General features: G+C 44.0%; 2 protein-coding genes and 1 non-coding gene across 7 annotated transcripts; 2 read left to right on the top strand and 1 right to left on the bottom strand.

Annotated features, from left to right (window-relative positions):
- Positions 1 to 14,107: 14,107 nt before the first annotated feature.
- Positions 14,108 to 31,249, bottom strand: MGME1 (mitochondrial genome maintenance exonuclease 1). Of its 2 annotated transcripts, none has more exons than XM_032859238.1 (5): positions 31,165 to 31,249; positions 29,658 to 30,237; positions 25,566 to 25,782; positions 15,180 to 15,312; positions 14,108 to 14,796 (listed from the first exon to the last, which is right to left on the bottom strand). In XM_032859238.1, exons 2-5 carry the CDS (start codon positions 30,169 to 30,171, stop codon positions 14,635 to 14,637), a joined length of 1,026 nt encoding a protein of 341 aa, XP_032715129.1. In that variant the 5' UTR covers positions 30,172 to 30,237; positions 31,165 to 31,249; the 3' UTR covers positions 14,108 to 14,634. The 2 variants fall into 2 exon arrangements, with proteins under 2 accessions (XP_032715129.1, XP_032715128.1); XM_032859237.1 differs by lacking the exon at positions 31,165 to 31,249 and adding an exon at positions 30,921 to 31,066.
- SNX5 (sorting nexin 5) lies at positions 31,232 to 59,142 on the top strand. Of its 4 annotated transcripts, none has more exons than XM_032859233.1 (14): positions 31,232 to 31,345; positions 31,585 to 31,667; positions 43,669 to 43,773; positions 45,693 to 45,803; positions 46,820 to 46,941; positions 48,247 to 48,370; positions 49,964 to 50,059; positions 51,392 to 51,497; positions 51,583 to 51,658; positions 52,636 to 52,675; positions 52,766 to 52,852; positions 54,426 to 54,585; positions 57,528 to 57,613; positions 58,779 to 59,142. In XM_032859233.1, the coding sequence occupies exons 2-14, from the start codon at positions 31,617 to 31,619 to the stop codon at positions 58,827 to 58,829; spliced, it is 1,215 nt and encodes a 404-aa protein (XP_032715124.1). In that variant the 5' UTR covers positions 31,232 to 31,345; positions 31,585 to 31,616; the 3' UTR covers positions 58,830 to 59,142. The 4 variants fall into 4 exon arrangements, with proteins under 4 accessions (XP_032715124.1, XP_032715126.1, XP_032715125.1 ...); XM_032859234.1 differs by having other exon boundaries at positions 31,244 to 31,345; positions 31,589 to 31,667; XM_032859235.1 differs by lacking the exons at positions 57,528 to 57,613; positions 58,779 to 59,142 and adding an exon at positions 56,332 to 57,038.
- LOC116868824 lies at positions 38,219 to 38,455 on the top strand. Its single transcript, XR_004382902.1, has one exon. It is a non-coding gene; the product is annotated as a small nucleolar RNA SNORD17 (small nucleolar RNA).
- Positions 59,143 to 70,489: the final 11,347 nt, after the last annotated feature.

The following is a 70,489-nucleotide window of genomic DNA, read 5'->3' as shown; positions in this document are numbered from 1 at the left end:
CCTGCCCTCCAGGTGTTCCCATTCTCTTTCTGGGAGACACAAGAAATAAGCAAAACTGTATACAGTGGTAGCTCATAGAAAAATCAAGTTTGATATTTCAGTTACTATGACCACGTAGCCAACAGTGCCAAAACTTAGGAGTGCTGTGGGTCAGGGCTTTGGACAGGGCACAGAACAGGGCGAGAAGGGGGCTTTTCTCTGCTTTCTGATGTCCGGAACCTGAGCTAGAAGAATTGAAGCCCAGGGCCCGAGAACCCCTGGAATATTTATTCACTCCTGGTCAATGGTGGTTAATAGTGGCTGTGGGGCTTTGGTTCCTTCCCGTCTGGTCTCTCTGGGTGGGCTAGTTTGGGCTTCCTCTGGTGCAGTGTGTTCCCAGGAAGGAGGTCCTGAGAGACAGAGTCAGGAGGACATATGGCCTAAGAAGAGCCCACCTCCGGAGCCCTGTAGTGTCACTTTGCCACATCTTATCTGTTAAAAGTGAGTTCCTAAGGCGGGTCCATATTGAAGGGGAGGGGGAATTAAACTCCCTTTTGATGGGAGGAGTGGTTCTAGAAGAGTCTGTGGGACACACGAATTGCTTTGGCCATTTTTAGAAAATGCAATCTCTCGCATTGGGCGAGGAGGGCTGGGGTGGGGCTGCACAGGTGATGGTGGTGGAGATTATTGGTGTTTTACGTGGGGAGCAGGGACACATGCCTGGAAGAAGTGTGGGAGCATGCACTGTGGTTCCCCGGTGGAGATGTTCTGGGCACAGGGAACAGCAAAGGCAAAGCTCTGGGAAAGACCGAGGCTTTTCCTCTGAATGAACTGGGAAACCATTGAGAATTTTGAGCAGAGGAGTAACGTGATCTCACTTAGGTTTTAGTGGGCTTGCTGTGGCTGCTGTGAGAACAGATTTGGAGGTGGGAGGCACCGGTGGAAGTGTAGAGACCAGTTAGGAGGCCACTGCAAAAATCAAGATGGGACAGGATGAGTGCTTGGGGCAGGGCTGTAGTGCAGGAGGTGGGCAGAACTTACAGATAGAGCCGGCTGGGTTTCCTGATGAACCGGATGTGGGTTAATGGCCAGCCCACACGTCCTGGCTTGTCTGGGACACTTCTAGTTTATGTCATGAAAGGCATGGCACTCTAGTTATGATAAGAAAGCGCGGAGTCAGGAACGGTTTTCAAGTTTTTGGCCCGAGCATCTGGAAGCATCGTGGTGCCATTTACTGAGATGGAGTGACTGCGCATCGCTCGCTGGTTGGGAGGAATCAGAGATGGCCTCAGGTCTTGTGAGCATGAGGACAAGGTGAGTAGATGGTGGGGTGTCTGGGGTGGAGGTGGAATGTGATGTTGCTTGACCAGAGCAAGATGAGTAAAGGTGAATCCAGGAGGTTGGCCACGATCATCTGTGGCTGTGAGAAGAGCCCTGGGTAAGCAAGCCAGTGCAGAAGCTGGGGCACGAAGAAGAAACGCCCCCGCCCAGTGAAGAAGAAGAAGGAGCTGCTTAGGAAAGGGGGGATGCAGTGAGAGATGGTGGGGGTGCTTGGAACAGAAATCTTTCTCAGGTGTACTTCCTCACCTTAAACAGAGCCCAGAGTGAGCACAGTCTGTCTGACCTTTTGGAAGTGACTTAGCTGTCATTCCACAGGTGGCCTGTCATCAGACCACGTGGGGGGTGTGTGGCCTCCATGGGTCACAGGCCCACATTGGGGCTGCTGGGCTCCACACCTGTTCGGTGCATTTGGAGTTTTCTGCCTCCCCTTGCTGGCAGGTGTTGCTTTCCCTCTTGTCCTGGCAGAGGCCCTCTCTCTTCAAACCGGATCTTTCCGGGCCACACTTACTCGATAACCGGCTTAACAAGCTCACTAGAATCGTAAAATGAGGGGCTGTCCTGTGACCTTTAGTCGCTACTGAGGCTGCTCTGAAGGCTTTTTCCCTTTCTTCTTCTTTTTCCCTGGATAACTGCTTACTGGAAGGTAACTTCTAGATAAGCGCAGTCCAGCTCTAAAAGTTAGTTGGTTGCCAAATCAATCCAGTCGTTCAGTATTTATCAGACAAACGGTCTCCCTGGGGGCCGTGCGCTAGATTCACTGATTATCCTTCCTGTGGCAAATAAAAGCAGCAGGCCCGCAGACAGAATGGACAAAAACCCCACCGTGTTTCGAGTGTACGTGCTAGGAGGGAGAGGGGGACGGTAGCTAAGAGAAATGAGTCTGAGTCTGGGATGAAGATGTGCTGAAAGCGGGGAGAGAATCATCGGGACAGAGAAGTGGCAGGGAGAGAGCAAGGGAATGGGCCACAGTTAAATAGTGTGATCCCAGAAGGCCGAAGTGAGAAGCTAGGGGGAAGCCTTGACCCAGTCAGGACCGCCATGGCCTCACATCGCGCGCTTCTTGTCATACTACAGCTACTCCCAAGTCCCTTTGTAGGGCCTGCCCCACGGAGGTGGTCTTGCCTCCAGTTGCCTGTGGGCCCCAGGGTTCACTGCCCTGCTCCTCACATGGTAGACTCTACTCTCCTCACACACCCCAAGCCCTCTCCTGACTCAGGGCCTTTGTATGGCGGCAGATCGCTGACTGTCTCACTCATCCCCTCTGTTCTGGGGTCTGCTCCCATGTGCCCTGGCCACCGAGCCCTGCCTCCCAGTGCCCACCGCCCCTGTGCAGCCCCCTGCACATACACACTGAATCTATGTCAGCTTGTGGCCCACAGTAACCTACAGAATGTGCCAGAAGGGAGGCCATGCCAACTCGGGGCCTGAGCCTTAAGATGGCCTAACACCTGCTTTTGAATTTGGGGAGCCCTGGGATGCTGTGGGAGAAGTCTGGCTACTCTGCTGGCAAGGCCAGGTGGGAGGGCCATCTGGACAGGCCACCCGGGCAGGGAAAGGCTCTGAGACTACCTGGAGACAGGGGCTTGGCTGTGCTGACATCCCAGCGGGGTCCACCCTTCTTGCCATCCCTGTGGAGACACCAGACATGTGAGTGAGTCATCTTGGACGTTCCCACTGGGACAGACCTCAGAGGACAACACCCCCAGCAAAAATCTGTGTTGAACAGAGGAACCACCCAGCTGGGCCCAGTCAGTCCACAGCATCTCGGGAGATAAGGCAAAGCACTTCGATTTGAGGTGGTTTGTCATGCAGCAGTAGACACCCGGAACATTCCCTGACCGCCCAGCTCAAGCCATGATCTCTGTCCCTTCCCAGCCTCTGCTTTTCCTTTACTCCCCTTCCCAGTTCCTGACATTAGTATGGGCATTTTTTACCGCCAACTCTCCCTCCCCTCCACCATGATCTCCACAGGGTGGGACATCTTCTTCCTTAGGCTCACGGCTTTATTCCTGGAGCTCAAGATGGTGCCTAGCTAGTCTCAGGCGCTCCGTGAATGAATAACTCGTGAATGAACAAACAACAATGAATGAACGTGTTGAATGAAACGTAATAAGTATCCACTCTTCTGAGATCAGAACAGTCTTGGTTTCAGAAGGGCCCTTTTCCTCTGAGGAAGAGCAGCCCCTCCCCAGCACAGGGGGACACATGCTGTCCCACGAGGTACCTCCTGCCATTGACCGGGCATGAAATCGACACATTTTTGTTGAACTCTTTTGACAGGAAACGCTGATTGGAAGACTAAAATGAATATTTAAAAATAAGCAGCAACTTTAAACAACTCCAGTTCTGTGTTTGGGGACACCCCCCCCCATGTCCCCAGAGAGGGGGCAAGAAGCAGGAGCTGACGCAAAGCCCAGCTTAGGAAGGGCAAAGAGCACCCAGGGGCCAGGTGGGAGGATTGAGAGGAGGGCCCCGCCCCTGCTCCTCACGACTCCCAGGGCCCGCCCTGCCCCTCCCCACCCCGCTCCCTCCACTCCGTGCCAACCTCCCGGGAGGGGCCTCTGGGCTCGGGGAGTCCTTCCTCCCAGGCGAAGGGGCAGATTGGTGTGGTCCCCATAGTCCATACAGTTGCTATTTCAGTTCTCTCCTCTGTTACATCGGCCTGACATTTTCTCAACTGATTCCAAGCCCAGTGCACCATTTTAGCTGACGTGGGTGAGCGTTTCGTGGGGACAGCAGATGGATGGGATGACAAATAGCAGGATGGTGGGGACAGCTGCGAAGGGCTTTTTCCTGTGCCAGAGCTGTTGGCTGTGCACGTGCTCCAGCGTAGTCTAGACACTGCGGAAGCCGCAGCATGTGCTCAGGGACAGCCAGCGAGCTGGATTCCATTTCTTTCTTTGCGGCTAAGTGTCCCCCTCTATCTCCAGTCAGCCAGCTCACCCACTGTCCCAGAAGCAGACCCCAAGACTGGTTCATTTGACCTCAGGGAGTGTGACTGGGTGGCGCGGAAGTGAACCAGGGGAGAGGAAAAAGTCTACACGGGGTGTGGTGTGGCCACGAGAGCAGGTGACCGCTGTGGGCACCTGGGCACGGTACGCCCCAGAGCTGTCCCATCCTAGGGGTGAGGAGCCTGGGTGGTTCATCCACCAACTCCTGTTTCTCCTGTTGGCTAAGGGGGTTGCCTAGAGGCCCTCAGTCCACAGAACTTAGGCCTGCCCTGCAGCTAGACCAAACTTTCAGGCAGTTCTCAGGTTTCTAGAAGCCCTCTGAGTCTGGGCTGCTCGAACAATGCACCATAGACCAGGGATCTTGTAAACAATGGGAATTTCTCTGTCACTGTTCTGGGGGCTGGAGGGCTGAGATCAGGGTGCTCCCATGGTTGGGTTCTAGTGAGCGCCCACTCCTGGGTTGCAGGCTACTGTCAACTTCTCGTATTCTGGTGGAAAGAGGGCAAGCCAGCTCTCTGGCTTCTTCCGGGAAGGGCACTAATAATTCTACTCACGGGGCTCCACCCTCGTGACCTAACACTCCCAAAGGCCCCCCACTTCCCAATCCCATCACATTGGGATTAAGGGTTCTACACATGAATTTGTGGGCAGGGGACACCAACATCCAGCCCATGGCGCCCATCACATACAGTAAGCACTGAGGTGGCACAGGCAGGACCAGATGGCGTTTGCTGTCCCCCAAGCAGCACTGCCTATCGCCTGCCCCAGTCAGGTGTTGTGCATATGAAGCCGGACCCTTGCTCATGGTCTAGTGGGGAAGATGGTTACAAAGTGGATTGGTGAACACAGATGCAAAGGCCTGTGCTGAAGGCTGTGGGGGGCAGGTCACCACTGAGGATACTGGAACATTTGCTGAGCAGGGAATAGCAGTGGAGTCTTGAGAACCAGATAGGATTTTGGGGTTACATACTGTACTACTGCACTCGTATGGTTGTGACTGCTTTCGACGGTGTTGGACGCCTGGAATGCCACTCCGTGAACTGTGCTCGGGTCTTCAACACAGAAGGCTACACTGGAAGGGGGCTGAGGCCGCTCAGTCAATGCTGCGGTTACTCCTGAGGTGCCAGGCTGGAAGGGAGAGCTGGCTGATGGCCCTGGTGACAGATCAGAGGATCCCGGAGTTGGAAGGTGGTTGGGAGGCCCCTGGCCCCCTCTCCCCATCCGGGCTCTACAACTGGTTGTTTCCTTGATTTTAAGACCACATGGGAGAGCAGTGTGACAACAGTTCGTCACCTGCCCTGTGCCCAGTGGCTGACAGGCCACCTCTCCCCTCCTCTATGGCCCAGCAGCCTGTCTCCGCGTGCCCACCTCTTCATGCCTAGTCTCAGGGAATATGCTTATTGTCTGCTCTGTTTAGATAGTATTTTATAGATGGAGAAGCACTGTGACATACAGGCCCATGATTGTCTCTACAGCAACTCTGTGAGGTAGGTAGGATGTTCCTGACTACAGCTGAGGAAACCACGGTCCCCCGAATGTCAATGAGTTGGGCCAAGGTTAAATGGCTGGGAAGTGGCAGGTCCATGAGGCATCCCTGGGTCTTTGCCCCAGATCCCATGTGTCTCCCTCCTCTTCCTACCCTTCGGAAGCCCACTGGGCCTTCATCAGGGTGGGAAGCAGGTCTCTCCTTGTCTCTGGTCTGCCCTGGTGTTTCCTAAATGACTTCAGACCCATTTCTGTAACGTACATTTTATGTGCTGCTCTGGAGAGAACAGCGGAAGAATCATCCATTCTGCTGGTTGTACGGGAAGGAAACCTCTGCAGATTTTCTTTGCACCTTATTCCTTGGAACCCCACCCCCCGCCTTTTTTTCCTTAAGAGGTGGGGACAGAGGGAGAGAGGGAGAGAGAGAATCCCAAGTAGACGCCACTAAGCCCAGACCCTGACAAGGGGCCTGATCCCACAACCCTGTAACCCTGACCTGAGCCGAAATCAGAGAGTCGGCTTCTTAACTAACCAAGCCACCCAGGTGTCCCTTGAACATGATCTTTAACAAAGAGATAGCAGGCCTCAGATTTGGCCTTTGGAAAGCAAGAGAGCTGAGTTAGGGTTAATAGCACTGCTTCGTTTTCACTGTATTTATTTTGCGGTTGCCTTCAATTTATGGCAAGCACGACCTGTTTTTATTGTGTTAATGAGATAAAGTTTGCCTTTGAAATACAATTCTTTTTTAAAGATTTTATTTGAGAGAGAAAAACAGCAAGAGAGAGCATGGAAGGGTGTAGAGAGGGAGAGGCAAACTCCCCGCTGAGCAAGGAGCCTAATGCAGGACTTGATCCCAGAACTCTGGGATCATGACTTGAGCTGAAGGCAGATGCTCAACCAAAGAGTCCACCCAGGCGCCCCCGAAATAAAATTCTTTAAATAAAATGAGTGAACTTGTTTAAAGAAAAATATTGTGTAAATAAGAGTCTAAGTGGTCCTCAAAGACAGCAAAAATCCTGGTAGTAGCTGCAAGGGACTTAAGTATAGGAAATCTTAGTACCCAATAGGAATTAAACGTGATCATTGTTCATTATCACAATAAAATAGCTACTATTGGGGTATTTATTCTATGCCAGGGGCTTCAAACTTGTTTTTTCTAAAGATTTTATTTATTTATTTGACACAGAGAGAGAGATCACAAGTAAGCAGAGAGGCAGGCAGAGGGGGAGGGGGAAGCAGGGTGCCTGCTGAGCAGAGAGCCTGATGCGGGGCTCAATTTCCCAGGACCCTGAGATCATGACCTGAGTCGAAGGCAGAGGCTTAACCCACTGAGCCATGCAGGCGCCCCTAAATTTGTTATTTCTAATCCCTATAAAAATTCTATGAAGTTGTTATTGTGTTGTCCATTTACTGATGAGAAAACCAAAGCTCAAAGACTTCTTGTAACTTGCCTGAGTCACCAGGTCAGCTTGGTAGATTGTAAAAACGCGCCCAGGTCTTCCCTTCCCTGGATCCACACCCTCTTTGCAATGTGACTTTTTGGTTTCTCTCATGGTGAGGTGATAAGTGTAATTAACAGCTCCCCTGCTCATCCCCCCACGCCCCTCCAGAATCTTGGCTTGGTCACATGACTTGCTTTGGGCATTGGGGGATCGGGGAACACAGCCCAGACAGGCTTGGAAAGTACAGTGCACTGGAGCATAATCTTTTGCGGCTCCTGGGAACCCTTCCACCACTGCCTTCTGAGTGAGTCCGGCTGCTGGAGGACCGGAGATTCAGGGCTAGGCATCTCCACGGCCCCAGCTGGTCCTGAGCTAACCATGGGCCATCCTAGCTGGTCCTGCCCCTAGGGGAGTCCCTACACCAGAACCTGTCCTTGACTCATGAGAAATAAGTTTTAAGCCACTAATGTCGGGGTGATTCTTAACACAGCAGAGCTAGCTGATGGTATTGGCAATGCGGGAAAAGCTAGGATTTCGTTTGTTCTCTCACTCTCATCTTTCCCATTCCAGCAAATAACACCCACCTGTCCAGCCCCGAAGCAAGGAGCTACCTTTATACCTCTTCCTCAACCCTACTCATCCCAGCAGCCAGGCAAGCCTCCCAAAGTACATCTCAAATCTGGCTGTTAGCCAGCATCTCCTGCCACCTCTCTTGCCCCAGCCACCATCAGCTCTCGTCCAGACCAGGAGTCAGCCAACTTCTGTACAGGTCCAGATAGCAAATATTTTAGGCTTTGCGGGTCATAAGCCTTCTCTGCACATACTTAACTCTGCAGCCCTAGACAACATGTAAATAAGTGGGGGTCGCTGTGTTCCAAGAACGCTTTATTTTTAGACACTGAAATTAGAATTTTTATCATTTTCTTGTGTCATTGAGTCCACTTTTGATTTTTTTTTCAACCATTTCAAAATGTGAGCAACAATTGTTAGCGCACAGCCTGCACAGAAACAGGCAGCAGGCCAGATTCGAAGTCTGCCTGATTCTGAGACTTGTGCTTTCTACGCTACTTTGTCTCCTCCCCTGTGGCGTTGGTGAGACTTAAGGGGAGAGAGGGGTTCAGGCCCAAGCACTTCGAAGATGAAGATCTGGCTGAACAGAGGAAGGGAAGTTATTTCAGGCAAAGGTATCCACACGAATAACAGCTTAGAAATGGGCAGGAGCCTGGTGCTGAGGGACAGTCTAGATCAGCCCGAGTGGGTGTTTCTAATCACAACCGACCTTTCCTTGTTGTCGAGACTGTTTTCTTTCTTCAACTTGTAATATCCCATTATTTTAGTAACGGTACTTAATTAAATACATGTTGTATAAACTTTTCAGTGACATTGCTTTATTTATACCTTTATCTTTCAAGGCACATTTTTGTACAGAGTTTTAAAAATGTACCTATGTAGGGGCGCCTGGGTGGCTCAATGGGTTAAAGCCTCTGCCTTCAGCTCACATCATGGTCTCAGGGTCCTGGGATCGAGCCCCACATCGGGCTCTCTGCTCTGCGAGGAGCCTGCTTCCTCCTCTCTCTCCGCCTGCCTCTCTGCCTACTTGTGATCTCTGTCTGTCAAATAAAAAAAAAAAAAAAAGTACCTATGTGGGATGCCTGGCTGCTTCAGTCGGTTAAGCCAGCTCGGGTCTGGGATCAAGCCCTGCATAGGGCTCTCTGCTCAATGGGGAGCCTGCTTCTCTCTCTTCCTCTGCCCTTTACCCCAACTTGTGCTCTCTCTCAAATAAATAAAATCTTTAAAAAAATAAATAAGAAGTGTCTAGGTCTTTGATGATTAACCTATAACATTGCCATGCACTTTTAAATCTTTGTAGACTATGATTTGAAAAGTCTTCACAGCAGACAGTCCAAGTCCTGGGTTTGGAAGGATGGTCATTGGGACCCTGCTCAGCCCTCTGTGGGGGTTTGAGGGAATGAGGCTGATGCAGGCACTTGACCACCTCTCCACTGGGGAGTCAGGATCGATCAAGGAAAGCCCGCCCTGCTAGGAGCCAAAGTCTCCTGCCAGTTTGTAAATAGTCTTGTTCCTAATTTATCTCGTTCCTCTTTTCTGAGCCAGTGACCCAGATTCCTTGGGCTGTGAGGCCGCACGCACAGGGTTGTGCAGACGGGTCTCCATATTGCCGTACTGGAAAAAATGAGGAGAAAATCACGAGCTGCTTAAAAATGGGGGAAGATAATAGAACCCTCACACAGTGGAATTAAAGCAGCCAGACCCGCCTTAATGACAAAGTACCCCAAGCTACATGTAGGTACTTCCAGATTTGGCTTGTGCCGTATACGTGCAGTTTACTTTTCCCACCACTAGATGGCAGTCCCGTTTTAAAGCAAGTTTTTTTCGCGCAATCCTGCTGCTCAAGATAAAAGTAACCGTTTTCACCCCATGATGTTGGCAAAAAAAGGGGGAAAAAAAGTCTTAAAACTCTTGTTAGTGACTATGTGGGAAAGCGGTGAATGTCAGCAAGCACTGGTGGAAGCATAAATGGATAGCACTATTTTGGAGGAATTTGAGTGTCACTTTCACGCGGCACACACCATGTGACCCAGCCCCGACATGTCTGGATTTGATCATGGATTTGATCTGGATTTGAAGATGATGATGGCTAATGTTTATTTTGACCTATGTGCCCTGCAGGACTTGCCTTAAGTGCTTACATCATCCAGTCCTCCCAACTCCATGTGGGCAGCCACGGTTATTTACCTCTCCCTTTACACAGGGAACATCCAGGCACCCAAAGTTCAGGCACCTTGACTCAGGTTAGAGAGCTAGTAAGTGGCAGAGCTCCAATGCTCGCCCTGCTTCCAGTACAGGGCATGTGCCTCGTGTACACTAGGAAACACACACACACACACACGCACACACAAGGGTGTTCACTGCCGCAATGTCTGCTAGCCTAACCCTGTTGATGAGACAAGAAAGCCTGAGGGAATACTGGAGAGCAGGTAACGCCACGCACTAGATCTACAAGTGGTCAACTCGGCAAAAACAAATGTGGAGATAAAGCAAGCAACTCTCAAAAAGACAGGAAGCAAATCTGCAAATTATGGGGACCAGCATGGAGATTCAAACTGTTAAAGGATACACTAGAAAGATGCATACCAAATTTATAATGGTGTGTCAGGGTTGAGGAGGGAAACAAAAGACAAGGACTTTTAAGCTTATCTGTAATGTGCTATTATTTTCTCTTTCCTTCTGTATCCTGAGCAAAAAGGCAGAAGCTCAAACCCTACTCTAATCCAGAGTATCTTTTTTTTTTTTTTTTTTTTTTTAAGATTTTGTTTATTGGGGCATCTGGGTGGCTCAGCTGTCAAGCGTCTGCCTTCAGCTCAGGTTATGATGCCAGGGTCCTGGGATCGAGCCCCACATCAGGCTCCCTGTTCTCTGGGAGGCCTGCTTCTCCCTCTCCCAATACCTCTGCTTGTGTTCCTGGTGTGTCTATCTCTCTGTCAAACAAATAAATAAAATTAAAAAAAAAAAGATTTTATTTATTTATTTGACAGAGAGAGAGAGAGAAAGAGATCACAAGTAGGCAGAGAGGCAGGCAGAGAGAGAGGGGGAAGCAGGCTCCCTGCTGAGATCACGACCCAAGCTGATGGCAGAGGCCTAATCCACTGAGCCACCCAGGCACCCCCAGAACATCATTTTATGATTGGATCCTCACAAATGCGTTCCTCAAACCTGACAACTGTTCTTGTCAAGCAACCATACAAACCTTTTGCTGCATCAAGGGCATCTCCCCAGAGAGCTTTTCTCAAGCTCCCTTCTATAATGTAAATCACTTGAGGTTCCATACCTTCGGACTTCCTGCAGCAGCACAAACCTGTAGGCCTCTGAGGTTGGAAAGAAGGGAAGGAAGAGGGGGCAGGGAGCGTTGTCTTGTGCTTAGTGACTGACTTAAGACAGTGGTCTCTTTAGGACACCAGCTCCAAACCATTGAAGTGTTTCTTTTTAAGTAAAGTTCCAACTACTCCTTTGCTTTACTTGAGTGTGTGTTTGCGTGGCGGGGGGGTCGAGGGGGTGGTGGTGGAGAGGAAGGCAGGTTATAATCAAATGTTTAATTGCTCAGGTGGAAAGACACAGTGACTCAAACAAATTACCCCTCTCTAACTCCATTTAAAGCCGGTAGGCAAATTCGTTACCTAGAAACACAATGACTTACAACTAACCCTCTTCCTGTATTTACCAGAGTCAACACATATGAAATCACGGGTCATATGGTGACAAGTTTTCCTAGAACTGTAATAGGTTTATGGAGGTTAATGCTCTCCAATTAAAAGGGGATAATGGCTCTGAGCAAGAGGTCAGGTCTCGGGGGTGGGGAGTGGATGGGAAGAGGGAAGATAAAACTTTTTTGTATAAAATTGAAAATTGGTTTTTAGTGCCAGCCAGCATGGAGCTTTTGTCAGTGGCTGAATGCACTAAGAATGTGTAGAACTGCAGAGGAAAAGGGTATGTGAATAGCTCTGAACCTAATGGATTGTCTCAAAGCCCAAGACTGTAATACTATATCCTATGCTATGAAGGAGGCTCTTCACAAAAAATATTTTAGGGCACCTGGGTGGCTCAGTCAGTTACACTTCTGTCTGCCTGGGCTCAGCTCTTGATCCCGGGGTCCTGGGATCAAGCCCCACATTGGGCTCCCTGCTCACTTGAGGAATCTTCTCCCTCTCTGTCTGGCCTCCCCGCCCCCCTCCCTTGTGTTCTTGCTCCTTTTAAAGGTTTTTATTTGTCAGAGAGAGAGAGCGCGCACACAGCAGGGAGAGTGGCACGAAAAAGAAGCACGCTCTTGCTGAGCAAGGAGTCTGACTGATGCAGGACTCATCCCAGGACTCGGATCATGACCTGAGCAGAAGGCAGACGTTTAACTGACTGAGCCACCCAGGCGGCCCTCAAATAAATAAACATTTAAAAAAATATATTTTAATTATCCTCATTTAGAGAATCCCTCATCACAAATTGTGTTTCACTTCTAGATTTTATTTTAAGATTTTATTTATCCATTTGACAGACAGAGATCACAAGGAAGCAGAGAGGCAGGCAGAAAAAGAGGGGGAAGCAGGCTCCCTGCCGAGCAGGGAGCCTGATGTGGGGCTCGATCCCAGGATCCTGGGATCATGACAGGAGCTGAAGGCAGAGGCTTAACCCACTGAGCCACCCAGTGGGTTATCCGCCCCTTCACTGGATTTTAATATGCCACATCACTTAGGGAAACAGGTGGTATCCACAACTTAGTGATATACATGGTACTTCTTAAGAAGTTGTTTCATTTAGAAACTCAGATTTGGCTTTCTCCTCCTATGACTTAGCCAGGAAAATAGTTTTTCATTGACATTTCCCTCTCAAGAGGATTGAGACTTCTTAAATGGGTGAGATCTGAGGACTATCAGGATTGTACTGAGACACTGGTGTTCTTATGTCTTTCTGGGAAGTCTGCCCAGGGATTAACTTTGGTTTGTTCTCATACAACCTTGTCTGCCTGGTCAGACTCTGAGGGTCTTCCATGGGACTCTTAATGCCATTAGCTTGGGAGATTTGGTGCAAAGCGCCAGGTCCAAGGTGCATTTCTATGAACCCTAGGAAACAATTAAAATGCTGTCTTGGGTGCCTGGGTGGCTCAAGCCCTGCACTGGGCTCTCTGCTCAGCAGGGAGCCTGCTTCCCCTTGCCTCTCTGCCTACTTGTGATCTCTCCCTGTGCCAAATAAAATCTTAAAAAAAAAAAAAAAAAAAAAAAAAGCTGTCTTGCTGGGCCTAGTCTCCTTAATTCTGGAGGGAGGCTTATTAAAGCAGTGTGGGAAAAATCTGCTCTTACAACTTTTATATTTTTTATTGTTTTAAAGATTTTATTTTTTTGACAGACACAGATCACAAGTAGTCGGGAGGCAGGCAGAGAGAGAGGAGGAAGCTGACTCCCTGCTGAGCAGAGAGCCCCACATGGGGCTCCATACCAGGATCCCGGGATCATGACCCAAGCCGAAGGCAGAGGCTTTAACCCACTGAGCCACTCAGGTGCCCCATGCTCTTACAACTTTTAATGATCTCACTTGACTTTTGACTTTGGAAATGACAGGCTATGTGAATGTCTGCTGCTTGAAGAGAATGCAGAGGTGTGTATGAGTGAAAGCTCCCCTGCAATCCTCCTTCCTCCTACCTGAAGCTTACTTTCCTTGCCAGATGGCCATCGCAGAGGATGCCTCCTTCCTGTATGTGCTTAAACAGAATTCACACCAAAGCTACTAGGCCAGTGGCAAAGCTGAATTCTGAACTTCTAAATACAAAATCTAAACAATTTCCAGGTTTATGAAATTACTCTATAAACACACTAATCTAAGTAAAAAGAAACTGAAACAACAGCCTCATTACTTTATTCACGTTATATTTTATTTCTTATAATTAATGGCTAATTAAAGAAAAAACTGTAGCACCATACTATTTTAAGACCACAAATGTAACTTAAATGCTATCCCATTCCATAAAACAGGGACCCTTCCCCCAAAGCTATAGTGGGCATTTATTTATTAAGTTTCCCGATCCCAGTGAAAACTAATACTTTTTATTACTTATCAAACACACAAAAATTACTGTTCTCCCTAGCTGAAGAATCTCACAAATGATACTTTTTCTTTATGTACATGGTTCATTGACTCCAACCAGAACAGAGCTACTAAAATATCCATAATTACAAAGCTCAGACTGGGGTCTGGCTACTCCTAAGGGTTATTCACTGGTATGTTAAGCAGGATTGTCAACCATGTGAAAAATGCTCCATCTTTCCAGAGAGCAATGTTTTACCTGAGGCTAAGGAATCACATTATATATGAAAAAAAAAAAAAAAAAAAAAAAAAAAAATTTTTTCAAAAATGTTAAATGGAAGTTTTTTTTCCCCTAAGTGAAATATACAGAAAACCTCAACATATAAAACTAGTTTTAGGAAATCACATTGGCAGTAGGAGTGGGCCGATGCGATTTCTCCCTCCACACATAGCTGGGGGCTTGTGACCCCTTCCCTCCTGGGGTACCCTGGGAACTTCTTGCATGCCAAGCCTCAAGCCCTCCAATCTCAATTCAAGGACTGGACATCCTTCTCAGGAACAGGTTATAGAGGGGAGTCCAAGAGCCACCAACATGGTGAGAATGCTGCTTTGCTTTTCTAGGTAAATGATAGACCATGCTTACTTGTGCTTCTTTTATGTGCTCAAGTCCAACCCTTAACATCCAAATTTCTCTGGCTTTTCGATCTTTTTGGTTGTTATAGATTTCAACAAATACTTCCACTTGGGTTATGTAGCTTTCAGATTCTGTGGCATCTCTACCTTAAGCAGCAATAGATCTTCCCAAATTGTGAGGAACCACTGAATGTTCCCAGACATCATTCTGTCCCTTAATCTGGTTTCTGAACATTCTGGTTCTTTTCCTTCTTTGTATATTCTTCTAGTCGAAGAAGCCACTTGGCCCAGTACTGCGAACAGAGCTCAGTGTCCATGAAATGTGGGTGAGCAGGGGATCCATCTTTGTAGGCCACCACGATTAAGCCACACTGAACCTAGGAAGAAACACAGGGCAGTTGCAATATTTCTACAGTAGGACCAGAGTTGAGGTTCATTTCCTTTTTGCTCTAGGGCAAACTCAGAATAAAACAATCTACAGTAATAACTCCTGTTTCTAAAAGGGGTTGGTGAAAGATTATACCAGGATACGTAAGAACACAAAGATGACAAGTAAGATATTGAAGAATGGACTGTAAACACTAAAGCACTATTCACAATGACAGAAGCTCAGAACAGGGGAAGTGCTTTTTAAGGTGGTAGAGGGACAAGGAACAGAGTGAACAATGGGACACAAACAGAATAAAAATCACGAGGAGTTAAGTAGCCATGAATAAGCATCGAACAAGGCTTTATGTAAGTAGAGGCTCAGTGTCCCAACCTGAAAGCTATAGTTGGCATCATTATTTATGGCACCAACATAGGCCACAACCTGCAGCGGGTTGTCAAATGTATTTCGAATGTAAGGTTTCGGTTTCTCCGATGTCTTCCAGTCAATCACACACAGCTTGCCCCTAAAGAGAAAGAAAAGGAAGTCTTCGTAAGTAATAGTTCAAACTGAGAAACCTTAAGCCTCTTCTTAGGTATGGTTTACTAATTATCACTCAATGACTGTTGCTTCTATTCTCCACTTTCCAAAAAGACAGCTAGCTCCTCTGAGCTTTACTCCTGAGGATTAGAGAAGTGTGATGTTCTCTTTCCTGAGTCCTATATTCAGGTCAGTAATGGGGCTGCCAGGGTTACGATGGGAAATGCTTCCGGAAGCACACCGGCGAGAATTACAGGTGCAGATCCATGCAGGAGGTCTGGGGAACTTTCCCACAGTTCCAGTTTCTAAACTGTCTCAAAAGTCCTTTGGACCTCCATGGCCTTGTTTAACAGTTGACATGGGAATTGAAACTATGTCTATCACTATCTTAGTTGGATCTTATTTCAAGTATTTATCAGGATGGACCACAAGAGACCAGTAGCAATCCCCATCATAAAGAACAAAAGCATCATGGTGCTTCAGAAATTCTCTTGCTAGGAACCAAAGGTGGAGTTCAAATCTATCAGCATTTAATAGGCACTGATTATACACAGAAATACAAATAAGAAGACTTGGTCCATGCCTTGATAGTTTACATACAGGGTAGGGTGTCTTACTATTAGGGGTATTGGGAAAGATAAAAAAAAATTCTTGCCACTTTAAAATAAAGTCAAATAACCAGTATATTCCTCCCCATTACCCCTCTCCCAGTGGGGTTTATATTTGCCAAGTGCGGATATCAGAAGGATCACAGGGTGAGCAGACTGATAACTGGTGACTATCTGTTCATCCTGTCTTTCATGAACTTCAGTTTCAAAACCAGCAGTTTAGAGGGAGTTTTTGTACAAGGTATGCATGTTACCCACCTGCCACCATAGTTCTAGAACGTATGCAAGGTATCTATAAAGTCAACCTAGAGTAGCACTGTCTAAAAGATATAAAATGCACGCTATATATGTTATTTCAAATTTTCTAGTAACCACGTCAAAAAAGAAAACAGGTGAAATTTTAATATTTTATTTAACCCAACATACTCAAAATATTATCATTTCATTATGTAATATTAAGAAGTTATTAATGGAATACATCACATTCTTTTTTGTAGTAAATCACTGAAACCTACTTTATATATTCACAGCACACCTCACTTTAGATTGGTCACACTCAAGTATCTAATGGTTGTATGTACTAGTGGGTAGTCTCTTGGACAGTGCAGGGCTAGAAGTAGCTTTACTGTCTCTGTCAAACTCTGCAATATTACAAAACCAATATAATCTATGAAAATGAAGAGAGGGCCCCAGTTCTCAACCTGGAATAAATCAAAATACCCTAAAATAAAGATTGATATGGACCACCGTTTCTTGCAACATACTATAACTTGCAGAACTACATAATGTGGAAAAGAGATTTTTAGTAGTATAAACCCAAATTAAAATTGCACTAAGAAAGTTACAGTTCACAACAAATGAAAAGATGCTCAGCCTAAGTTAAGTGAAATACAGAATGAAACCACGAGAGACAATGTTGATAAAAAGCACCTAATACGGTGTCATTGAAGGTGTGCACACATAAGCACACGCACACCTGGGACAACTGAAAATGCCTGTTCCCTTTAATCCAGCAACTGCCCTTTTCAGTATGCACTGCAGAGCAATAGTTTGATATCCCAGGTCTAAGTGACAAGAGCCTGAAAATATAAGTATTCATATCCAGGCCTACTTCAGATCAACTGAATTTATCCGACTGTATATAAGATCCACCAAACCAACAAGTGAACCTCACAGCCATATACAAGGAGATATGTACACTGCTGCAGTTTGTAATTGTGGAAAACCAGAAATAACCTGAATGTTTCCCCAGAGGGAAATAGATACGGTTCATTAATACAAAGGAATACCAAATAACAGTTAAAGAGAGAAGATCAAAATCACCATGGTAACATCTGTCGAGTAGTTTGCATTTTAAGTACTATACAGAGAATGTCTCATTTAATCTCTGTAAGAACTCTATGAGGTAAGTCCTTTTATTTGTCTTATTTTAGAGATGAACAAACAGAAGTACAGAGAGGCTAACTAGCTTAAGGTTAAGATGAAAAGCTAGAAACCAAACTTAGTCAGCCTGGCTCCAGAGCCAAATATCTTACCAGCTTTGTGATACTATGCATGTAGAAATTTCTATATACTGTGACTCTCACAGACATGTAGGTAACAATACATGGTATTCTGCGTATGTATCCTATACAGTGCTGTGTATGTATGTGGAAAGTAGACTGGCAGTGTCTTATACTTGCATTAAACAGTGTTAGTCTTGTGGGTGTGTTAAGTAGTATAGGAAGTAGCCTAGGACATAGTGATTTGTCTTTGGCAAGGGGACTGTGAGAGGAGGGAAGATGTGGTTATAGGTGATGTGAGCTTAATTTATGTTATTATTAAAAAAATCGGGGGACACCTGAGTGGCTCAGTTGGTTAAGCGGCTGCCTTTGGCTCAGGTCATGATCCCAGCATCCTGGGATCGAGTCCCGCATCGGGCTCCTTGCTCAGCAGGAAGCCTGCTTCTCCCTCTGCCTCTGCCTGCCACTCTGTCTGCCTGTGCTCACTCTGACAAAAAAAAAAAAAAAAAAATTGGAAGCAGATGTGACTGTGTTAAATTCATTTTGAGTGGTGGAAAATTATTAAAAGAGAAAAGGATGTTGCAGATCTACATAAACTAATAAGGAAAGATCTCTAAAATAGTTTCAAAATGAAATAAAGCAGGGTTTGGCACTTTGTGTTAGTTAGTGGGAGTGGAGACAAATGATTGTAACATACAGTCATAAAGCACCTCAAGACCACAAGAACTTTATTTATTTTTAGGGAAGGGGCGGGGAGGAAGGGAGAGAGGGAGAGAACCCAACAGGCTTGATCTCACTACCCTGAAATGAAGACCTGAGCCAAAATCAAGAGTCCAGTGCCTAACAGACAGCCATCCAGGTGCCCCAAGATCACAAGAACTTAAAATCAGAGTAGGGGTGGAGGATTCTGGGAAAATGGAAGAGTAGGAAGCACCTGAAATATGTAGGCCCACCTAGACAACAACTGCAATGGCAGAATCTGCCTGATATAATTATTGGAAATCTAAAGCCTACTGAAGCCTTGGATGGTAAACTCTGGTTAATTTTGGTTAATTTCGGCTCTTAACAATTACCCATTCCCCCCACCCCTTCTCAAGGGGCAGGCAGCTGTGCACACGATCCTGGAGGAGCGCATATACAGCTTGTGGGAATAAGAGCAGACAAAAAGGGCCTCATCCTCCAAATGTCAGGGATCTGTGCTCTCATCACTGATTGCTGCTTCGCTTCACAGAGGTATAGATGAGCAGGATGGCCATTGTTACTGCACCTCCCCCCACTGCTACAAGCCCCTCTTCCTCCAGCCAAATTACTTCCAGAGGACTTAAAGGGCCAACAGCCATTTCTTCCAACCCTTCATTTTTCTCTTTTTCCCTTATTTGGGAATTAAGATACTAAAGACTACAACACCGATGGGAAAAATAAAGTGACTGTGTATGTCCAGGGAAGGGCACAGGCCCAGAAAAGACCTGAGACCTTCAGGCTGATCCTTAACACAGAGACAGCCTATGAGAACAATAACAAAACCCCAAATAAAAACAATGAATACGGGTGCCTGGGTGGCTCAGTCAGTTAAGTGTCTGCCTTCAGCTCAGGTCATGATCTCAGGGTCCTAGGATCGAGTCCCATATCCGGCTTCCTGGTTCTCAGGGAGTCTGCTTCTTCCTCTGCCTGCCGCTCCCCCTGCTCGCTCCCCGTTTCTCTGTCAAATAAATAAATAAAATCTTAAAAAAAAAAAAAAAGTGAGCACTCTTGTAACAATGATTTGTAACTCCACTTTTTGTTTTCTACAGTTTTTTTTTTTTAAAATCTTGAAACAAGCAGAAAAAAATATTGCTCTTAGGTTGGTTGATCATACAAATCTTGATCAATGTTTTGTGAAACATCAGATAGCACTGGTTCATCATGTTCTTCCATTCTGCTCAAGTGAGCTGCCCCATACAGAACACAAATTTCAACTAGTGTTTTGCCTAAGACTGCTGCTGTATCCTCCCGATGGGAAACATCTTCACTGTTATTTTCTATACTCATTCTCATCTCTCTTTTTTTTTTTTAAAGATTTATTTGAGACAAACAGAGAGAGCGTGAGCATGAGCATGGTGGGGGTGGCGCAGAGGAAGAGGGAGCAGCAGACTCCCCTGAGAAGCAGGGAGGTTGATGTGGGGCTCGATCCTAGGACCCTGATATCATGACCCGAGTTGAGTTGAATGCGGATACTTAACAAACTGAGCCCTCTAGGCGGCCCACTCATCTCTTTCTCTAATTGTTCTTAATTGTTCTTGAGCTCTCTGTAGTTCTCCTAATCTCCTGTCTTTTTCTTGCATTTCCAACTCCAGCTAGAATATTAGCTGTTGCTGCTGAAACAGGAGCTCCTCTGACTCGAGTCTATCCATCATTTCCTGCCCCATCAGAGCTGGTTCTCATTCATTCTCCAAGTTGGCCATTTCCTTTTGTCTCAGTTACTCCAGCCACATGTCCTTATACTTATAAATCCACAATACTACCCACTCTATTGGATTCAGTAAATTCTTGCTACTTCTGTGAAACCCTGAGTTAGACATATTCCAAGGTACTTTTGAAAATATGCTGACTCCCTTTCTAACCCTTACCCTTAACCTGTCAGTAGCATCCTGTTGCTGGCAATGAGCCATGCACCTCAGGTGCCAGAGACTGCATGCAGCAAAGAGGGAGGGCCCCATGGATAGGTGAGTGGGTTTTTTTCTACATAATTAAAGAGATTAATAAACCTAAAAAAATTATTAGTTTATGTTTTGGGGCACATAATATATAAAGACAATTTTGTGACAACCACTAAAAGGGAAAAGTAGGGACAGAGTTGTTTAAAGGAACAGTCTCTGTATGTCATTGAGGTTGGTACAATTTAAATTAGAGTGTTATAACTGGGATGTTAAAGGTAATCCCCATGGTAAGCACAAGGACAACAGCTATAGATAAACACAAAAGGGAATGAAAAAAGAATTGAAATGTTTCACTACAAAAAAGAAACAGAACACAAAAGACAGAAACATACAGGAAATGAGACAAAAAAGATATTATGCCTATAGAAAATAGGTAACAAAATGACAGAAGTCTCTCCTTATCAGTAACTAGTTTAAATGTAAATGGATTAAATTCTCTAATCAAAAGACAGAGATTGGCAGGATGGATAAAACACATGATTCAACTATATGCTCTCTACAAGAGACTCACTATAGACCCAAAGACACAAATAGGCTGAATGTGAAAAGACAGAGAAAGATATCTCATGCAAATAAAAACCAAAAGAGAGCAAAGGTGGCTCTAACAGCAGAAAAAATAGTCTTTAAATTGTAAAAAAATGAGACAAAGAAAGACATTATATATTAATAAAAGGTTCAATATATCAAGAAGTATAACAATTATATACATTTACACACCTAGTAACAGGTTAGCAAAATACATAAAGCAAAACCTGACAAAATTGAAGGGAGAAATACAGTTCTTTTTTAACTTTTATTTATTTATGTAATCTCTATACCCAACATGGGGGTCTGACCCTGAGATAAAAAAGCCACATGTTCTTCCAAGAAAGCCAGCCAGGTGCCCCAGAAATTCAGTTCAATAATAATAGTGGGAGAACTTCGATACTAATTTTCAATGGACAGAACCAGACAGTAGGAAGTAAGAAAATAAAGGACTTAACACAATAAACCAACTAGATCTAATGGACATACAGTACTCTCTACCCAACAACAGAATACACACCTTTTCAAGCACATTCCAGGACATTTTCCAGGACAAACCATATATTAGGCCATAAATTAAGTCAGAAATCAGTAAAAGAAGTAGAACTGGAATAAAAAAAATCATAAATTTGTGGAAATTAACATAACCAACCAAAGAAGTCACAGGGGAAATCAGAAGATACTTAGAGGTGAATAAAAATGAGAACACAGCATACCAAAACTTATGGGACATAGTGAAAACAGTGTTAGGGAAGCTATACAACAATAAATATTTATATTAAAAAACAACGAGGGGCGCCTGGGTGGCTCAATGGATTAAAGCCTCTGCCTTAGGCTCAGGTCATGGTCTCAAGGTCCTGAGTCGGGCACTCTGCTCAGCAGGGAGCCTGCTTCCTCCTCTCTCTGCCTGCCCCTCTGCCTACTTGTGATCTCTGTCAAATAAATAAATAAAATTTAAAAAATCTAAGAAAAAAAAAGAAACAACGAAGAATCAAATCAACATCCTAGCCTTACAACTTAAGGAACCAATAAAACAAAGTAAACCCAAAACTTATAGAAGAAAATAAAAGAGATTAAAGACAAATGAAATTCAGAATAGAAAATCAATAGGAGGGGCGCCTGGGTGGCTCAGTGGGTTAAGCCTCTGCCTTTGGCTCAGGTCATGATCTTAGGGTCCTGGGATCGAGTCCCGCATCGGGCTCTCTGCTTGGCAGGGAGCCTGCTTCCTCCTCTCTCTCTCTGCCTACTTGTGATTTCTCTCTGTCAAATAAGTAAATAAAATCTTAAAAAAAAAGAAAAAAAAAAGAAAATCAATAGGAAAAAAAATCAATGAAAATAAACACAAAACCTACGAGGACTATATCATGAAGAAATAGAATATCTGATCGGCTCTATAATTAGAAAGGAGATTTTATCAGTAATCAAATATCCTGGCAACTAACAGCTCCAGACCTGATGATTTCATATGGATGAATCCCACCAAACATTTACATAACTAATACCAATGCTAAAACTTTCCCAAATAAATTGTACAGTAGGGAACTTTGTAATTCATTCTATGAATCCAGTATTACCCTGATACCAAAGCCAGACAAAGGCACTACAAGAAAACTACAGAATAATCCTTACAAACAAAGTTGTAAAAATCCTCTACAAAATAGTAGCAAATCAAATTCAGCACTTATTAAAAGAATCATACAGCATCACAAAGTGGGCTTTATTCCTGGAATGCAAGGATGGTTAAACACAAAAATCCACTAATGTTATATGCCTTATTAATAGAATGAAGGAAACCATTTAATCATCTTAACTGATGAAGAAAAAGCATCTGACAAAATGAAATACCCTTTATGAAAAAAATACTCAACAAGCTAGGGATAGAAAAAACTACCTCAATATAATAAAAGCCATATACATATGAAAAGCCCACAGCATACTCAATGGTGAAAGACTGTAAGGTTTTCCTCTAAGATCAGGAACAAGGCAAGGCTGCCTGCTTTAATCACGTCTATTTAACAGATCTGGATGTTCTAGCCAGGGCAATTAGGCAAAACAAAGAAATAAAAAAGCAACCAAACTGGAAAGGAAGAAGTAAAATTATCTCTGTTCACAGATGAATGATCTTTTATGTTAAAAATTCTAAAGAATACACACAAAAACTGGTAGGACTATATAAATAAATTCACCAAAGTAGCAGGATACAAAGTCAACACACAAGTCCAGTGCATTTCTATACATAAACAATGAACAATATGGAAAGGAAATTACAAAAACAATTCCATATAACATCAAAATGAATAAAATACTTGGGAATTAACCAAGGAGACTGAAGACTTGCACAATGAAAACTGCAAATCACTGTTGAAAAAAAATGAAAAATTTAAAAAAATTAAAGACCTAAATGAAAACATGCCCCATATTCACAGATTAGATGTAATAGTTTTAAGATGTTCATATTACCCCAAGTGATCTGCAAATTTAATACAATCTATAAAAATCTCAATGACGATTTTGCACAAATTGAAACTAATCTTAAAATCCACATGGAATCTAAAAGGGACTCTGAAAAGCCAAAATAACCCTCAAACAAACAAACAAACCTGGAGGACTCACACTTGTTAATTTCAAAGCTTACTACAAAGCTAGAGTAATTAAAATAGTATGGTACTTGTATAAAGACAGATGCATAGACTGATGGAAATAAATAGAAAGCCCAGAAACCCTCACATACACTGTCACATGATTTTTGACAAAGGCACCACATCTATTCAATGAGGAAAGGACAGTCTTTTCAACAAATGGTACTGGGGAAACTGGACATCCACACGCAAAAGAATAAAGTTGGACTCTTACCTAACACCATATAAAAAATTTAACTCAAAATGGATCCATGACTTAAAGGTAATACTTAAAACTAAGGCTTAAAACTACATAAAACTCTTAGAAGAAAACATAGGACCCAAGCTTAATGACACTGGATTTGGTGGTGATTTTACTGAATGTGACACCAAAGGCACAGGCAACAACAACAAAATACACCAATTGGCTTACAGGAAAAGCTCTAAAAATTGTGCATCAAAGCACAAGGATAAAGATTAGTCAGTCACAAAAAGACAAATACTTTGATTTTACTCATATGAGGTACCAAAGAGTAGTTAAATTCATAAAGACCAAAAGTAGAATGGTGGTTGCCAGGGGCTGAAAGCAGGGGAGAGTATAGTAATCACTGTTTAATGCGCACAGAATTTCAGTTTTATAAGATGACATGTCCTGGAGATGGTACTGATGGTTGTACAACATCATGAATGTATTTAATGGTAATAAATTGTATACTTAAAAATGGTGAAGTTTATGGCAAATTTTATGTTACATATATTTTACCACATTAAAACCTTTTTTAAAGAAAAAGTGGAAATGGGAGACTTACTTTTAGTAGTGTGGGTTAACCACATATATTACCTATTAAAAATGTTTTAAAAATTTCTGAAACCTTAATTTCCAAAAATATTCAATGGACATATTCTCAATGTTGATCCTTTCCACTCGAAGAGCAGAAAACAATCATCAGTACTGTGGACAGCACTGTGAAGTGTCTGGTGTTAGGAACTTCTTTTTTTGATTTTGTTGTGGTTTTTTTTGGTTGTTGTTTTAAAGATTTTATTTATTTGAGAGAGAGAGAGAAAGCACGAGAGAGGGGATGGTCAGAGGGAGAAGCAGCTTCCCTGCTAAGCAGGGAGCCCAACTCAGGACTTTATCAGGGGCTCTGGGATCATGACCTGAGCTGAAGGCAGACACCCAACCAACTGAGCCACCCAGGCCCCCTCTGTGTCAGGAACTTCTTGAAGGCCTTAGGTAGAACTGACTGTATGGCTACCTTGGTTAATCTAAAAGGCAACAAAAAATAGCCTATTAAATTTCTAGGCACACAGGGCTCTTCTCAGATATGAGGCAGTTATGGCACAAAACTGTTAGGTACCCTGAACAGTTTCCAGACTAATGAATATTCTGTCAATTTTTTAAAAATTTAAATTTTGACTAGAGTTCCAAGAGTTACACTCACAGGTTTTTACCTATCCTGGTGTGTTGCCCATATATATATACATATATATATATATTTTTTTTTTTTTTTGGAATAGGGTATCTGCGGGTTACAGCTCCCCTTGGAATCTGGAATAAGTGGGAAAAACAGTAACGTAGCAGCAATTTAAAAATCACAGAAAGCTTTAGTAAGTTCAGAGTCCCTACCCATGTCAACCACCACCTGGAAGCCAGGAAAAGAAATGATTTTCAGGGCTAACAGATCAAGGTGCTATTTTTAGGGAAATGGGAAAGAAAATGCAGGAATCAGATTGGATCTTTTTTTTTTTTTTAAAGTTATTTATTTTAGAGAGAGAGAAAGAGTGAGAGAGCATGCACATGAGTTGCAGGGGGATGGGTGGGGGCAGAGGGAGAGGAAGAAAAGTCTTAAGCTGACTCCACACTCAGCACACACCCGACCCAGTGCTCAATCTCATGACCCTGAGATCAGGACCTGAGCCAAAATCAAGAGTTGGACGCTTAACCGACTGAGCCACTTGGGTGCCCCATCAAATTGGATCGAGTGGTTAGTAGCTTGCTTGGGAGTAGGGAAGGAGGAACGTGCTGCATATGGAAAAATTATACCTTTTTTCTACCAAACACTTTGATTCTGGAACACAAATTTACAAGAATTATGAGGCTCTTCCCCATGTATCTCTTATCTCCTGCCCCGTACTCAATTCTTTTATGTATCATAGAGGTTTTTGACTTCACAGGGCTGTACCTTGAAGCAGGAGTTCAGAGGAAAAAATACTGTTTGACAGGCGTTATCTGTTCCACCCCGCATTACTTTATCTCCACACTTTGATAGAAAAAAAATCTAATACTTACTGATATTCAGCCACACAGTCCAGTAGACCTACATACTTTAGGGTCTCATGTTGAACAGCGCTTTCAAGAGCTCGCACTCCACTGACATCTTTCAGGATATGCTGGACACTTTCAATATATCCAGATTCGAGATTTTCTTCTCTTTCCTTCAAGTCCCCCTCAGGTGCAAGTATGCTTTCCAAGGCTTTATGGAACCGTTTCCCTTGTAAAAATATGTCTGAAAAGAAAATCAGGGGAAAAAACAAACAAGAACAAAGTTAGTCTAAAAAACAAATACTTAAAAACCTCTGAACAATAAAATTAGAAATTATGTGAATTATCTTTAAGTGACAACTGCTAAGATACCACATTTTAGCCTCTTGTGATATCTAAGAATGTACTTTGAAAAGCAAAGGGATTTAAGGGGCGCCTGGGTGGCTCAGTGGGTTAGGTCTCTGGCTTCGGCTCAGGTCCTAATCTCAGGGTCCTGGGATCAAGCCCCACATCAGGCTCTCTGCTCTGCGGGGAGCCTGTCTCCCCCCCTCCCCGCCCCCGCCTTCCTGTCTGCCTACTTGTGATCTCTGTCAAATAAATAAATAAAATCTTAAAAAAAAAAAAAAAAAGTAAAGGGACTTAAAATAGTTTGAACAATAAAAAGAATCAAAATAAAGAATTTCTAGTAGAATTAGGCCAAAGCTACAGGTGAAGATCTAGGGCAACACCTAGTGTATCATATTATGAATTTAAGCATCCATTTTAGTAACTTAACTGGTTATGAGAAATAATCATTAGAAAGTTAAGGAACTGTGCCTCTTTTCACAGTTCTTTTTACAACCAACACCAAATTAATGAACATAGTGGGGGAATCCTTTCACTAACAGGCCTAATGAATGGCAAGGAATAAAAATCAAGTCACATACAAATTAAAAACAAACTGCAGGTTTTGGGGCTTGGGGGTAAGAGGATATATGTAACACTCTTCTGCACTTTTTGGGGGGACTGAAACAGGTTAAGACAGTTGCTCTATCCTGAAATTTTTCCTCATATGCTTAAGAAAAATTGGATATGTAATTGACATATAAGGCTGTATTCATTTCAGGCATTCAACATAATGATTTGGTATCTGTATAGCCTCATACATTTTTAAGTTAAGAAAATACAAACAAATCCAAGAAATTGTACATATTCACTTCATCCTTGACAAGGGAAGGAAACAAAGAGAAGGCATTGTGCTAAGAAGTGGCCTTGGTGCTTTCAAAATATTATTTAACTTTCAAACACAACAACCCAGCAAGGTAACAATCATGACTCCCAGTTTAATGAATGAGGCCTACACAATGCTTTGCCGCAAAGCAAAAAGGCAGACTAGCAGCCTGGCACCAGAGTCCATGTTCAATTCCAGTCCATCATACAACAGAATGAGGAAGGCAAAATTAGGGATTAGAGTAGGAAATATATATGCATGGAGACAGACCCATAGAAAATTAGGAAAATCTGATCTAGTAAGGTAATTTCAATGCATATATTACATTTGTCAAATTCTCTTTTACCAAGACTTTGAAAGGTCAGTTCTATCACTGTCAAAAAATAGAATCACTTCTGGGAAATTACTTGGAGAGTTAAATGACATTCAACTGAAGAACTGAGCTATTATACTCCAAATTTACTTGGCTCAACTGGACTTATTTGCATGTGAAAGGCCTACAAGAAATTTAAGACAGATGGAATTAAAATCTAGGTAAAAGTACAGCATTCATCTATAGACAAGTTTAATGAGGCAGAACACAAACATGGTCAAAACAGGAAGAAAACAAACTGTTTTATCAATTGCCAAGCAAATAAACAATTTTCTACTTCAGACTTAACCCTTAGCTAGGTCCATCACATGTAAGAGGCAAGAAATAATGGAATCTAGATTTGGGGCCCCCTTCATTGTAAGGCTCAGAACATGAAATATGATTGAATTTGTCAAAGTAAATTTTATTAGTAGTAGTTTTTTAAGATTTTATTCATTTATTTGAGAGAGCAAGGAGAGCAGGGGGAAGGAGCAGAGGGAGAAGGAGAAGCAAATTCCCCACGGAGGAGGGAGCCAGAAACAGAACTTGATCTCAGGATGTTGGGATCATAACTTGAGCCAAAGGCAGATGCTTAACCAAGTGAACCATCTAGGTGCCTCTAAGTAAATTTTAAAAAGCACAAGATTTATTGCAGATAGTATCATCAGAATATTCATTCAATAAATTAAAGGAATGAAAATGAAATGTTTTCAAGTCCCAGTATATAACGTGCATTTAAGAGAAAAAAAAAATCCATGAGTCTCCAAGATTCTGACTGATAAACTGGCAGGATGGATAACATTTTAAGATTAAAAAGTAACTATTTTTAGTAATAAACTGGAAAAAATAAACTCCACCCCTTCCCACTATGATCAACACTTAAATATAAATCCAAGTCGGACTTTTTTATCTTTGGCAATCTTCAAAAGGTAAAGTGATACTTGAGAAATTGACCAAATGTTGAGAATGCCAGCTCCAGGCACATCTCTATGCTCTAGCCTTTGGAAAAAGCAGGGGGAAAAGAATTTACCAATACCGTATTTTAAAAACTGCCTCTCCTGACCCATTAATCAATTTAGTGGGCTATGACATGCTTTTTCTTCCTTTTCTTCCCTTCTTTATTGGTGGTGGGGGGGAGCATGACCCTAATCCTCACATGATTGCCCCTTATGAAAAAAAGTGATTCTGCCTGTTTCTTAAAATTGATTCTGAGAAACACGTCAGAGTAATAATCTAGATCAACAAAGTGAATTATATGGAAAACAACCATTGTTTTATTTCTGCTTGGGATAGTGAAGCACCTTCACATTCCCAACAGAAATTCCTTTCCTTTATCAAGGAGGCCTCCAGAGTGCTTTTCTACTTTGAGCCAAGGGCTACAAAGTCCTAGGTTCCCAAACTCCTAGCAGGTTTCTGCCTTTACTTATCTGTGATTTCAGCATCCCCACAAACTATGATATTCCAGGTTCAAGGAAAATCAAAAACAACTTCCCATGAGGAAATAATGTCAAGTCTAAATCCTAGTGGTACAAAATATGAAAAGTAAGATGCCATCAGATTTCATTTTATGCTGCTTGTTTAGAAAGCAAAAAATAGCTTAGTGGTTGTTACTTATTACCTAAAGGCAGTTAGCTCCTACATATGGTCCTCTCCCACCACAGCTGAGGAATGTTCTAAAGGATGAGGACCTTAACCATTTTTTGACATACGCAGGTGCTGCCTATATGCTTAACGTATGTGACATGTTTAATGTGTTACCCACACACAGTTTTTTCTAAGGTGCCACAAAATTAGTGCATTACTCTCAAAATTAAAAGTGCTCTCTACCAGCCACTAGGGGTATACGTACTGCTCTCAGGGAAGCATGGGCTAAGGAATGATCAACCAAAAAAACCTAGCTTTAATAAAAGACAACTATATAATCCTGATGGGACCAGCTAATTCACCTGTGCCAATGGTCTTTCACCTTGCTTTTGAATGAAGCCTGTTTTAAGGAAGCTATTCTCCTCACCTAAGAAGTTAGTATTAGGAGTTGAAAGCTTAAGTTTATTTGTTCTCAGTTACTAAACAAGAGCATCAGATTATTTCAGTTTACCAAAATCTAAATACAAATCATGTGCTCCGGTTTACCCCTTGTCTTTAAATTTACATGTCAATGAGGATAAGTAGAGCCGGGGTAGTCACTGCATTCTGAAGAGAATGCCTAGCAAACAAGTAGAATTCCATTATCAGGTGACTGTTTTCCTTAATCAAAGAAAACAGGCAACTTTAATACTTAAGTTTATAGCTTATAAAAGAATTTTCTACATCATTTAGTCAAACTACTTGCTCTCTGTCTTCAGTTTCATTTCATCTGAAATGAGAATAATAGTATATATGCTGCATAGGGTTGTTATGATGATTGAGTTAATACAGATTAAGTGCTATTTAATGCTACTTATCATCTGAAAGCAGCGTCTCACTAGTTTAGGTCAAAAACACCCTCACTCTTTTGACCCTGGTGCTCTATAGTCTAGAAAACACAGTAACCATACAGAACCAGGATTGAGAAAATTACTTGAAGAATATTCTGCAAAGCCATCCTCTCCCAGTTCCAGAATCATCCGCTGTTTCCACCTCTCCAAGTAGAAAAGCTGTTCTGATGTCATAGTCTGCTGAAGGATCTTGGTGACACTACGTGTTGTATTTCTTTGCAAAGGGATTTTCAAAGGAACTGTAGGAGTACTTGTTGCGTTTAGTTTTATGCTTCTCTCTGGATTGAAGAGAGGACACCAGTTTCGTGGAACTCTTGCTTCTTCATCTTGCTTAGGGGGCTTACACTTACTCACAGGTCCATAAAGTAAATTATCTTCCTCAAACAATGATTCTGGAGTCTGAGCAAGGCCTCTGGATGACAAGACAGATTGTACTAAATCAGAGTACTTTCCTTGGTCCACTTCTTTATAAGGATTCACTTTTTTCTTCCGGCTGCATGAGTAAGAGGAAGTGGAGAAATCCACATGGGCGGTTGGTTCTAGAGAAAACCTCTTTGAACTTCTAAGCTGCCTGCAGATGGTCTGAAACGCCTTCATCTTTAGATGCTTTCTCACTTCCCTCTAGTCTACTTGCAATGTTGAGGGCCTTTTATCTTTGCACTCCTATTAAAGAGAAAAGTGGAGTTAGATACCAAATGCATTAAATATTTGAACGGCTAAAATGGAAACTGCATCAGTACGGTAAGGCACATTAACCTGCGTCCATTAAGCTTTTCCGACATGTATGGACAATGCTGTTTCCAAAGAAAGACTCTCGTTAATAGGCAGAACGACCAGTACTTGTTAAATGTGAAATAGTACAGCTTGGGGCAAGACGTCGCTAATATTCAATCCGAAGAATCGGGACACCTAAGAAGGGAGGCATGTGAGACATATAGAAAAAGAGAATGCCACAGCCCGTCCCATAGCGGCCACGACGGTCAAGGTGAACCACTGATCCCTACCTAGATACCAGGCGCCCTGCTTGCTAAGTATTCCAGGAGAAGACTTCTCACTAAACTCCCGCACCCTTTAAGGTGGTTACTTCTGCGACACGGTTTTACAGACTCGGAAACTGAGCTTCCGAACGGTCCCACCAGGAAAGCGCGGGTAAGCAGCGGTCAGCGGGGCCCATCATCGTGATTCCAAGACTGGGGCCTCCCGCTCCGCCCTACATTTGGAACCACGCCCTACATGTGGAACCACGGTCCTACATGTGGACCGGACAGCTGGGGCCTCTGCTGTGGGAATCAGGATTAGGGAAGAAACAGCTTAAACAGAAGCCAGCTCTCGGCCAGGAAAGGTACCTCTGAAGCCACCAGACTTCACTCAACTTCCAGCGCGCCCACAACCTCTGCAGACCCGTACTTTCCCCGGTCCCGCGCTCAGAGATCGAGTTAGGCCCCGCCTAAGGGGCGGCGGTCCCCGCTTGCACCGCGCCGGGGACGCCTTGCAGCTAGCCTCTCCTTCACCGCCGTAGACACTCCCGCGATCCTTGGGGAGTCCCTCCCCTCCGGAGTTAGCGCGCGTTCTGTCAAATCGCGCCCTTACGCTCTCACGATATCTTGTTTACGTCACAGCCCGTCGCCATCTTGAACTCTGGCTGAGTAATAAATTGCCCCGCGCTAGAGCGCGGGCTTTCTTGAGACGCGCCTTGCTGAGAGGGTTCACGTTGCTCCGAATCCTTGTCGCGGCCCTGCGGTTGGCGGTTTCCGCGTGGCCCGGAGCGAGGGTAGGCCACGCGTAGCTTTTTTGCCCGGCTCCAAGATGGACGGCAGCGGGGACGGGGGAGGCCGCCCTGGGGGAGCACGTGTCGCGCTGCTGGCCTTTCCCGGGGCTGCTGGGATGGTGGCGGAATCTGGAGGCCTCCCGCCGCCGTCGGGCAGGGAGGCTGGCGGAGGCGGGGCCGCGGCCGCCCCTGAGAGGCGCCCCGGAGGCGGCGGCGTCCCAGCTTCTTCTTTCCTCGCACAGCCAGGCGGCCCACGCTCGAGGCCCGCGTCGCCATGGCCGCGGTTCCCGAGTTGCTGCAGCAGCAGGAGGAGGACCGCAGCAAGGTGAGGCCCTCCTCGCCCTCATGCTCCAGGACGGGAGGCCACGCCGACCTCCTGGAGCCCTACATTCCTTCCCTTACCCCTTGAGGGCTGCTCGTGCAGCCCTGTTTGTCCGCAAAGGCCACCCCCCGCCGCCACGCGGAGGCTCCCGCCGGACCCCACGTGCCCTTTGCTCCTTCCTCTTTGAGGGTTGCGGACCCGAGGCTAGAGCCGGCGTCGCGGGACCGGTCTCTGCTAGCACACGCCCGGGTGTCGGGTACGGAAGGCGCTTGGCGGGTCTTTGGAGCTCCTCTCTGGAGACACGAGAAAGTACTCTCACGTAAAAAGTTAGGAAAGCTTCTGGCTTTGTAAGGATTTGACGGTGAACGTGAAATGCACTTGACGTGCAGTAAATGGCATATTTTGGTTCTGTTGCCTTCGAACTGCCAGTCCCCCCCCAACGTCCTCTCACCCCTCCCCCTCTTGGGAAAGCTTTTTGGCCCAAATACTGGGGAAATTCCATCAAATCAAATCTGAAGCGTGTTCTTTAGAACTTTATAAACGCCAAATGCGTCACTGCGGGAATTTCATCATTTTTAGTAGGTACTAAAATACTTGTTAAACTTAGTTTTCCTTTTAAAAACTTGCCTGTTTGTGTAAGCTATCCCCATGCCCCTTAAATCTTGAGTTCTAAAAGATAATGCAATAAGTTCGGGTTACTGTGGCCAATTAAAGATTGAGAGGGGTCTCTCATTGGTCTTTTACACTTGCTAATTTCGTATTAATAAAGGTGGGTACGAGACGCATAACGTGCGGAATCATCACCATGAAAGAAAGTTTTTCTGACAGAAAATGGGGGGGGGAACCCTTAAGAATACAGAGCATTGTCAAGTGTAAGTAACCTGGAAGGCATTTTAATAGCGTTACATCTACTCAGAAGTCAGAGGCAACCTTTGATCCACGCAGCACGTGGGGAGAGACTGTTTTCCATCTAGGAAGTAGCCAAGTAAACACAGCTAGCTGGATTCTTCCAGCAGGGGTATCATTGCCGCGTTAGTTACTGAAGTGCAACTTGGTGTGTGAGCGTAGGGTCTTGATGGGGGTACTTTTTATATTTTTGAGAGTTGAAGCAAAGTGTTCTTTGTTTAACCGAAAGTGGGAGCTTGAGATTATGATTCTAAAATACTATAGCCGTAGTTTTCTTTATAGGAGTTCAGATGCTTGAATAGGAATATTGACAGTAGTTTCCACCCCCCCCCCCAATCTGGTACCTCATCTCTTGATCCAGAATCTGTTTTATACAGCTATTTAAAAGGACTTCACTCCTTCAACTGACCTTCCTGTATTACCGCACTATATTGTAGCTGGCTTTTAAAATAATTTTCCCACCACTCATGCTCCGACAGAACTGGGGGTTATAAAGGCTGTTTCCTGCCTTTTTTAGTGGATACAGGAAAGGATTATACAGCATTATTATTAAGTTACAGAAATCAGGAAATTAAAAAGCCTAATAATACCACTCTAACTGTTGGCTTCGTCTTGCTTCTTTTTTTTTTTTTTTTTAAGATTTTATTTATTTGAAAGACAGCCACACATAGTGGAGAGGGGAGGAGGGAGAAGGTGAAGGGACTTCTGCTGAGCAGTGAGCTGGACCTTGGGTTCAGGACTTGAGCCGGAGGCAGATGCTTAACCAACTGAGCCTCAAAAGGAGGCTCCCTCATTCTGCCTTTTTAATCTGTGATCCACAGCCAGCCCTGTGCTGTGGATCAAGTATAGGTGTTTTTCACTGTTTAGGAAAAGGGAGTTTGGGAAAAATGAGAAAATAGCAGGAAGTCAGATCTTGGGCAAACTATTTTCTTGCCATAATACAGTTTTGTTAGCCAAGTGAAATATTTTATGTTTTTACAGCAAATGTCTTAAATGTGAACTTCTCACTTTGAGATTTACATGAGGATAAGGATGGGGTTTAGATCACTAGTAAAGTAGGGAACATAATTGACTTGAGGATTTTGAATGCTCTTGCAGTTAAGTACTCTTTTCAGCTTGTTCAGCAAAACTAAAAGGGGTATTAGTTTGTATCTGGTAGCCTGATAATTCCGCTTAGTTACATCTGTTAGTTGGGGGTGTTAGGATTTGTCTCCTTTCCCAGAAAGCAGTTGAGGAAAAGAGATACATGATAAATTTTTTTTTTTTAAACTCATCCTCTACTGATAGGAAAGATTGTATTTTGATTTTTAGAGAAGTAAGGTTTTACCAGGTCGCTCTTTTTTTAAAAGATTTTATTTATTTATTTGACACAGATCACAAGTACGCAGAGACACAGGCAGAGAGAGAGGGAAGCAGGCTCCCTGCTGAGCTGAGCGCCTCCTTCGGGCCTTGATCCCGGGACCCTGAGATCCAGGTTAAACCCACTGAGCCGCCCAGGCGCCCACCAAGTCACTCTTGAAAAGGTTAAAACGTGGACAGCATTTTAGGCGTTACCATCATGATAAACTAGTACCGAGATACCCCATTCCTCCAGAGTTCTGTAGTGTCTTGGAGTTTTTCGTGGGTAGGAGAGAAAAATTGGAGATTATGCAGGACCTTGTTCCTGCAAAAATAGTTATCCTGGCCTTCGGTCATTCTGTATTTATTTTTTTAGGCTTTCTGGGCCTTCCCTTTGTAAAAAAGTCATTAAAATAGGTAGGCAGCATGTGTGAGTTTCTGCTTAGAGAGTCATTGTCTATCTTTTTAAGTTGATGAGTCTCATTCCTGTTAGTCTAGCAAACCTAGGGTAAGTTGAATGTGGGTCCTGATTGCCTGTTGGACTTTTTTTTTTTTTTTTTTTTTAAGATTTTACTTTTATTTATTTGACAGAGATCACAAGTAGGCAGAGAGAGAGGAGGAAGCAGGCTCTCCGTAGAGAGCCCGATGTGGGGCTCGATCCTAGGACCCCGGGATCATGACCTGAGCCGAAGGCAGAGGCTTTAACCCACTGAGCCACCCACGTGCCCCTGGACTTTTTTGTAAATAATAAATTGCTACCAGGGTCCAGTTAAGTTTAACACATAAAGAAAGCTGTGAGGTGATATTCTTCTCTGTCTACAGCTATTACAGCTCGGCCCTTCAGTAGTTGGTTTTGTGAATTTTGGTTGAGTGGTGTCGCCTCCGCCAGTCATTAATGTTTATGGTGCTACTCTGGTTTGCAGCTAGTTTTTATTTTATTTAAAGATTTTATTTATTTATCTGAGAGACCTCATGAATAGGAGGGGCTGAGCGGGAGGGAGAGAGAATTTTAAGTGAGCTTGGAGCCTGACTGCAGGGTGCAATCCCAGGACCCTGAGATCATGACCTGAGCTGAAACCAAGAGTCAGACTGCTACCCAGGTGTCCTGTGCCTAAAGATTTTATTTGACAAAGAACACAAGCAGGGGAAACAGCAGGGAGAGGAAGAAACAGACTCCCCTCTGAGCAGAGAGCCCTATGTGGGGCTCAATCCCAGATGCTTAATCCTGCCCTGCCTGTGTCTTTTTAAACTGGTGTGGAAGTTGTAGGGACACTGTTCTCTTTCAGTTTGGGTGAAGAGTGACCTATAGTTTGTTATAGGAACAATGTTGAACTTTTAAAAATACTATAGCAAGTCCAGATTTACTAATTTTTGTGGACTGAAGTTTATACCAAATACCTGACTTCATTTTTCTCTTAGTTTACTGCACGCCAGAAGTATGACTTAATTGGAGCTGCCCACACCTTAGTTCTGGATCAGTAACTTGTACAGTGTGTCTTAGGATCCTTATTTGTGAATACTACTTTAGAAGTCATAATCTGCTCTCCTTTTTTTGGCTGTGAGAAGAAATGGTCAAGGGAGAGTTTTCTATATCTTGAGATTCTCCTTCGGTAAAACCTAAACATCTAATACAGAGCTTTTTTTTTTTTTTTTTTTTTTTTTTTTTAAATTCATTTTGAGACACAGGGAGGGAGCATAAGTAGGGAGAGGGAGAAGCAGACTCCTCACTGAGCCAGGAGCCTGATGTGGGACTCAATCCCAGGACCCTGGGATCATGACCTAAGCTGAAGTCAGATGCTTAACCATCTGAGCTACCCAGGTGCCCCAGACTTTTGGTTTAAAGCAGGACTTCTCAACCTAAATACTGTGCACATTTTTTGCTTGATAATTTTTTGTTGTAGTGAACTGTACTGTGCGTTGTAGGGGGTTCAGTATCCCTGGCCTCTATTGGGTGATGATTCCCTTCCCTCCAGTAGTGAGAGTAAAATTATGAATTGTCAAATGTCCCTTTAGAATCACTTGGTAACTTTTCTCCCTAAGGTGGTATGAGATGTGTGGGTCAGGTTGTGTTAAGGAGACCAATACTTAGTAAGCCCATTTCAAATTTTGTTAGATCTAGGATTGATAAATTCTAAGGAAATAATAATGCTGTATAAAAACGTAAGCATTGTTGACCAACTTTGGAATTAGCTTTCTCACCAGTATTGAGGAATCGTATCAAAAGATGGAGAAAGGGGCGCCTGGGTGGCTCAGTGGGTTAAAGCCTCTGCCTTCTGCTCAGGTCATGATCTCAGGGTCCTGGGATCGAGCCCCATGTCGGGCTCTCTTTGCCTCTCTGCCTCCTTGTGATCTCTGTCAAATAAATAAATCTTAAAAAGAAAAAAAAAGATGGAAAAAGGTGGATTTCTTTAGCAGGTTCAGGGCAGTTGAAGGTTACAGGGGCAGCTGTGTTTACCATGGTGGAGTTCAGTGCCACTGTGGAAACCTAAGGCTGCTGGGGGCTCTCACACCGCACTCTCAGAGCGTTGTGGGCCATGATGTAAGCTCACTGAGAAGTGTGCGGTGTTTAGAACTGGTATAATACCCTGCTTTTTGAACATCTTGCTTTGTTTTTCAGTGCCTGAATGCTTGAAGAAATTAGGCAAGAGTAGTTCTGTAGGTTAGTACTCCGAATTCTTCAAATAACCAGTGTGAAAGGCTCATGCAGTGAAGTTAGATAGTATTTTAAGGAAACAGCCTAACTTCTAATGAACCCAGTTCTTTTGAGGAAAGTATTTCAGAGCTTTGTAAGATTCTGCCTTTACTTTTTGAAACGGCAGGAAGACAGCTGCAGGACCTCTTGTCTCACATGAATGTGGCAAACTTCTCACAAGTATAAATTGAAGTTTCTCTGCATGATTTAGCTTTCCAAAAAGCTATTTCTTTACCTCTTAACACCTATTTATAATTGGCCAATGAGTTAACTCTTAAAAGAGATCTTCACCCTAAAAGAGGAATGTGGAAATCATCAGCTGTTTCACACCCCAAATGCAAACCATAAATACACAGTAGGGAGTGTGTTAAGTTGTAGCTGAACTTCTTCACTTCAGAAATTGGGTCCTTGGCTTGATTCCCTCCTGCTTTTCTTTTTTTTCTTTTTTTTTTTTTTTTAATATTTTATTTATTTATTTGACAGAGATCACAAGTAGGCAGAGAGGCAGGCAGAGAGAGAGGAAGCAGACTCCCCACAGAGCAGAGAGCCCGATGCGGGGCCCGATCCCAGGACCCTGGGATCACGACCCGAGCCGAAGGCAGAGGTTTCAACCCCCTGAGCCACCCAGGCGCCCCCCTCCTGCTTTTCTTTTCACAAATTTGGTGTAACTTTTAAGGTACTCCTATGGTCTGGAGAGAAAGGGTAATTTTCTCAAGGTAGTTGCCTACAGTGTGCATTTTCTGCCTGAAGAGTTTATGGTTTACTACTTTTGTTGGGGTCCGTGTAAATTGTGAAGAGTACAAATGCAGATGTCACCAATTTCCAAGGCTTTCACTTAACCTTTCATGGAGAGCACTACAAAGCTTGAACATTGTGCTTGCTAATGGATACAGGGAGCTGGTGAATGATAAAATTTTGAAAAGCTGGTGTTGCAGTCTTTGTATCTGAATGATCCAGGAAATGTGCTTACCTCTGACTCAAAGCAGAAGAAATACCACCACGAGCCTTCTCTTTTTGTATGCTATGATTTGTGTCTCAAATTTAGATGACACAAGCTTAACCTCAGATAGTTTTCTGCTCATGTTGCTGAACCACATCATTGGTGGTAAGGTAAATTCTTTTTATTCTCAAATCTGTGTCTGTTTCATCTTGGGTTGATCATAAATTAAGTTCACGAGGCTCACGCAGTGAATGTTTGCAGTATATGTGCTGCCTAAGCCACCATGGTGGTTAATGTTTCTAAACATCCTCATTGAGGTGACTAATGTGTAAAATGTCAGGTTGGTTTCAGAGGGCCCTGGACTTGGTAGACCAAGAAACTGATGGGAGCAGCCTTGCCTTGGTGGGGAGGCAAAGGACTTGAGCTCTGAATGGATTTGTTGGAGCTACTTCCTTTGTAGTGTTGGTTTATTGCTTCCTAGTAGAACTTCTCTGCTGCAAGATCATTACAGATCATACAGTTTAACCCATTTGTTTTGTGAATTCATTTGAAAATAATTCAGACATCTGGCACATAGATGGATTTCTTGAATTAAGGTATTTAAGCCAGTAATTGAACTTAATCTCTTTCTGGTTGCTTGTTGGAATTTGACTAGTTCATAGATGGGCTTGCAGCTTTGTGAAGTGATGATTCAGTTTATCCATTCGCTGAGTGCGCTGCACTGACCTTCTTCCAAGCCTCGGTTCCTGTTCTAGGAACTTGGGGCTACGTAGCCTCCAAATGCCCTGCAGTCTGCGGTGTTCTACCGTGGGCAGCTTGTGTGTTGGTAGACTACCGGTTAGAATGGTTGGTGTCAGCAGGGATGGGTCCCTCTGGGTCCCATCTCACCAAGATGAGTGGTAGAAATCTGATCACTTGCTGCAGCCCTTTATCTAGTTTTAAAAGCGTATGACTTCCATAACTATTACCTGTGTTTGTAGACTGAAGTTTTCCAGAAGCCTTTGGTTCTATTATCTTTGAGGACTAAGATGATAACGGCAGGACTGAATTGCAGAAGGGGAGACCCAGTTGGTGTGGGGGGAGTGAGGCAGGAGATGTGACAAATACCTGTAAAAGCAGAGCTCATACGTTGCTTAGAGTTGATTGAATTGCTTTTCATGCACCAGTGCTATGATGAAAAGCTAGAATTGAATGCAGATAACAAATAGGTTTTGGTTGCCTTTCAGGATGGAGGAAAACAAACGCTTGGAGTAAGCAATTACTTGAACCATGAAGAGGGCTTTGGAGGGAGGATATGGTATTAGAGCACTTCTTATGAATTGAAATAGTAGCAGAATGTGTTTCACAAGTATGATCATGTGAGTCTTGTTTGCAGAACTACGTGAGTCTTGTTTTCAGAACTACGTGAGTCTGCAGCTGAGCATTTTTAAAAATTTATTTCCTCACTAATGAGTATTGGGCCAGGCAAGGTGTGCATACCTTTCTAGCTGAAATAGCCTGTTTCTTGGTTCTTGTGATCAAAATGAAAATCTGGTTTACAAGGCAGGCTTCATGGCTGCTGTTTTGGCTCCATGCTGTTAACAGACCATTAGTGGATAATGTGTCATGTTGCCTCCCTCCCTGATAGGGGTCTTAGTTCCTAGGCAGTGGGAGGGATTACAAAGCAAAAGCCTTAGGAGAAAGAAACCTTTTGAAGGGAAGAAACATTGGTGTCGCATGTGCTAGCATATCTAACTTCCTCCTGTGTACAAAACTGGTTTTATTTTATTTTTTTTCTAAAGCGAGAGCACAAGTAGGCAGAGAGGCAGGCAGAGAGAGAGAGGGGAAGCAGGCTCCCCGCTGAGCAGAGAGCCTGATGCGGGGCTCGATCTCAGGACCCTGAGATCATGACCTGAGCTGAAGGCAGAGGCTTAACCCACTGAGCCACCCAGGTGCCCCAAAACTGGTTTTGTTTTTTATTTTCAAATTTTTATTTAAGTTGTAGTTAGTTAACATACAGTGTATAACATTGGTTTTGGGATCAGAATCTAGTGATTCATCACTTAGTATGATACCCAGTGCTCAACAGTAGTGCCCCCATCCAAAGTAGTTCAGTGTAAATGGCTTTTCAGCTAGCCCTCATTCTAGCAGAACAGAATTGCTGTGAGATAATTTCTTCCCACTGTGTTGTCTTGTCATTTTGGTTGTATGTTGCTAGTGTAAACTGGAGTCTTTTGTCACCATAACGTTTACTACATCCTATGTAAGTATTTTCTGTGTTCTTCAGTCACATAGGTGAGTACTCTTTGCGTGTAAGCCATTAAACCATTTGTAGAAGGAGCTTTGCAGATGGTGGTATCCTGTACCAGGGTGAGTTATAAGTAAGATTTGGATCAGAATTGGTCCTTCACAGCTCAGAGCTCTGCAGAATTGATCTGTAGTAGTATCAGGTGCCCCAGCTGTAAAGGTGATAAACAGGTAAGGAAGTGCACAGGGATTCTGTATCAGTTGTTCCCTTTTTCAGTTTCTTTTAGCAAGCATTCAGATTTTTTGAAAAGGATTTTTATTTGAGAGAGCATGAGCATGGGGAAGGAGCAGAGAGAGGGCGAAGCAGTCTCCCTACTGAGCATGGGGCTCTATCCCAGGACCCCAGGACCAGACCCAAGCTGACCCAAGCTGAAGGCAGATGCTTAACCAACTGAGCCACCCAGGCCCCATAGCATTCAGGGTTTTTTTTTTTTTTTTAAACAGTTAAAAATTTGCATTCTAAATGGAACAGTGCTTGTTTCCTACCCCTCCCCCCCTTTTTAAAGATTATTGTAATCCTCGTAAGAATTAATCTGGTAGGGAAGTACTTTGGGTCTGAAACTTTGGGTATGTGATACAGTGGTTTCTATGGAAATCTACGAAAGAAAGATTACATTGTTTGAGAATAGGTAATGTTTTAAATTGGATTCTCAGGAGGTACCTAAGGAACTGGGAAGCAGAAAAATTAACATGCCTAAGGTCAGATAGTTCTGAAGTCTCCCTCCTTCTAGGCATTTTGGCATCTGTGGCCCAAGTCAAAGACTGACAGTGTTGGCCTGCAGTGCTAAGCAGTACTCTGAATACTCCTTTAGGAAAGGGGATGAAGGTGGGTGAATGGGGGAAAGTTTATGGAGGGGTGCAATCCTTCCTTATACTCTCCATCCTGGTGATTTATTTAGCAAGCATTGTGGCATGGGGCAGTTGGGTGTTTTTGTTGACTAAGCAGGAGGAATGCTGACCTTTTAATCACACTTGTGCTTCCGGACTCAGGATACAGTGCTGACTTAGAATCTTTGAACATTTCACAACTTTTTACTCCTTGATGATGTATCTGCTTCATTATCTGGAGGGTTATATGCTTTTTCAGAACAAGAAAGTTCATTTAGCTTGTGAATGAGGACTCTTTGAGTTGGTGATGGCCTGAATGTGTGGAATTTTGCTAGTATCTTTTTTTTTCAGACAACAATTCTTTAAGCCTCAAATTCAGACTTACTGTGTTATCTGGGGGTTTTTTTTTTGGAGGATAAGACTATCATGTCAGTTGGTTGGGTTTTTATTTAAATTCTAAGGTGATGTGTGCCAGCAAAAATGATTATATGTTGGAGAACCTTGGATGCTTGGTATCCTATGATGGAAAGTCTTTTGAAGCCTCCGGTGGTTTTTGCGATTTCTGTGCTGACAAGAAAAGAAGGTAGTAATATAGTAAGTAGTCTGGGGTTTTACCTCTGCATGGTTGAACCTATGGGAAGAGAGGAAACCAGAATAATTTGTTGCGTGGAACAAAAAGCAGTTGGGAAAGTTGATTGTGGTTTTGACTGAGGTGCTTAAATGAACCCTATTTACTAGATTATGTTTCCTTTGGGTCCTTCAATCTTAATTCAAAATGTAGTCCATGTGGAGTTTGTAGGCTCATGGAGTTTGCTTCACTTATAGTGGGCTAAAATGGAATCTTTGGTGTTCAGAAATTGAGAGCTGGCTAGGAACCAGGATTTGTGACTTCTTGGGAGCTGGAATCTTAGGGAAGAGCAGCTGTTTGAATGTACCTTAGACCTGTCCTACGGGCTACCCTGTCTTTCCAGTAGTATCTCTTGCCTCTTTTACACCTGGCCTACTTTATTTCCTGGACTACCAGAAATAAACATAAGATAGGTGGGATGGCCAGTATTCTCTGCAATCAGATTTTGTGTGTATTTTGAGGTGTTTTCCAACACTATTTGTCCAGTGACAAATGAACAGAAGGAAGGAAGCTTTTATCAGAAATATGTCAGCTGGAGTCACAGTTGTGATAAAAGGAAGTATTCCTGACCTTGAAGCTTTATCTCTTGTTTGCAGAGATCTCATAAATGGACATGTGAAAAATAAGCCAAACAAGCAAATATTTCATAGGTGTAGTCAAGAATCCATTTGGAAGAAATATTGAGGTTGAGATGTCAGGGACTGTTAAGTATACTGTGTTCTTATTAATACCTGAAGCCTTTGAGTAGGAACTATTTATTCTTTATTATTTGAAGCTTCTTTTTCTTAGAGGAGAACCATTGTTCAAGGGCTGACTGGTTTTTGCAGCTTAAAATTTTTTAGTTTGCAGTGCTCACAAGGAAAAGAGGGTACTGTTCTCTTCTAAGATAGGAGAGAAATAATCATTTTTGGTATGTGAATTTATTTAATCTTTATAGAACTGATTGAACCAGATTTTCTAGTTTCTGAATTTAAACTTCACTTGGTGTTAAACTTCAAATTTTGAAGGGAAAAATTCCAAAGGGAAATTCAGAGGGGAGTAACTTCATATTCCCTGCTCTGTTATCCTCTTAATGCCAGTCTTCACTTGGCATTCCCCGGGTTCAGTAATCTAGAGTGTGATGCTTTGGCACTAGTTTCCTAGTTGGGTGCGAGGGGGATGAGCTGCTTATTCTGCATACACTGTCATGCTGTGTTTGTATCACATCTTCAGATTGACCCTCAGCTTGTCTGCTTTCAGAATTAGGACATTTATCATGTTTTAGATTTAGTGGGAAAGTTATTTTAACCACATCCCCCCAACAGTCTAGTTCTTCCAAAATTCTTCTTAAACTGGGAAAAGAAATTGGGTATTCCTTTCCTCTGAATTTCTAGATAACAAAATCCGTTACTTTGCTTCCGGGGCAGTGTTCACACTTGTCCTCATGTGTTAAGAATGTGGTATTTTGGGGCGCCTGGGTGGCTCAGTGGGTTAAAGCCTCTGCCTTCAGCTCCGGTAAGGATCAGATCAGATCATCAGATCGAGCCCTGCATTGAGCTTTCTGTGCAGCAGGAAGCATGCTTCCCTCTGCCTGCCTCTCTGCCTACTTGTGATCTCTGTCAACTAAATAAATAAAATCTTCAAAAAAAAATGCGATTTTCCTAATTGAGTCCTTTGTTTTTGTAATCTACATCTTGTGTCTAGATTTTTCATCTCTTTGAAACAATCTCTGACTATAAATTGGTTCTCTTGAGCTAATTTTTCTTTTATACTTAGGAATCCCATACCACATGACCATTTTGTGTATTTGGTTTTTTAGTTTTTTTTTTTTCTTTTTTTTTTTTTTTTTTTTAAGATTTTGTTTATTTATTTGACAGAGAGAGATCACAAGCAGGCAGAGAGAGGAGGAAGCAGACTCTCCGCAGAGCAGAGAGCCCGATGGAGGCTCGATCCCAGGACCCTGGGACCATGACCTGAGCCGAAGGCAGAGGCTTTAACCAACTGAGCCACCCAGGCGCCCGTTTTTTTAGTTTCTAAGTTAGTTCAGTTCTGTGTACTATCTGGTAATGCCTCTTGAATGTTCTTTGTAGTTGGGGCATTTATTTATTCTGTCTAGTTCCAAGCCACTTTAGTTAAAGTATTTGGTTAAGTGTATTTTTCACATAAACATAAGATCATCTCGTTCCTTTATCCAGAAATACAGGAATATTTTCAACCTACCCATTCATTTAAAGAGCAGATTTCCCTACAATTTCAAATAAATATAAGAGCTATCTAAATAAATATAAGAGCTATTGTTATAAATGATCTTGTATAGAATGCTTTTTAATTCCTAGCTTTCATTTTTGGAGGGATACTTTTAACACTACAGTGAAGTTGAGAATAATAGCCAAAAACTGTCTTTCAGCTGAGATCTGTATCTGTGGACCTGAATGTTGATCCCTCGCTTCAAATTGACATACCTGATGCACTCAGTGAGAGAGAGAAGGTCAAATTTACCGTGCACACCAAGGTAAGTGACCAAGTGACTTTAGTGATCAAAGCAATGCTGTGTTGTAGCTTTGTGATTCACAGTGGGCAAGAAGAGATGTCCTCAACTGAAATGATTTGCTGTTTGCCATGTAACACTACTGCTGAGGGAGAACATACCTCATCTTGCTTGTAGTGAGCATCAGATAAGTGCTCTCGCTTCAGCATTTTCCACTGTGGGGGAGCCCCAGTGCTGTGGGTACTGCTGATGTTGGGTGGCTTGTACCTGCTTCATGAGGAAGCAGACCAGGCAGTGATGTGTGGAGCCACTACCTGCACAGCGTAGATCTTCCCCCTTTGTTTTTCTTTGCATGAGGGAGAAGTGCTTGCTTTTTCTGTTATTTAATAAGTTATTGGTCTTTGCCTCTTCTGTTTGCTGTGATTCAGAACACTTTTTTCCTCATCCAGTTATTTATTTATTTATTTATTTTTAAAAAGATTTTCTTTATTTATTTGACAGAGATTACAAGTAAGCATAGAGGCAGGCAGGGGGCAGGGAAGAGGCCCCCTGCAAAGCAGAGAGCCTGGTGCAGGACTTGATTCCAGGACCCTGAGCTCATGACCTGAGCGGAAGGCAGAGGCTTAACCCATTGAGCCACCCAAGTGCCCCTCCTCATCCAGTTTTTTAAAAAGATTTTATTTTAGAGAAAGAGCACAATGCGGCGGGGGGGTGGGGGGGGCAGAGAGAGAGGGAAAGATAATTCGTAGCAGACTCCCCATGGAGCCTGAAGCCCAATGCAGGGCTCTATCTCCAATCCTGAGAACATGATCTGAGCTGACAATCAAGAGTCGATCTGAGCTGACAATCAAGAGTCAATCTGAGCTATCCAAGCGCCTTGTATACAGATTTTTAATTTGACAGAGGCAATATGCCAGTCTAAGAAATGTGGAGGGTAAATACAATGTTTCAGAATCCATCCTTTCAGGAACATTTTCAGTGTGCGTTCTCCTTCCATACTAGTTAAAATGCACTGAATGCTTGCTTGTCTTATGCCAGGCATTGTTGTAAAGAGTTTACATGTATTTAATTTTCTCTTTATAATAACCTTAAGGTATTATTGTATTATCACAGGCGAGGAAACTGCCACAGGTTTAAGTAAAATAAATACCTAAGGCACAATATGAATTGGGCAAACTGCCCCCCCCTTTGCTACCATGCTACAAAACTTTTATTAACATTTTGAACAGTTGTTGAGAAAACCAGTGACTCAACTATTACTGAAAAATTGGTAATTTCTAAACTTAAAAAAAAATAGCTGTATAGTGCAAAGCAGTGCCATCATTGGGCACTATGAATTCACGACTGAAGATGCTATACAAAGCTTTTGGGTTATAGCACATCTCCAGCATAGAGACATGCTATGTGTACGGTCCTTCCCCATGTGGATTTCTCTTAATACCTTGGTGGCTTGATTAGCATACCTCACTCAGGAGGCAGTGTGACAACTATGTGATTCTATCTGCCTGACTTGACCCGAGAGGTAGAGTTTGTGAAAAGAATTCCTTAAAGAACATGTTGAATCTTCAGGGGTGACTTTATTTGACAGAAAGAGATCAGAAGTAGGCAGAGAGGCGGGCGGGGGAGGGGGGGATGCAGGCTCCTCGCTGAGCAGAGAGCCCAAAGTGGGGCTTGATCCCAGGATTCTGAGATCATGACCTGAGCCGAAGGCAGAGGCTTTAACCCACTGAGCCCCCCCAGGTGCCCCTTCAGGGGTGACTTTTATTATAGTAAGGAGATCACATGTTGCTGCTTTTGTTCTCAGTGTTGCTGCTTTTGTTCTTGACTGGGTTTCACTGAGATGTTTTTCATGCAGAATTTTCCCATAGCACCAGCCCAGGAAACCCGAAACACTTTATCAAAAAGTGGTGGTTACCATTTAACTTCTTAACTGTTTTTCACAGACCACGCTGTCCACGTTTCAGAATCCAGAGTTCTCTGTTACAAGGCAACATGAAGACTTTGTGTGGCTACATGACACTCTTACTGAAACTGCAGACTATGCTGGGCTTATTGTAAGTGCATTTTGGAAAATCAGATAATTTATGAAGCCAGTTTCTTCTACTTTTTCGTATTTGTTTTGCTTAGAGACTTTTTACCCATTTTTTTATAATGGGTTGTGAAAACTCTGATATCATCTATCAAGTAGAGCATGTGCTATTGGTAATGGCTAAACTTAAGACTTGTATAATAGACTTGTATAAACTTAAGACTTGTATAATAGATTCATGGCTTGAATCTTCTCTACCTTTCGGGTTTGGTATTTTCTCTAGTACTTTTGGGCATCAGGTAGAATTGATTTCTAGGAGAACCTCAGTAGTGGTGATGATATATAGTAGATTTCTAAAAAGTGTTGTTGTCCACTCAAGAAGTAGGAGAAGCAGTTGTCTTTTGCTAATAAAAGTAGTATTGAAGCTTGTGTCTGAGAATATTCTGTTCACCTAAAATTGGAATCTTTTTATTATCCTCTGGAATTAAAAATTGCCTTTAATGTCTAGAGCCAAATTTTTTTAAAGGTTTTTTTTTTAAGATTTTATTTATTTGACAGAGATCACAAGTAGGCAGAGAGGCAGGTGGTTCGGGGTGGGGGGGAATGCAGGCTCCTTGCTGAACAGAAACCCCGATGCGGGGCTCAATCCCAGGACCCTGGGATCATGATCTGAGCCAAAGGCAGAGGTTTTAACCCACTGAGCCACCCAGGCGCCCCTAGAGCCTAATCTTGATGGTGCTTCATTGACTTCATTTTAGCACTGATTGTAATATATACATTTTAAACGGACATTGAAGCAGGCTAAACACTATTATCCCCTATAAATCATCCGTAATGGGTAACCTGAAAAAATGACAGTCTGAGTGTCCAGTTGTGGGGAGGAGACTTCTTTTATATGGCCAAGAGGAATAAGGTTAAGAGAAGAACAGGCTGACCTGTTAGATAGCCCCACTGGGCTGGTTGCCTCTTTGTGCATAGACACTGAGTAGACTATCACTGCCAGGACAAGAGTGCTCGCGAGTTAACCTGCCTTTCCTACAGATTCCACCTGCTCCTACGAAGCCTGACTTTGATGGCCCTCGAGAAAAGATGCAGAAATTGGGAGAGGGTGAAGGGTCTATGACCAAAGAAGAATTTGCTAAGATGAAGCAAGAGCTGGAAGCGTAAGTGGGTTTTCTTGATAGGACCCTGGGGTTTTTTTTGTTTGTTTGTTTGTATTTTATTTTATTTATTTATTTGACAGAGATCACAAGTAGGCAGAAGTGGGGGGAAGAGTTTCCCCGCTGAGCAGAGAACCCAATGTGGGGCTGGATCCCAGGACCCTGGGATCATGACCTGAGCCGAAGGCAGAGGCTTAACCCACTGAGCCACCCAGGCACCCCCAGGACTCTGTTCTTTTGAAAAGAACCAAAGTGATGATGTATATAGAAATCAGAAGAAGCTGGCAGTTCTCTTTAAGTATGGAGTTAGTTATCTAATGCGTGGTCTTGTAGAACTGCATTTTGCAGTTGATTCCCTATGGACACTGGATAGAGTGATTGTTTTCCCCCAGGTGGACTGCTTGTTACGGAATGCTGGTCTGGCATAGTGAAGAAGAAAGCCTTTGTCTGTATAGATAACTCCGCCGGCGAAGTTCGGTGACTAGAGGTATAGCTGAAACTAGATTGCGATGATGTGGTTACGAGGAGCACTCTGAATAACAATCACATCGATGGTTTGAAAGAAGTCCTAGGTTCATAGGAAGCATCTTTTAACTTGATTATAAGTATTTCAAACAAAAATGTATCACAGTTGGGGATTTATATTAAAGTTAATTATGAGATTATCCTTGCACTTCTTTCTCTTGACCCTCTCTCCCCGCTCACACTATCATTGTGGTGCCCATTTCAGCGGTTGTCCTCCATGCTCTGCCCAGTGTCCATAGTCTCTGGGGCTGGTGTTCACTTGGCTCCAGGTACTAAGTCATTCCACACATGCTGGAGTACCTGTCATGGCCTGTTCTGAGGATAAGGTACTGAGCACAATAGACTAAAGTCCTACCACTAAGAAGTTGAGAGTGATCTGTAATGCCTAGGTTGAGATGACTTTATAATGTGTGATAATTCCAAGCCTTATTAGACTTGAGTGCTCTGTATGTGGCTGCAGGACTTAAGGCGTTTTGATTGACGGAAGCCAGTGTTCTGTGGCTGCTAAATACTAGCAGCCATTGCATGTGGATTGGGGCTTTGTAGGCTTGCTCTCTCAGCTCCCGTTGTAGTATTACTTTCTCCTTCCCTTTTTTTCCCCCACAGGTTCCCAAATGGCAAATGCCTAATTATTAACTAGATAAAAGGTTGTATCAGAATGTTTTGGTCTAGTTTGAGTGTTTTCCTTAAGTGGTATGAGCAGAACAGTGGTGATAACTGGGACCAATACTGGTTATTTAGTCAAGTGGTCCCAGCTTAATGCCTTGTGTGTTTCTCTTCCAGTGAGTATCTCGCGGTCTTTAAGAAGACTGTATCCTCCCATGAAGTTTTTCTACAGCGGCTCTCTTCTCACCCTGTTCTCAGTAAGGATCGCAACTTCCATGTGTTCCTGGAATATGATCAGGATGTAAGGCATTTTTGTTCCCATTTCCATGATCCATTGAAAATGCACATGACAATTCTTCTCTCTTCTCTCTCCTAGCCCCTTAGGAAAGGGAGAAGAGGGAGAGTGAGAAAATCCAGAACAGGCTTTAGACCCAGCACAGTGCCCCGATGTGGCGCTTGTTCCGTCAGCCCTGAGATCATGACCTGAGTGAGCTGAAATCAAGAGTTGGATGTGGATGCTTAACTGACTGAGCCACCCAGGCACCCCCACTTGACTGTTGTTTTTTTTGTTTTGTTTTGTTTTTTATATGTTTGAGGGGCACCATGCTGCCTATCAGAAGAGCATGCACCTCTTGATCCTTGGGGTCATGAGTTTGAGCCCCACACTGGGTATAGAGATTGCTTTAAAAAAATAAATAGAAATATACTTGATGGCCTGATAAATTTTTCTGGAAAATTGACTTTTAAAAGTACTGAATTTTTTAATGGCACGGTGAAATCCTTTTTTAGATAGTGTCCCCACCTCCCCATTTCAAGATACTTTTGTAAAATGCTGCTTGAAGATTACTTTTTGCCCCTTTTAATGAAGGACTGGTTTTTGCCCTCCGTTAATTTTGGGATTGTTACTTGTTTTGAAAGGTTTTATTTATTTGAGAGAGAATAAGCAGCTGCGGGGGGCAGAGGGAGAGGGAGAAACAGACTGCTCACTGTGCAGGGAGCCTGATGTGGGAAGTCAGATACCCAACTTACTGAGCCACACAGGCACCCCAATTTTGGGATTGAGAGGAATTTTCAGTTCACATTTGCTTTTGGTTACCTGTTTGTTGGAAGGAATTGTATGTTTTGCACCTCTCCCCCCTTTCTGAAAGATTTTTATTTGAGAGCGGGTGTGTGCACACAAAAGCTGGGGGAGAGGGAGGGGGAGAAGCAGACTCTCTGCTGAGCTGGGTGTTGGACCTGAGGCTCCATCCCAGGATCTGGAGATGATGACCTTAGCTGAAGGCAGACACTTAACCATCTCTGCCATCCAGGAGCTCCTGTTGCCCTTTTTTTTTCTCCCCCCTTTAGTTTTTTGTTGTTGTTGTTGTTGGTTTTTTTTTTAATTACTTCTTGATATGTGTGAGGCAGGCCTTACTTAAAATTTCCTCAGCATCTTCAAACCAGTAAAGTTCAGTCAACAGCATAGGACATTACAATAATTCAAGGAAAGATTTTTTAAAGGCCACTATCTCATGCCTGGCTGGGTCAGTAGGAAGAGCATGCAACTCTTGATCTTGGGTCCATGAGTTCAGGCCCCATGTTGGGTGTAAAACCTTCTTTAAATAAATAAGTACAACATAAAATAAAAGCCAGTGAGACTTAGTGCCACGTATTTTTCCAGAATATCTTGGGTTATACTTTTAGAACTATGACCAGCGTTTAAATTTTGCTATTTATTTCTACTTAGACCTGGTGGCTAAGATGGAATGAAAGATATTTTATGTGTGTTCCTATACTAGGACACAGTATCACTTGGAAGATATTTAAAGCCAAAAGTACTTAGAAAAACATGTATACCATAAACTATTACATGATTTTCTTCTTTTTCTTCTTTCTCTTCTTTTTTTTTCCCAAGCTAAGTGTTCGGCGGAAAAATACCAAAGAGGTGTTTGGTGGCTTTTTCAAAAGTGTGGTGAAAAGTGCTGATGAGGTCCTTTTTTCTGGAGTTAAGGTAAGGGCTTTTAGCTGTTGCAGAAAATTCTTGACTTCATGTGAATAGCTGACTTTTTATTTCTTCACAAGAGATATTTGTGAAACAAATGTATTAACTTCACAGAAATGTAAGTAATTTTAAAATCTTGGGTATTTTTATCTACTTACTGAATTTTCACTTATATTTCTAAAATACCGTGTTCTCTTAAGTGAGAGGATAAGAACAGTCTCATTTAATTCATTTTCTCCTTTTCTATATAGAGAGCAGTTACCCAATTATTATTATTTTTTTTTTTTTCTTAAAGATTTTATTTATTTATTTGACAGACAGATCACAAGTAGGCAGAGAGGCAGGCAGAGAGAGACAGAGAAACAGGCTCCCTGCTGAGCAGAGAGTCCGATGTGGGACTCGATCCTAGGACCCCAGGACCATGACCTGAGCCGAAGGCAGAGGCTTCAACCCACTGAGCCACCAATTATTATTTTTTAAAAAGAAAATAAGCTACAAGATTATAGTATTTCATGACATTCTGCAGAACTACACTGTCCACTTTGGTAGTCCCAGCCGCACCAAATTTTTAATTTTATTCGTATGTCAGATTTCAAGGATCTGATGTGAAGAAAAGACTATAAAGTATTAAAGGTAGTTTCACCTGTTTTTTTGTTACTTATTTTTATAATGTGGCTACTAGAAAGTTTTAAAATAGCGTATGTCATTCACATATTTCTGTTGGACAAAGCGGTCTTAAAAGACTAAATTGATATTTAGCTCTTCTCAGCCCCTTCCACTTTTTAACTGAGTTACCATCTTGTGTCCAACATTGCCACTTATTAAGGGCCTGAGCAGTGAGCCCAGGTTATAGGTGCTGAGTAGAGGGCATTGTCAGGAATTTGGAAACTAGGAAATTCTCCTTGGTGCATTTTTAGGTGTATGAGGCTATCCTGTTCCCATATAACATGGAATGTTTGGCATCCCTGATTGGTGCCCACCGAATACACACCCCCTCACGTCTCCCGCCCATACAGAGATGTGGGTATCTACTGCTGGGTTTCAGCCTGCCAGGCAGAACCACTTCTCTTGCAGGATTGTTGGATGTTAGAGAGGATACCACAGTTTTCCTGGGCGTTGTTGAATGGCTCTTGAAAGTGGTTTTTTCTGTTGATATTTCCTGCTAGCACTTGAGTTTTGCTAATCTTGGGTATGAAATGCTGTCTTGTTAGTTTGGGTTTTTCTGGTCCATGGAGGTTAAAGTTCTTATGCTTGAGCTTATTTCTTTAATGTTTCTTCTTATGAAAAATACATTCATATTTTTCAGAGTTTTGCTTCTTAAATTTCTTTTTTCCCCTTTAGGAGGTAGATGACTTCTTTGAGCAAGAGAAGAATTTCCTCATTAACTATTATAATAGGATCAAGGATTCGTGTGCAAAAGCTGACAAAATGACCCGATCTCATAAAAGTAAATACCATTTACCCACTAGACACTTAGCTTTGCTGATGTACTAGCTCTGTTCATATAAAAAGGGCTGTCCTTGTTTTTGCAGATGTTGCAGATGACTATATCCACACTGCAGCCTGCCTGCATAGCCTGGCTTTAGAAGAGCCCACGGTCATCAAAAAGTAAGTTTTGTTGGAAAAGCATTTTACCTACTCCCAGTTGACAACTCGTGAGTGGTATAATGAAGAATGACTGTATGGTTTCACTTCTGCTTTTGAGTACCAGCTCATCAAGAGTAGAGGATAGTATGGTCTCTAAAAGACTCAAATCTTTACACACCCTGTGAACATAGACACATTTAAGATGTTTGTAGGGTACTCAGTGGGCACTTCTATAACAAACACGGTAGCTCTTGTCAAAGATTTTATTTTTGTCAAACTGTCTCCTTTTTATATTGATTTAATTCTGGGTTTGTGTCTGAACCAAGTTTGCCTTATACATTCTCTGGCAAATGGTGTTTTACCTGGACAGACTTAAGACTTATAAGTGCCCTGGACTTAAGAAATTTGTTTTGGTTAAGGTGGTCTTAAGGCGAATACAGTGACCCCAGTCTGGTTTTGAGATTTTTATATGAATTTTTCAGTTTCTTCATCCTGGGCTTTTCTGGTGTGAGGCTGCATTCTACTTAACACCTAGGGCTTGCTTGGTATAACGGGTGGTGGTATTTCTGATTTGAAGGTGGAAGTCCAGCTACTGTCAAAACCCAAATGAAACTGTAGCTTTTTAAAAATTGTATTTATTTAAATAACATATTTCTGTCTTTGGGATACCCATGGTGACAGCTCATTAGAACCTGCCCTTGGTTAACACAGCTTTGATATTGATTAAAGACTATCTTGGAATACAGTTTCTGCATGGCAGGGTGGCTGTGGGGCACTGAGAGGTTGATAGCCACAAGTGTGCACTGTAGATGTGCTTAGTTCTGTAACCATCTTCTCTGCTAGATTGGGCCAGTTGGTGATGAAAGTACTACTTTGATAAATTATTCTAAAGCACCAGTGGCTCAGATTCCTGCATTTACTCATTCATGTCTTACTGATAAGGTCCTATTTCATACATGATTTAAGACTGTAAGCCAAAATCATGTATATTTTTTCAGGTACCTATTGAAGGTTGCTGAGCTATTTGAAAAACTTAGGGTAAGGATTTCTATGTTGGTCTTCATAATACATATTTTATAATCTGTAGATTTCTGCTTCGATGATGGTGACCTTTACTTTTTTCATTAGAAAGTAGAAAGTCGAGTCTCCTCCGATGAAGACTTAAAGCTGACAGAGCTTCTCCGATACTACATGCTCAACATAGAGGCTGCTAAGGTAAGGCAGCAGTTGTTATAATACAAGACCACGTTGCATTACCCAGAAGAGGTTTCATGTTAGAGATGTATTTTGTTGTTGAAAATGAAAGAAGATGGGAATTTTTCAGGACTGTTTGTATAAATAATAAATTAAGCAAACTGAGATAAGTTTGCCAGAAATTGAGCTGATCTGGGAATTGGAGTTCAGGAAACAGATGCTATAGCAAGCTACAGGCAAGTACATTAAGGCTTTGGGCTGGGCTTGTATTTAGTAGGAGTGTGAAGAGAGGGACATCCAAACAGTAAGTTCATTTGGCTTGAGGATATTTCTGCCAAGAAGTGAGTTGGTAAGTCAGGAGACCAGTATCTTGTGGTCTTCTGTAAATTGGGCATTTGAAATCAGTCTCTTATTTCGTAGGTTCCATTCTTTTGAGGGCACATGTGAGATTCTCCACTTCATAGCTTCTGGTTCCATTTTAGATTGAAATTTTTCTGCAGTAACATACCTTTTTGTGGCATTGTATCCTTACTTTGTATCAGGAGCAGTAGGGGTGGTGCCAAGTGAACAGATAGAAATTTGGGGGATTATAGGCTATTGGATGTGGTAAAACTGAACACAACTGTTTCTGAGGGAGAAAAGGTTTGGGGATTTTGTGAGTTTTTATTGAATTGCAGTTTTGAGTCTCTAAACCAACCATTACTTATCAAAAACAAGACTAAGTGGTAAGCAAATGACCTTTGGGAATGAAACATGCATTCACTGGGCATAACACTGCTGTGAATGTCATTAGAAAGTAGAAATTCATTATTTTACTCAATAGTTTCATATTTAGTTAATCTGTCTTTTGACATATTTCCTTAGTTTTATATTTTTATATACATTAGACTATATTTATTTTTTTTTTACATTAGACTATATTTCTTATTTCCTATTTGAATGGACTTGAAATGATGATAAAGCCAGGTTTTTAAAACACATGTATGTTGAACCTCCCATACCTGTTCTATTTTAAATAAGGAGGTAACTCGTACTTGCCTAGAGATTGCAAATAGTCTTGGTTTCAGATGAGAGCCTCTGGTGGACTTGAGGCAGGGCTTGTGGTAGGGAGAGGTTAGAACAACTTTCTTCTGCTGCCTCACTGTTTTAGTAGCATCACTTGACACGCCCAGCAGTGCTTTCTATTCTGGTAGAAGGTGGTTAATTTTCTGAAACTGCTTTCCATGATTGAATCATGGAAATGATTTTTAGTTTTCACTGTTGGGGTTTTTTGTTTTGTTTTGTTTTGTGGGGGGTGTTTTTAATCCATATAAAGAATTTCAAAAAGCTCTCAACAGTGCTGCAAGAAGTATTGCCCCCAGGCTAATCTTGAGATTAAAAAAAAAAACGTAATAGAAGGAGGAGGTAGAAGTGGACTAGATTGTTGCCTTTTGACATTTCGGGCCTTGCATTGTCCCCCTCCACCACCACCACCACTTTTTTTTTATTTTTTAGTTTTAGAGTAGTTTAGATACTTAGTTTTCCCGTTTTGGTCTCTAGCAATCTTTCAGGATAAGTTTAACTACCATGTCCTGTCTGTTAATTTTTTTCTCAGGATCTCTTATACAGACGTACCAAAGCCCTCACTGACTATGAGAACTCAAACAAAGCCTTGGATAAGGCCCGGTTGAAAAGCAGAGATGTCAAGATGGCTGAGGCACACCAGCAGGAATGCTGCCAGAAATTTGAACAGCTTTCTGAATCTGCAAAAGAAGGTTGAACAGGGCTACTCTTTACTTCTTGCTTTTTATTTGGAAGTAATTTCAAACTTATAGAGAAAAGTTGCACAGATAATGCAGAGAACACCCACGCATTCTTTCCCGGGAGTCCCCTAGTTGTCCAGTTTGCCTCTTCTGCTTCCTCACTTGCACATGCACACGGGGTGGGTTTTTTTTGTTTTTTCATTTGAGATTAAGTTGTATCTGTTGTCCTTTTATCCCTAAAAAAAGCTTTTGTTGTGTATTTCTCTTACATCCCTATAGTATACTTACTGACTTTGGGAAGCTTAGATATAATACACTCCAGCCTGTTGTCTATATTCTCAGTTTGTTGTTTGTCCCAACAACGTCTTCCTGTCTATGGTTGCCGTTAGGCTACCATAGCTCTTATGTCTCCTTTAATTTAGAAGGGACCCCTGCCCCTGCCTTTTTTTAAAACGACATTTGCCTTTTGGGGGACCACAGGCTCTGTAAATAGTGAATAGTGTTCCTCATTTTTGGAATGCCTGTTCTGTCATGAATAGGTTCTGTTTGTGCATTTCCAGCAGAATACTGAGTTATGTGTCTTTCAAGTGTCTCATCTGAGGGCACTTTATATTCCATTTTCCGCTCATTTGTGGTGTTAATTTTGGTTATCCACTCAAGGTGTTGCCCAATTTCTTCACTGTATAGTTAATTTTTTCCCTGTGCTGCTAATCAGCAGTGTGTGGGGAGACAATTTAAGACCTTGCAGATAGCCTGCTCTTCATCATACTTTCTCCCTAAATTTAGTCTGTGTTGATTCTTGTCTGAGCCAGCCTTTACTGTGATGGTTGCAAAAGTGATTCCTCTCCCCCAGTTCTAGCATTCTCTTCCTACACCCTTGGCATCATCACCTTTTAAACACAAGCCTTCCCTTTTCCACATTTCCTTCCTTGTCATTATTAGAGTCATTTTTTTTTTTAAGATTTTATTTATTTGACAGAACATGTGAGTGAGCACAAGCAGGGAGAGCAGCTGAGGGAGAGGGAGAAGCAGGCTCCCCACAGAGCAGTAGGAAGCCTGATACAGAACTGTGGGATCATGACCTGAGCTGAAACCAGATGCTTAACTGACTGAGCCACCCAGGCACCCAATAATGTTATTTTCCTGAATGTGAATGTAATTGTAGTGATACTCTGTACCTGATTCATCCCAAACTTGGGTTTCTTTGAGAAATCCCTGTCTCATTTTAAGACTTTGTTTTCTGAGAACATTTCCACCCCCCCCCCACATTATCTGATAATGTCTTGATAACCAGCAATGAGCAGTAGAGTTCCATTGTCTTGGCTCATTGTTTTCAGTATTGTAATTCCTTAACTGTAAGTCAGAGCTCCTCTGTACAAAAATCTTGAAAAGGGCATGCAGATATGTGCACATGGCTTTTGGATTATTTTTCAAAGGAACCTCCTTACTAGCATAGTAAAATCTTGTCCTTTGTTTAATAGCTAATTTATAAGGAAAAGAACAAACTTAAACTACTGGGTTGAAATCTTACGGTATTACATAGGCAAGAGTTTACTAGCTCTGATAGCTTCAGAGCAGATTAAAGAAAAATCACAATCTTTATAGTGGTGCCAGTTTAGGCCTGTCCTTGCCTAAGGTTTGTTCCTGTATTAGATTTTATCTTCTTTATTCAAAATGTAAGTCTGGTTATACTATATTTAAAAGTACAGTATTTTGTAGAATACTGCAGTGAATGGGTCTTGTCTGCCTCTGGTCCAGGTTCTTCCTGAAATTCATGACTGAACTGATAGTCAGTTGAACGAGCATAGTACAAATGAAGGTGGTGTGAACAGGCATCAACGGGAGATGAGACAGGTTAGCGTTGAGTCCTGGTCCTGGGTGCAGGCCTAGAGGAAAGGTGAGTTTATCTTGACCTCCCCGAAGACCTATTTAGTATATCTAAGGTAATTAACCCATCATGATAATTTGTTTTGCAAGTTTTTACTTTTTAATGTTGGCTGCTTGATCTTTCTTTTGGCCAGTGCTACATTAGACGTGGTGCAGGAGGGTAAGTTTGTTCCTGAGGACTGGACCCCCAGCTGAAGCTGGAGAGGATTTTGACCAAAGGAGTGATGGTCAGAACTGGGTTTATGGAAGGACTCCAAGGGAGAAAGTACTTACTGGCTTACCCTAATTTTTAATGGGGCATTAATCCTGAATAGTGTTTGGTGATAGGAAACAACAGATGTAAAGGGCATATTGTATAGATCTGTCTACAGAGAAGCTGTCTGAACATACGTAAGCAGTAGTTTCAAAGTTTAAAAATAATTTAAAGAAATGGATGTAGGTGCAGGTTATGTATGTGTGGCTCACCACCTCCCCAGCCTTCTTTCCATAAGTACTGGTAGCTAGAGGTTTAGGGCAAGACTGCTCATTTCGTAGATTCTCTAAGTAGTCCGTGGTATTCTCTCAATTTTGATGCTCAGTAATTGGGTGCAGTGTTCATTTTAAAGGCAATGAATGACAGGGGCGCCTGGCTGGCTCAGTAGGTAAGAGCATGAGACTTGATCTCAGGGTTATAAGTTCAAGCCCTACGTTGGGTGTAGATAGGACTTAAAAATAAAATTTTAAAAAACAAAGGCGGGTGCCTGGATAGCTCAGTTAGTAAAGCATCTGCCTTCAGCTCAGGTCATGATCCCTGCTCAGCAGAGGAGTCTGCTTCTCCCTCTAACTCCCTCTCTGCTCATGTTCTCTCTCACTCTCATTCAAATAAATAAAACTTTAAATACATAAAGACAAGGCAGGCACATCACTATATTGTCCATAAAATGTCAGGTATGTGTCCCAGTTTGCAGAGATAATAAAAAATAGGAGAAAATGTTTGTATCAAAGTGTTGGAGATTATATGTAAGAATGATGTTTGGAAATTAAAGATTAAAATTGTTCAGCTTTTGTTGGTAACTTTTCTTTTATAGAACTAGTCAATTTCAAACGAAAGAGAGTGGCAGCATTTAGAAAGAATTTAATTGAAATGTCTGAACTGGAAATAAAGCATGCCAGGGTAAGTGTTTTTCCTTTAAATCAAGCCAGCTTTTTAGGCCACCCCCCACCCCAGTTACTGTCCCAGCTCACCATCCCAGTATCATTGGCAGATGAGGTTTGCTTTGAGGTATTAATCTCCTGTGATATAGGTGGGAGTTACTTGTTGGATTATTTTTTCTTCCGCAAACCAAAATTCTGTAACATATGATGAAATAGTGTTTTTGAGAAGAGCATATTAGTGTTTTAGGATATTTAATTTTTTTTTTGTTTAGAAAGGAAGAACTTCCTGGTATATTTAAGGTTTGTAGCTTAATTTGGTATGGAACAGGTGGAGAAAAATGGTTCTCAGTGTTGGGTATGCATTAGAATCTCCTTAAGGAGCCTTTAAAGTGTTTCCCGGAGCAGTTGGCTCAGTTTCTGGGCGTGGCTTTTCACACAGCTCCTGGGTACAGCTGCCTGTGAGTCCTGGGAGTGCTGTCTGGCCCAGGGCTACAGGATCAGCAGGGAGCCACAGTAGGAGGGAACTGCCACTGGCCAGTCAGCACTGGTTAAGCAGGAAGACTTTGAACATATGTGTGTATTTTGAGTTTCTTTGACTATACCATTTATTTACTTTTTGATTAAGTTCAAGTCTTGCTGTGCATGACCTTTTAAATTGGGGTTTTAGAGTGTCCTGCCTATGTAAATCATACCCATGGTGTTCTGGGTGTTCGGAGTTTTCTCAGTTCCTTTTAAGTGAGAACTTTGTAAAGCAATTTGTGCTAGACCTTTATGAATATTCATCATTTATAATCTCACTCATAATTAATTTTTAGCACCTTTTTATCTGGTCTTTCCAAGGCCTTCAGTTTAAAGAACAACTCTTCTGTAGTGTTTAGTTTACATCACAGCAAAATTGGCAGGATTGAATTGAGAGCAGACCTGGGGTGGCAGCTGTGAGCCTCTCCAGGGTGGTAGTCCCAGACCCTCAGAGGGTGAGGAACTCACCAACATGAAATTGGAGTGCATGTTGTAGCGTGAGGTGCAGTTGTGATTTAATGAAGAAAAAGGTTAACCCAGTTTGGTTGGCTTTAAATCTCTTATGAAAAGCTTAAGTTGGTGGGTTTGAGTCAAATTCTTACAGATAAGTAGGAGGTCTGGACTCTAGAGAGATGCATTGGTCTACTTTAACTTTTGTCTTCCAGAACAATGTCTCCCTCCTACAGAGCTGCATTGACTTGTTCAAGAACAACTGATCTGCCTTTTCTCTGAATGAAGGAGGCGAATGTGAAAGAAAGCCAGCATCACTTGCACTTAAATCATTACCACAGAAGATTTATTACCTTTGACTTCAGTTTAAAATTATGTGAATAAATATTTTGATTTCTAAAAATCTTAACACTTAACCATGTTGGTTTAAAAATATTTCTATTGCATGCTACTTGGACATAACTAATCTTTTTCCTTATGCATTTAATACCTCAGAATGGTCAGAATCTACATACTGGGTATTCCTGTAATTTGTCTTTAGTTATTAAAGAGTGCAGGAAACGTGCCTTCTGGAACCAAGTATAAGCAATGGCCTGGTGCATGTTGTCTCATGGTTTCATGTGCCCATATCCCTACAAACCAGTTAATTTAGAGTAGGTGCCACTGATGACAGAGAAGTCAGCTGCTTGTTGCAGGTAACATACACATTCCATTCCTTACTGTGATTTCCTCCCCGCCCCCCCTTGGACTCATGGTTCTTTAGTCACCTTAAGTGATTGTATTATAACAAGAACAAAAAAACTCATTTGTCTTTATATACCCTTTGCAGCTCCATTTTTTGTAGTTGGGGTATATTTGAGGGGCAAGAAATAACTTAGGGTATGAGAAATAATACGGCCTGCTTTAGAAGATGGCCTGTTCATGTTAAGATGTGAGCCCTTTTCGTGACCATAGGGGGAGGTATGTGTGTGTGGACTTTTTATAAAGTGTATAATAAAATAATAAATCATGTTACCATACGGAGTGTTTTTGTGGAAAAGAAGGCCCAAGTGTGCCCCAGGACTTCACGTGGTGCTAGGGCTTCAAGGTCTCTGCCCACCGTCCTAGGCTCTGTTCAAATCTTCATCTTTTGAGACTACTGATGGCCAGTGTTTTAGAAGGTCCCTATATCTGGATTTGTTGGCTTGCTCATGGGTTCAGTTTGGGTTTGCACTTTTTACAGGCTTAGCATAAGTGATGCTGTGTTCTCAGGCCACATAGCTCCTGTTGTTGGTGATGACCGAGCATTTAAGGTAGTATCTGCTAGGGGTTCCCCTGTAAAGTTGGTTGGGTTTTTTTGTTTTGTTTTAAGTTTTTGTTGTTGTTGTTTTTTTTTTTTTTTTTTTTTCATTTATTTGACAGAGGGAACACAAGCAGAGGGAGTAGGAGTGGGAGAAGCAGGCTTCCCTCTGAGCAGGGAGCTCGATGTGGGGCTCAAAATCAGAACCCTGGGATCACAACCTGAGCCAAAGGCAGACCTTTAACAACTGAATCAACCAGGTGCTCTACCCTGTTTTTCATTACCCTGGTACAAGGGTTGCAGAATATTGATGTCTGAACACCACAGGGAGCTGTTTTTCTTCTGTTAAACTGTTACTGAAGTCTAGCTTCCACACCCAGCCAGTTAAATGAAACCAGTACCTAAATTTCTAAATGGGCCAGACACTGAAGCTTGCATGTCAGATATTTAGGAAGCATAGTGCACAAAATGAATTTAAACAGTTTTAACTCCAGTCTGGTTTCCTGACCATATTTATCTCCTGCTTAACCCGACAGCCCCACATTATACTGTTCATAGCACAAATGTTAAGTGTTGTTGGGGTAGGTGACTTAGTGACCCTGGAGCTCCAGCTGCTGGCACGGCATGCCTCAAGGCTCAACTGTCTTTTAGTCATGACTGGGTCTGATGGTCATTTCCAGGAAACCATGGGGATCTGAGTGGGTGAGGAGTGTTTCCAGTCCTTTCCCACCGGTGTCCATCAACAGAGCCATCCCTGTATTTGTGCTATCTTATGCTCAGTATTCCCGAGGAACCAGGTGGACCACAGAGAGGTGGCCAACATCCTGGAACATGAAGGCGAGGCAGTGTGCTAGATGCTGGCGTGTCCATCCTACATGCTGCAGAGCCTGTGTGGGTGGGGGAGCAGAGCAAAGGCGACCTGTATGTGTACCTCTGCAGGGGAACCTTCTGAGTGTGGAGGTGGACTTAGAACTTTCTGAAATGTTTTAAGGTCTTTGGGTGAATTGGGGTCACTTTGGAATGATTTGTAGGGGTGTCAGTAAAGTGAGTGACCTCTGGTGATGCTAGGGATGTTGCATTATAGCTTGCACAGCCACGGTTGCCAGGTGACGGACAAGGGAAGACCACCGTGGTCTGTAAAACCAGAACAAGCTGTGGGCCAGCTACCTCCCCACTTGGCCAACTCTCCTCTTTTGGGGTGTCACCGTTTGCCTTGTCCACCTTTTGCGGTTCATTGAGAGCATGCCTAGACGGGGTGGATTTTACTTGGAAGCTCTTTCCTGCAGTTAGGAAAGTGCATTGCACCATCAGCTTTCTGCCTATAGGCGGCAGAGGCTCCCAGAGCAGCCACACGCCCCCTTGTGGGCCCTTTCTGGGTGCAACCGAGCAGGGAAGCCTGGTAGTCCTGCAGTTGCTCAAAGGATCATCTTTTTTTGTTTGTTTGTTTTTTAAAAAATACTTGGGAGAGCATGAGCAGGGGGGAGAGGAATAAGCAGGCTTCCTTCTGAGCTGGGAGCCCAACATGGGGCTCAATTACAGGACCCTGGGATCATGACCTGAGCCGAAGGCTAACACTCAACTGGCTGAGCCGCACTTTTGACTGAAGAAGCAGGGAGAGGCAGACTCCCTGCTGAGCAGGGTGCCGAGTGTGGGGCTCAATCCCAGGGTGGGAGATCTTGACCTGATCATAAAGCAGATACTTAACTGATCCACCCAGATGCCCCTCAAAGGATCATTTTGAGGCAGGAAATGTCATGGGACCTGAGATTTCAAGTTCTGGGTGGTGTGTTCCCAGACCAGCAGTCCTCCAGGATTCAGGTGGGCCTCTGATCCCTGCTGACCCAAGACGCAATGTCTGTTACTGAGGCTGCTCCCTCGGACTGGTGTCAGACAGCTGTGAGGTAATGGGAAGGGGGTTGGTTCAGAGGTGGGCCAAGTGACAAGCCTAGAAGGCTGGCCAGGAGAGCCCTTACCCATCCCATCCCCTGAACACATGGCTCCCCTTGCCTGGATGGGCAGAGCAAAGATTCCTTATCAGAGGCTAGTTTTGTCGCTATTTAAAGGGCATTTACTTTTTTTCTTTAATCAATTTTTTTTAAAGATTTTATTCATTTATTTGACAGAGGTCACAAGTAGGCAGAGAGGCAGGCAGCCAGAGAGGAGGAAGCAGGCTCCCTGCTGAACAGAGCCCAATGCGGGGCTCGATCCCAGGACCTTGGGAGCACAACCTGAGCCAAAGGCAGAGGCTTTAACCCACTCAGCCACCCAGGCGCCCCTCTTTAATCTTTATTTCTGACTATAAAAGCAATAAATACTTAGCAATCCAAACAGTAAAAATATATGAAGTAGAGAGTAAAAGTCCTCTATTTTACACATCCCATAAAAGTGTTATTAGGGGCTCCTGGCTGGCTCAGTTGGAAGCGTGCGACGGGGTCGTGAGTTTAAGGCCCACATTGGGTATAGAAGTTACTAACACATTGATAAACTTTTTTAAAAGTCAGTTATTAAATAGGCTTCTGATTTTCTTTTCCTCCTAGCCATATGTGTAGTGTGGTTTACAGACAGGAATTTAGGGATGCCAGGGTTGGGGTGGAGTTTGTAAGTTCCTAGCTGTTGGGTATCTCTGGAACGGGTCTCCATGGCTCCGTCTCCTGAGCATCTCTTTGGCATCTTGTGCTTCCACTGCCCATCCCCCCACTCCCCGGCTCTCTGTCAGCCAACATCCCCCTTCCCGCAAGGTTTCATAAAACTGAAGTCTTGTCATTCTAGGAGGGTTTTAATATTAATTGACTCGCTTCTTTTTTTTAAGATTTTATTTATTTGGCAGATCCCAAGTAGGCAGAGAGGCAGGCAGAGAGAGGGGGGAAGCAGGCTCCCCGCTGAGCACAGAGCGGGGCTCCATCCCAGGACCCTGAGATCATGACCTGAGCCGAAGGCAGAGGCTTAACCCACTGAGCCACCCAGGTGCCCCCACTGACTCGCTCTTTTATGAGTTACAAAACTCCTTTAAAGCTTGTTAAACTGTGGGATCTGTAATACTCAAAACATTTGGGAAAAGGAGATCCATCATCCCAGCCCACAGCCATTTTTCTAACGGTTGCCTTCCTTGCCTTCTGGCCCTTGCATTAATTCATTGGGAGCACCCTCAGCCACCTAGGGATTTTTTAGCCTCAATCAGATGGGAGGGATCTGGGCCCCCCAGGCATGGGATTCCTCCTGAACTTTGCCGTAAGGATTACGTGGCAGGGGTGGGTGCTGGTGGGCTGCTCCTGTTTCAGAAACCCTCTGTTACTGGTCTTATTTTTTTAGCTGCCACGTTGCAGATCTCTCCTGTCACTTTAGAGTTGTTTGCAGATGGAACAGAGATTGTTTGCCCTTCCTTTGCCATGTCCCCTCCACATGGCAAAGCCACAGAAGGAACTTTTCATGCCCTGGGTGATGAATCCAAGACAAGGCAAGATTCCAGAACAGCGAATAGAAACTGCTGCTGGGGATGACCCTGATTCCAGCCTGATACGCACAGTCATTCTTGGCATAGTTGAAAGCTGCAGCTTCCCATTGCCCTGTCCTGCCAGCGTAAAGGGAGGTTTCTGCAAAGTGGTTTGCTCAGTGTGGAAACTTCAAGCCAGAGGCGGCCTTCCAGATTCCAGCTGGCTCCAGCTGTGGCTCTCAGGGTCTCTGCTCCTCCAGCTGCTGATTGCATCACACAAGCCTGTAATTCAGTTGTGCTGGGAGGCAGGTGGGCGAGCCTGTGTTTAGGGGCTGAAAAACAGGCAGGAGGAGGCGGAAGGATACAGGGAAAGGACGCTCAGAAGAGCAGAGGAGAAGGAGCCAGGGACCGTGTGCAGATAGGCGATGGATAAAGCCCCACTCCTTCCTTCCTTCCGTGAAGCTGATCTTGGCCTGCTCAGCGAATGCCCCAGAAGACAGGAAATCCCGTCTGGGCGGTCGTGAGGGAAACGCTGGAAACACCCACTGGGTCTCCACAGGTCCTGCTCAAGAGTGTTTTTCTTAAGTCTGGTTTGTGTCTAGTGCTTTGGACCCCTCTTGCACTGTCTGTTAAAGCGCTGCTCCCACTAGGAGGGGCAGGGGACACAGAGCTGGCCAGATGGGACTTGCCTCAGAGTTGGGGACAGGAGGTGGAGATGCCCTGTGGTGGGCTGCAAGGGTCCTTGTGAGGGAAGGGGGAAGGGGTGGGGGTGCAGGTCTGGGACAGGCGGCCTAGCTCCATCCCAGATAAGCCCCTCCTCCTACCTTCACCCCTTAACGCTTCATTTTAAAACCCAAGTCTGATTGTGACCCTTCTCTACCTTCCATGACTCTCCATTTGATATAACAAAAGCCCAAGTCCTTGCCTGATTTGCTGCCCTTGCCTAGTGGAGGTGTTTTCCAAAGCTGTCTAAGATGATAGATATTTCCAATCCCATGTTTGTGTAATGTGACCTTGTGGCTTCCTTGTCACAGGAAGTGAATCTCCTCTCCCTGCCCCCTTGAGTCTGAGCTGGCTTTAATGATACATGTGCAAGCCATAGAATGGGACAGAAGTGATGTGGGGGAGGTACCTTCCCAGTATAGACCAGAGGAAGAAGCCTGGATTTCTCGATGACCGTTGTTCCCCTGGAACCTCTCTCTGTCTCTCTCTACTGCTATGCTGGGAGAAGCTAAGCCTCATTTGGGAGAGGCCCTGTGTCCCAGCTAAGCCCAGCCTTCCAGTCATCCCAGCCCAGAAACCAGACAGGTTTCTAGAATTCTCTAGATCAGCAGTGTCCCATAGAACTTCGTGTGTGATGGAAATGTTCCATATCTGTGCTGTCCAATACAGTGGCCATTAGCACATGTTAGCTAAGTTGTAGAGAGAACACAGAAAATCCTGTCAGTTTGAATTTGAGTTAAATAGTAAATCCTTCTGTAGTATAAGTATGTCCCATGAACCATCTGGGATATACTTACATTAAGAACAATTACTCATTGTGTACCTGAAATCCAAATTTTCTGAGCATCCTGCATGTTTACTGGCTAAGTCTGGTACCTGCAATGTGGCTAGTGCCCCTGAGGAAGCGACTTTGACATTTTGTTTAATTTTTAATTTGATTTGCCACATGTGCCTGGTGACTACTGCACTGGACAGAGCACTCTAGAGAATTCCAGATCCAGTCACTCCCGTCACCCCAAGACAGTCACATCTCCCCAGCTGAAGCCCCAGACTTTGTATAACCACTAAACCGTGTCTCAAAGCATGACATGGTGGTTGTTTTCAAGCAATGACATTGTGGTGGTTTGTTAGCCCTGAACACCCTGTTCAGTTCCTGATTCACTTTACCTTACTCTGTGTAAAAAAATGTTCACAAACCTCTCCATCTTGGCTCTATACATGCAGCTTGTTTTCTATCTATTTCTGTTCAACCATAGGATCAAGGACGGTAGGCAGAGCTCTTCACCTTTCCTGTTTTCTGATGTGCCCCAGGTCCAGAGAATAGTGCCCTTCACATAGTGGGTACTTAGTAGATATTTGTGGAATGAGTGAATGAATGTTAGGTGGTGACCTCTTTCCAGACCCATCAGGCATGGCTATGCTGTTCACTGTCCCTAGATTGCCTGTGAAGGGTATTCATTCAACAAACACTCCATGCCAGGTACCATCCCAAGACCAGGGGATACAGAGGTGGCCATGATGGGTGACGATCCTTTCCTCAAGCAGTCTCTCCTCTGAGAGGGCAAGGTTCCAGGAGGGCGACCCTCAAATCGCTGTTTCACTTGGTGTTGGTGACATGAACTCGGGCATCATAGCTACTTTCCCAGGCATGGTCTTGTCTCAGCATCTCACTGTGGAAAATTTTTTAAAATTCTGGTGCCTAGGCCGGCCTTCATAGTTTCCGATTCCCAGTCCAAAGTCTGGCAGTTTACAAAACTTACCTGGTGGTTCTGAAGTACAGGCAGGATTAGAACCACTTGTTTAGGGGCGCCTGGGTGGCTCAGTCCGTTAAGAATCCGACTCGATCTAAGCTCTGGTCTTAATCTCAGGGTCATGAGTTCAAGCCCAGTATGGAGGTAGAGCGTACTTAAAACAAAACAACAACAACAAAAAACAACAACAAAAAACACTTGTTTACATGAATCCTGGTTATTGCCTGTGAGCCAGCTCCACTTTGCAGATGAGGACAGTGAGACTCATAGGCTCTGCCACGTACCCAGAGGAGATAAACGGGGAGAAACAGTGCATCTGGGAGTCCCTGGGTCCTCCCGCTACAGTGAGGGGACAGGGTCTGACCAGAAGGCAGAGGCCTGGGAGTTGGGCCCCAAGGTCTTTGGGGGGGCCCTCTATCCCGCAGGAGGCTGATAACCACCTCCCGCAGGGCCCAGCCTCCCTCCATCTGGGCCCTCACCCACAGCTAATCAGGCTAATGAGAGGCTCTCTGGCCCCACCCACTCCCTCTCTGTAATTTGCTCTCCGCCCTTCTTTCTAATTTTATTGCCTCCTCAGCAGTTTTCCAGGAAGTGGGGACTCGGTTTAAAGCGGGAGGACCCTCCCTTGCTTAATGAAAGGGGCTGCTTTCCTGCAGCTGGCTGCCTGTCCTGGGGGCAGGGGCGGGGTGGACAGCACGGGAAGGGACAGCACGGGAAGGGACAGCAGCTCTCGAACCCTACAGGGGTGGCACAATCTAGTGGCAAGTGTTTCAGAGTAGAGGGCAACAACCCCTTCTGTCCACCAAGTGACGCTTGGAGAGTCTTTCAGACATCTTTATAGAAACTTCACAGAGGGGCGCCTGGGTGGCTCAGTGGGTTAAAGCCTCTGCCTTCAGCTCGGGTCATGATCCCAGGGTCCTGGGAGAGCCCTGCATGGGCTCTCTGCTCAGCGGGGAGTCTGCATCCCCCCCCTCTCTCTGCCTCCTCTCTGCCTGCTTGTGATCTCTGTTCTGCCTCTGTCAAATGAATAAAAATCTTAAAAAAAAAAAAAAAAAGAGAGACTTCACAGAATATGCAAAGAGAGCAGGCCCCTCCCCTCCCCTCCCTGCATCAGGGAAGAAGCAGCTGGGACACCTGGGCCCCACCATCCGCCTCCGCCTCTGGGGTTGTACCCTCCCCAGTGCGCGGGCTTTGTGTTGGGGTTTAACTTCTCTTGCTCTCCCCTGGGTCTTGTTTCCCGACCGAACCAGAGCTCCCATGGGAAAGGATTTGGTGGCATTTTGGAATCATCCAGCGGTGACCTTGGGCACACTCCTTTTGGCATTCCTAAAGCGGGGCATCTTTACTCTGAGCACAAGAAGAGGGTCTCTTTGGTGAAGTTTTTGGCTCCCATGCCAGCATCTAAGAGGTATTTGGAATATTGGTCCCCTCTGTGATAAAGATAAGAATTCAGATCACTTTGAGGGACTGTGAGGCCAAAAGTGGGGGGAGTCCATGCAAAAAGCCTTCTAAGCACAGGGCTGGGCACGCACACAGTCAGTGCTTAATAAATGTGACTGTTCTCGTAGGATTGGTCCCTGCCCCTCTCTGGGCTGTGGGCTGTGCAGAATGTGCTCAGGTAGACTCCAAGTCAGTGGTGTTTATTCCATGGATTTGGAGCCATTTACCTGGTGGCTAATTCTAGGAATTCCATCTCTGCCCAAGAAGCGTTCCCAGAGGATAACCAGAAGCAACAGGTCATGACTTCCTATGGCTGGGCAGGCAGCTCCCGCAGCAGCTGGGACCCTGCTCTTGTCCGCCGATGCCTTTGTGGGCCCGGCGAGCTTGGACAATGCGCTGCTACCCAGCCTGACCATCTGCCAGAGTCCTCCAGGCCAAGCCTGACCTTCCCTGGAAGACCCCCTGGGAGCCATTCTTTGATTCATCCTCGGATTTATCAGTTTTCCTCCAGGGCCCTGGTCCCTGAGGCCACCTCAGCCGTTCCTGCACAGGCAGACCGGGCCTATGTCAGGTCCCAGCTCTCTGTCCCAGGGCACGCTTGCCTGCAACACCTAGCAGTGACCTTCACCTGGCAGAGCTGGAGCTGGTGGGTCCTTGCCCCTCCTGTTGGTGGGATGAATTGGAGCTGGATTCTCACGGCCCCTCATGCCCTGCCAGGACTTCTGGAGCTACCTCCCAAGCCCCGGCTGGGAGGAGAGAGGCTCAGAGTGGGGTCTCCGGACCGGGAGTCTGGGGGAGCCCCAAGTGGTAGCTGGAGTTACCTCTGTCTGGTGATCTCAGGGAGCTCCAGGCAAGAGGGGCCTCAGAATATTCCTTGTGCAAGCTGCTCAGCGTCTGGCTTCTCATCTGAGAAATAGGGGTGAGCGTCCCCCACTGGCAGACTGATGGAACGGGGGCACCAAACAGAGGGCCCTTTTACAAGGACCACTATGATTCAGGGGAGTTGAGGGCCCAGAGCAAGGCTGGCAGGCGCAGGGAGGCCCAGAGTGGTGGTCCGTGCCCAGCCCTATAGGAATCACCAGGGTGTGAGATGAGCTCCTTCGTTCATTCCAGGAGCAGCTGAGCCAGTACACATGCTGGGCACTAGGGCTAGCATGGAGAAAATGGACACTATCTTTCCTCTCATGCAGCTTAGACTCTGCCGGGAACGTTGGGGCAGGAGAGACGATCAAACAGGCCAATGTAAGAGGCGAAGTAATGCGTGCTATCACAACGTGTCTATCAGGGAGAGTGAATGGGACCTCACTGAGCAGAGACCTCGGGGCCACGTTGCAGACCAATCCATGGATACTGAGGGGGAAGAGGATTTTAGGCTGAAGAAAGAGCAAGGGTGAAGTAGGGACATTTCCAGTGTGCTCTCAGCTATTGGTACATAACAAACTAGCCTAGTGCTTAGAATAGCCCTGTGTATTTTGAATGGGTGGGCCCAGCTGGGCAGTTCTGGGCTGGGCTGGGCTCCCTTGGTTGTCTGAGGTCAGGTTTAGAACGGCCCCCGCTGGGACGGCTCACCTCTGCTCCATTGTGATCTCCCGACTCCAGGCTGGCTAGACCAGGCTTGTGCTCTCAGCAGGCAGGCAAGCTCCCAGCAGTTTCCGCCTGCTCTCCCGGAAGCTTGCCCAAGAAAAGAGGGTGCATGAGTAGGTCCAATCTCCAGGAGGGGCAGAGAAGTTGGAGATATTTACCTTTTTTATTACAAATAATCAGAACACACTTATGGGATAATGACTAGCTGCCAGTTCTGTTTCGGGGGCCAGGTCTACTATTTTATTATTTTATTTTTTAAGATTTTATTTATTTATTCATGAGAGACAGAGAGGCAGAGGGAGAAGCAGTTTCCCCACTGAGCGGGGAGCCTGATGCGGGGCTTGACCCCGAGATCACGACCCGAGCTGAAGGCAGACGCCTAACCATCTGAGCCACCCAGGCTCCTGGGGGCCAGGTTAGATGGATCTAGGAATGGCAGGGAATGGGCTGCCATTGAGGGTTGGAGAAGGAGAGTGGTCCGTGTGTGACCAACAACAGGTGTCCAGGATTGGGCAGGCAGCTGGTGTGGGAAGGACCTGGAATTTTGGACAGAGACAGTGGGAGTGCAGGGATTGGGGTTAACCCATGTGAGGGGAGCAGAGTTGGGGTGGCTGGTGGAGGACATGAGAGCTCCCAGCAAACCCTTTGAGGGCCATCAGGCCAACAAAAGGGAGTGTTGTTCCAGGCAGCCCTAAAAAGGCAGAAGTAGGTGTAAGAGAGACAGACAGGGAGACAGGACTGGACTGGATCCTGAAGAGTTCTGATCACCAGCACAGTCCTCGTGATGGATGAGCCCCCTGGTTGGTGGCAGGGGTGGGGAGGTGGCGGGGAGGGGAGGTTGGGGGAAGGGGAGGTGGGGCTGGATGCGGATGTGTGCTGGGCTTTGTGTACCAGCTGCCATCTCTCTTTTGGGTGATGTGCCTCCCCCACCCCGAGTAAACCTCCTCACCCCAAATTTTCCAGTGGGCCACTGCAGAGAGATCCCTGATGACCTCGACCCGCCTCTTTGTCTATGTGCCAGGCACTGTGCTGCTGTGGGGCAGCCAAGGGTCTGTCCCTTGTCACACGCCAGTGTGGCCAGTGCCAGATGAGAAGCCAGCCCAGGGATTGGGGGTTCAGGGAAGCCTTCCTGTGGGAAGGGACTGAGATTTCCGTGGCTTGGAGTTGTTATCTGGACAATTTTTTTTTTAAATTAAAAGTGTGTGTGTTTTTTTTTTTAATTTTATTTATTCATTTGACAGAGAGAGACACAGCAAGAGAGGGAATACAAGCAGAGGGAGTGGGAGAGGGAGAAGCAGGCTTCCCATGGAGCATGGAACACGATTTTGATCCCAGGACCCTGAGATCATGACCTAAGCCGAAGACAGAAGCTTAACCAACTGAGCCACCCAGGCACCCAGATTGGGCAATTTGGGTGGGAGGCAGGGGCAAGCATTCCCAGCCAAAGTGACAAAAGCAGGTCTGACCGCTCCATTCTGCAGGGCTGTAGAGAGAGGAAGTAGAAGCCAGGACCCTGGGTCTTTCCTCGCTCCCTGCCCCTCACTCCTTGTGTGGCCAAAGAAAGTTGCACCCCTTCCACGGGCCTTGGCTTACTCTTCTGTCAAGTGGTCTGATGGACCTCACAAGTGAATAGGCATCAAAATCACAAGGGAAGGCACTAACAATGCACGTTCCTGGGCTTCCTCCCTGAGTGTCTCAAAGGATGGATGTGCGGTCGAA

This window comes from Lontra canadensis, unplaced genomic scaffold (genome assembly GCF_010015895.1).
Source record: "Lontra canadensis isolate GAN:19392208 unplaced genomic scaffold, GSC_riverotter_1.0 scaffold16, whole genome shotgun sequence".
NCBI classification, from domain to species: Eukaryota; Metazoa; Chordata; class Mammalia; order Carnivora; family Mustelidae; genus Lontra; species Lontra canadensis.
This window is presented reverse-complemented; position numbering and strand designations above follow the sequence as displayed.

Excerpts from the sequence above, each read along its gene's own strand:
- MGME1 (XM_032859238.1), bottom strand. The coding sequence starts at position 30,171 with ATGAAGGCGTTTCAGACCATCTGCAGGCAGCTTAGAAGTTCAAAGAGG. Across the intron at positions 15,313-25,565 it reads GACTGTGTGGCTGAATATCA|GGGCAAGCTGTGTGTGATTG; the intron begins GTAAGTATTAGA and ends CTTTCTCTTTAG. Across the intron at positions 14,797-15,179 it reads ATGCCAACTATAGCTTTCAG|GTTCAGTGTGGCTTAATCGT; the intron begins GTTGGGACACTG and ends GTTTCTTCCTAG.
- SNX5 (XM_032859233.1), top strand. The coding sequence starts at position 31,617 with ATGGCCGCGGTTCCCGAGTTGCTGCAGCAGCAGGAGGAGGACCGCAGC. Across the intron at positions 46,942-48,246 it reads ATGAAGCAAGAGCTGGAAGC|TGAGTATCTCGCGGTCTTTA; the intron begins GTAAGTGGGTTT and ends TTTCTCTTCCAG. Across the intron at positions 48,371-49,963 it reads TCCTGGAATATGATCAGGAT|CTAAGTGTTCGGCGGAAAAA; the intron begins GTAAGGCATTTT and ends TTTTTTCCCAAG.